Here is a 70,083-nt window from a genome sequence, read left to right on the forward strand (position 1 = left end):
GGAACTGCTGCCTGCACAAGGGCGGGGGGGGCGGGGAAACAGACATTCTTTGCCTTCTTCGTCTGAACCAATTTTAATAAGATGACCTTTGCAGAACATCAAACTGCTCATCTTCTTTCCAGCATATATAACAACATATATGCAATAAAATGATTGGCAAGGGCAACATTTAGGTTTCCTGCTGATAAACATGGAAGGACTTAAGGCATGTTTTTGCACTTAGGACTCGTCCATCAGGGTACAACAAAGCAAGCTGGGGAACACAGAACCCGTTACAGGAGCCTTTCTCAAAATTCCTATCGGCTGATTCACACTTTTTGTAAAATAAAAACCCTGCTGATGTCTCCTCAGGGCATAAGAAACATTTATAAAATACCTATTACACACAGGGATTATGAGTAATTTGGAGATTTATTTTCATATGTAAAATTGATAAAATCTCTGAAAATTTAAAACATTAATTTCATGAAACGTCAGGTTTGCAATTCCTTTGTTCTAACGGACAATGGTAAACAATGTTCCAGTGACCTCCAGTGGGCACCAGGAGAAAATACACCCATTCTCTGCTTGGTGTAGCACAACTCCTTTTGTTTGCAAAACCTGGAGCAACGACAGTTGGGCTGAGATGCCCCTGCAGAGGCTGCCCAGTTTTATTGCCTGATGAACAAGCAGGCCAAGTGGTCCGAGATGTCCTCCTCGGCATTTTTATCCAAATAAGTTCAAACTAACCTTCACATCCCTCCAACATGTAGACAACTCAGGTTAGTCTTCACTGTTCTGACAAGAGGATGGGGGGCAGGGGGGGGAAGTCACATGGAGTCCTCGCTGCTCTCCAAGCCCGAGTTCATGTCTTCATGGGACACAGAAAACACAAGGAATCAACATGAGCCAACATGCATGGAAAGCACGTGAAACAACTGGATGCTTGATGCTAAGAGCAAAGGAGCATTAACTCCCTTCAGCTCAAGAGCATTAATCTACTGGAAATAGGGACACTTTATTTGTAAATAAGTTTATCATTATGCTCTAAGTTCAGAATTCTTCAACTTGTGCATGCTGATACAGCGTCTTCAATTGTTTTACCCTAAATTTTTAGTATCTCAAGAAATACAAGCCCTGAGAAGTCTACAAAGACACATGAACCTCTTGAATCTCTCCAGTGGGGACGGGTTATCTATGCCAAAGTTATGGAACATGTGTGGTCTGCCGAGCAAAGATCATCTCCATCAGCAGCTGCCATTGTAAGGCCGTGCCATATCTTGTACAAAGCTGATCCCAACAAAAACAAAAGTGCTGCATAGTGGTTCACCCTCTCTTCTGTCAACACAAGTCAAGGTCTCTTACATCAGCCTCATTACCTGGTTATCTTACTAATGACTTCTGGAGGCAGGCATCAACTGAAACACTTTTAGTCTAAGATTAATCCCCTCTTTGTTTTGTTGGTGGGGGCCATGGAAGAAAAGGAGGAAGGTAATTTTTAAAGCAGAAGTCCTTCTTATCGCCATCTGGCCCTGATGAATAGGGGAAGAACTCTGTTGATACATTAATAAATCCAGTATTACAAGGTAGAACAGATAGCAGGAGAAATGCATCAGTCATCAACAGAAAAGCCTCTGCTAAACTCAGAGGAATGACCTTCAAATTAAAAAGAAACAGTAATAGAAGACGAAAACCTCTGTCACATAATGCATATTCTGGCCTTGATTCAGGAGCCATTTGCCATTTGGGAAGTCAACAGGACTAAACACATTAAAAATCTTCTCCTGATCTCACCTTTCCATAGCCACCATCTGGGCCCAAAACCTGCAGCAAAGTTTATCTATAAATGGATGGCCTGGACCACCGTTCCTTTTAATGCACCTATTGAAACATACTGCAACTTCTGCAGCTTGTTGTTCTTGGCGAGACAAAATACGCACAGGCTGTCACTGGTTGTGCTAACTCAGATGGGCTCCAATAGTCACATACCCATGGGATCTGCAGTATGCTATTTTCTAAGTCATCCCCCAAAACAGAGCAGCACATGCAGAAAACTCTTCTCCCGTACCGTATTCCCAAGAGGATTCACCTCACACCATTTCTTCCTGATAGCGCAAGAAAAATAATTGTGCGTTTCACCTGTTTCTTTGTATAATGAAAGAACTAACATTTCCATAAGAAATCATTTAATGTCCCAAAACATCATTCCTCATTGAAATGAAACTTCACGGAAGGGCAATTCTTCATCATGGAAAAAACACTAACACTAGTGCAGGGTCTCTATTTGCTACTGTCTGCACAATATTAATGTAGAAAATAATATATTGGCTTGAATCAATACTTCCCCGACTTCTCCATTCATCAGCCCCCCCTTCATTTGATAAAAGTCCTTCCATGTCACGTTCTTCCAGACTGATGAGATCACAGCGCCTCTTTCCAGCATGAGTGATGGTGTGTAGATGTATAATTGCCCAATAAATCACACCCTCTGGATCAAAGATCTGAGATCCTCTGGGTGCCAAGGAGGCACACCAAACATCATAAAATACAATAAGTTAATTAATTACAGCAAGATTTTTACCACCTTTAGACAGGTTGAGTATTACTTGTCACATACAGAAATCCTGAAAGATTCAGCCTTACTGCAGAATAGGGGCCTGAAACTATAAACATTTCAGGGTAAGGACTGTGGAAGCAATGTGGGCAGAGAGCTCCCACACCCTGCTGCAACGCAGAATCCCGAGAGCTACAAATAAGGCTGAAGCATCACTGTTATTCCATGCCTACACAGTGACTGCTTTAGGACTTCAAGCAGGGCTTCTAGCTATTACAGAGAACTGTCTGCATCTCAGGAATTTCATCACATGAACCACAAGAACAGACTCGGCAAGGCCAGGGAGAACAGGTCTGCAAAAGGTACATCTTGTCCAGTATCTGATTTCTATTAATTGCCACAAATACCTGCTGGAGTGACCCTTTCCCTGGTGTAACCTCCCTGCACACAGCCCTGGAGCAAGCTGGGATTCCCGAGGTGCCTCTTCCTTTCTGCTGAGCCTCACACATGCGCTGCTCAGCATCCTGGCACTACGGAAATAAGTGTTCCACTTTGTCACAGCGGTGAAAAAAAAAAGTGTTTCTGGCTGCTGTCTAGTGGACCTTGTGCAGGTGCTGTGGGCAGCATCACATCACTGGGGCCCTTCTGGCCTCAGGTCTCAGGAGCTTGCAGGAAGAGGTGCTGATAAGATGCGCGGCGTGTGCCTGCGCCCCACAAAGCTTCCTAACCGCAGCAGCAAGGCTGCTTAGAAAACACATGAATTGAAAGATCATATTTCATAGCCACAAGATGTAGGCATTTTTCAAGTATTTCTGATACAATTTGATACCATCAAAGCTTGAAGGAATTAAGACCTTCCTGGCAGTTCCCACCCTTGGCCCAAGTGCAAGCCATGCGTCTCCATATGCTCCAACTCAGACTTGCACCAACAAGCACATTTACCCAAGCAAGCAAAGCCACAATCTGCTAACTTGAGCTCAGGAAAAACAGTAGTGCCCAGAACCCTCTGTTTTACAGGCATCTGATTCCACAACCTTTAATCCTTTCTGTCAGCCCTGCAAGATCAGGTATTAACATCGCTGTAACCTCTCGTACTAATTAAGATAGCAGATCTTTGGTATTTCCCTCTACACTGGCTTCAAAGCTGAGCACTGACAGGTTGCTGAAGTGTTTGTGCACTTCAGTGAGTGGCCCTTGTAAAACAGAAATTATAATGAAGACACCACAGGAAGCTTTAATAAAAGTATGCAGTCATTACAAAATGACTGGAACTAAAAAACCCGAGCTAAGCTTTGGAAATTAACAGGTGGGAAGCTTGGTACTATGGAAAGTAGCCACTGTTCCCAAACACTCTGCAGGCACTTGTTAGAGACCTGGACACTGTCCACTCTGTCCAGGATCTGTCCTTTCTACAAAGCCACATTAAACGGCCCCAGACCTTTTGCTTCTCCAAAGTATGCATCATATTACAAACGACCTTACAAGCAGCAACGGCTTCCAGTAGACTCTGAAGAGAGAAGCCAAAGCAGTTTAAGGTAAACGCATGAGCAGGGAGTCTGTCTTCTCTGAGCTAAGTACTTCAGACATGCAGACACATCCCCAATGTTTTAGTATCTAGCTCATTTCTTAGCAAGTCCAGCCCAGACTTTTACAGCAGTGAGAGATTTTTCCACTCCAACAAGATCACCGGCTCATCTCCTCTGTCAGTGACCCCTCCTTGCCCACACACCTGGAACAGGGCTGCACAGGCAGGAGCTACACTCCCCTGATACAGCCCAAGGCTTCTGGATTCAGGCAATGCTAAACCAGGTCAGGAAGGTTTGACCCAGCTGGAGATGAGGTTTGAGCTTAAAGCACAGCCCAGGATACAGGACTGAATAAAGTTTAAATCCTGAAAGCTGCTTAAGACTTAGTATTGCTATTTTTTGCTTGTCTGTACCTAGACATACTGCACTGATGAGAAGCTAAGCACTTTCTGAACTTCCAGTTTGAGATACCACAGAGTTACAGGGGAAGGGAACCATTAAAAGATACTTCCTATATAAATATCACCAACTCTCTGCACAAGCAGCATGGGACACAGAGAGGGTACAGCTAAGACAAGAAGAAACATTTGCAGAGAGACAAGAAAAACAAAAAGTGGGTTAAACTGGCACTTACTAGAATTACGCAGGATCTTGCTGAACAAAGAGAAACCTCATTGCTTCGCAGTTTCTTTGGTTACATAAAACAAGTTTGGTAAACAGACTCCTGTCTCATAGCCCCAAGACCAAGCACAAAAGGAAAGAGTTCCTAACTTCATCCCTTCTCCAGCTTTAAACAGAAAAGTTAGTAAACATGAAAAATTTTGTGATTTAGAGAAAAACAATCCTCACTTCCTCTGATTACTCACTCCAACAAAAAAGTTAGAGCAAATGTCTTCCAGACTTCCCTAACCACACATTATATCTAAGTTATGTAGCAACCAAACACTCAGAGATAACAAAAAGGCAAGAGAACAAGAAGGAAAAAGCAAGCAAGAACCCCAAATACCTTTTTTTGCTCAGCTTTTTCAGTCTTCCAAGGCCCTGAACTTCTATTTCTCTTTTACTACCCCACCACAGTCCTTGCTAAATAGTGTTTGCTGCACATGTCACTGGTGGAACCTCATCATTTCAATGCAATTCACCTTTCCCCAGTGATTCTGCATCTCCACCATCTGCGGGGTCTCAGCCAGGCCAACCCTGCCCCACAGCAGCTGATTTCAGTACAACTAATTTGGCCATAGAGGTTCATGTCTTTGTACCTGCTGTCCCTGCTCTACCCTTTGCAAAGATGCAGAATTTAAAAAACCCACCAAAAAAAACCCCACAACAACAACAACAAAAAACAAACAAACAAACTTGGGGGAAAAAAGATCATTCAATTGCAAATTTCATTACTTTTCTAAACATGTCTACTGAATTTCACTTCATGCTAGTCTCTCCTAACTTAACAGCATACTTGGCCAACTTAACCTTTGAAAAGGTTTTTTTATTGATCGAGTGTTACACAGACATTTACATTTCTTGGAGGGAGGAAGAGGCAGGGAAGAAAATTAAATTACTTTGCTTAGTGATCTTAATTATCCGAAATAATTACCTTCAGTCAATTCTCAAACAACAACTCTCTGGAGAACAGTGTATTTTAGTTTGGATAAAGGGAAAGGAATTGAGTCCAAAGGAGTACATTTTGTAACTTATTTAGATATACCTAATTAACCATGTGAGTGAGGAATCCAATCAAAGCTTCTCCATTACACTTAATTATTAAAAGCAATTTAGAGGGGAAAAACCAAAATGAGGGGTCTAAAAGAGCTCTCTCTGACTCAAAGGATAATTTTAGCAAAGAACTGAACAAATAGGTGAAAGGAGACAAGAAGTAAAATATTTTTAATAAAAGCGATTCATTTTCTAGCCAGGCCCGAACAGAGAGACTTGGGAACTCTCTTATTTTGTATACAACTCTAGCTGGAAGGAGCACAAAGACTTTTAGGCTTCCCAGAAATGCGCAGAGCTTCATTAAGACCTTTTCAGTGGAACGCAAGGGAGACGCTTTGTTCTCTATGCAGCAGTGGCTGACAGCTTGCAGAGATGTTGGCCGATTAAAAGAAATGATCCCTGTTATATTCATTACAGAAAGCATTAAAAAGTCCTCCGAAAAGTTTTCGCATGGATTCGTGCATCTGAATGTGTACCTCCCAGCCTGGAGAGGGAGAAAGCAAGTCTTGCTGCTGAATGCTTGTGGTAATGAGCAAGAATTGGATTTGGCTTTGTTTGTTTAGCCAAAAAACGACGACTAGATCTTTGCAGCTTGGGGCGGTTAGCCTCTCTGCAGCGCCAAGAGGAAGGAAGCAGATGCCAGGGGCTGGCGGAGGTGCTGTACTTCATTCACCCCACTTGAGCAGAGCCTTGTTCCCAGCAGTATGCCTCTTTCCTCGCTCTGCTTTAGCTTTTCACAAATTCATAAAGCAGAGGACAATATTACTTTATTTATACGTGAATACGTTTAGCAGGGGTAGCCTCTTCCAAATATGTAATAGACTCCGGCACAGTGGCATATTCTAATTTTGATGCAAAAATTCCCTGTCTGCATCCCTGTGCTACAGCGGCTCTGTCTCGCCGTCCCATCGCCTCTCTCCTCCGCAGGAAGGGGCTGCGCGTGGGATAGCATGTGGGCGCTGGGATGGATTCGCCGCTGGGCTCCAGCCAGCCGCTGGCCACAGGAACATTTTTAATCCAGAGGGTTTATTAGATTAGCAAGGCCAATAGGCCAGTCCACTGCCAACACACCTAATGTCTCATACAAATAATGGCAGTGGTAGGTTCAAAAGTCTGAAAAGCACAGAGGAAGGATAAATTTATCTTACTTATTTTATTTTCCTTCTAAATTGCAAGGAAGTTCTTGTCTACGGCTCTCCTGGTTCAGACAAAAGAAATGAGAAGGTTTGTATATAACTGTTGCTTTTCCAGAAAAAATTGTGTACATGGGATCATACAAAAGGGGGTGACGTGCCTGTCTTAAGGCCATTTGACCCATTTATATGTCTTTTATCAGATTCATGGAGAACTAAGACTGAAGAAGGTGACCTTATACACTCATCCAGCCCTTACTGAGGTGGCATTAATCCCTGCTGTTTTCCTTTCTGTAAAATAAAACGAGTAACTCACTGCTCAGTGCGCCAGCTAATAGTTACAACATACTCCAGGTCCCCTAGATGAAGAGTAAGACATTGTTTTTATGTAGCCAGGACAGTTTCTCTCCTGAATTTCCTCATGCAGAGAAGTTCAGCCTAGCTTGTTAGCCCCCAAGGTAACTCAAGGGCTTAAAAGCAGGATACTGTTTAAGGGTTCAATCAAAGCAAACAAACTGCTAAAAATAAATTGGCATCCCATCTGTTGCCAGGCAGGGAATTTAGTCTCAACAGTCAGGGGACGGGATGAAAGACTGTAATAAACACCTTGAAATGGATATCTGAGAAATTCTGTGCCCTCAGGAAAATGGTCTGATTTTCTCTTCCTTCTCTTGCACAAAAAGTTTTTTAATTTATTTTTCCTAAGGGAGAGAAGTGAGCATAGGCTTCTGCAGTATGGGGAGGGAAGCAAACAAATATCAAGCCTCAAAGGTTAATAACGTTCAAATGAACTTTTGCTGATAAACATGATTTCATTGGCAGAATATGAAGCACGGTGGGGTGTGACCTGAAGACAGTGCCAGCCCAGCCTGCTGGGCTATACCTGCTCCCAGCCAGCCGTACGGCAAGCAGCAGGTTGAAATCCCATTCCCATAGCATCCTGCGAAGTTATCCCATATTCTGCTCTCTCCCCACAGCAAAAGCCATTCTGTGGCAAAACCTTTGCTCAAGGAGTAAATATTTTGCAAATCAACAGCATGCTTATAGACTATAATAGCCGCTATTGCTGCAGCAAAACATACGGTCCCTGTGAAAGTCCATTTCCACGGGAAGAGGTAGAGAGCAGCAGCACCCTGCGCTACGCTTCAGGCAAAAGGTACCCAGAGAGCGCTTTGCAGAGAATCGTCGCTGTCTGTTAAAGGTGCATCCAAAGGACATTACAAAGACAATGAAGAGGAAAGGGCAGCAATTAAAAATAATCTAAAACGAAACGCGTCATCCTGCCAACAGCAGTGTCAAGTGCAGCTGCTCAGCAGGAGTGAAATGCTGGTAAAAACTGCACATCCCATGTCCGCCTGTGGCTGGTGCACCCCAGTGCTGGTAAAATTGTTCATTTGGGTTTAATAAATCAAATACGAAGTGTTTTGTGCGAACAAGAGCGCAAAGTAAAAACACGATGAATGAATAGTTTTCATACTAGTGAGATACCTGGACGTATCATTTTGGGATATCTCTACAAATTCATTAGTAAGTTCTGGAAACTGTCTTCCTTTTGGCAAGTGTCCCTCTTGTCCCCCAAGGGGCAGGCATCCGCATTCTCCCGGATACTCACTGTTTGGCTCCTTACGCTGGCAGTGATCTGCACTAATATATCATATGTGATTGGATATATTTTTTTAAGCAGAGTCGGAAGGCAATAGAAAATAATAAGGAGAAAATGCTTTGCTAGGAAGTCTCTGGTAGACTGGTCTTTGCTGTTCATCTGCTTCTCTATTAATTATCTGCAGAAAATATTAACACTTTAATTCAGTGAAAAACCACGTGAGAATGATTTCAAGTCTGCATTTGCATCTACAGAGGCCTTTCTCTTCCAGATGGACCACCTTTTCCTAAGAAGCCTAATTTTCCTGGCTCTGAATCCCATGCCTCCTTCCAGCTCCCATCCTGTCTGTCCTTTTGCCTTTCTTTTTTTCCAAATCTGGTTTTACACTGTAACTCAAGAGAAGGCGCACTGATCAAATCACCCACGTGCACCCAAGAAATAAAAAATTTGATGCTGTAACCATGAAGCTTTCATATTAAATCCATCTTCACCTTATGTGGCGGTAGCTCTCATGTGCTATCACCATCTCATACTTAAACTCTTTGTGATTTTCCCCCATATCCTTGTGAGAGATGCTTACAGCTTTTGTTGCAATTCAAGCTGTGAGATTATTATGAACCAGAAGGTTGAAATGAAACTTTAAGATGTAAAACAATAAGGATCACAGCCAAGAAACCTATTTACCAAACAAAAACAAAACAGCTGTTTAAAGTCAGGAGAATCTGACAGACCAAGGGAGTTTAAAACATACAAACTGGTTTAAGCAGAAAGAAAAAAAGTACTAAGTCCTCTGCATACTGTCTAGAGCTGTTTGTGAGCGTACAGGTGGTGGTAAGCAGGACGTGCATCTCCCCGCAGCGCGTTGGTACTCTGCATGCCAGCACAGGAGTCCCGAGCAGCATCTCACATAGAAATTACACTTTCGTTCCTCATTTTGCTCCTTCTTAGGCGGCCTTGGGGCAATTTCTCTTTTATAACTTGCACGTTGGTAGGGTTGCTCAGAATACCCTGCATTCCTCTCTGCCAATGCCAACCTGAAAATGGACACCTGACGGCTATTTCTAGTTCTTCACAATATAAATAATGAATGGTTTCATACTGGGAGGAATCAAATGGCACCAGATGACTCTGGTAATAAATCAGGAGAAAGGCAGGTGGTCTCTTGTCTGGCATCTCAAAGCTGATGTGAAGCTTTATGAGGAGGGAGGTGGCTCTGGTACAAAACCCATCAATATAAATCTCAGACGTTAGAAGCTATCGCGCTTTTCATACAGGTTTTAAGCGTTGTCATAATTCTGGTCTTGCATGAAAAATCCTTGGTAAGGGGCTGGGCTGAGAAACACACCTGCACTACTCTAACTTTGGGGTTTACGTTCATCACTGTACCCTAAATCAAACTTTATATCATTCATTGCAGGACAATTCACTCATTGCCAGTCTGGCTAAAGAAAATTTTAGTAAATACCTGGATATTTGGGATTGGGAAAAATTGATCTAAAAATCACCTTCTTCCGCTTGGCTGCTAGGTAGCTTGACTTGCTTTTAGACCTTAATATTAAGTAATCATTTTCATCACATTAATAGCTAAGCACCTCTTTCATCACCGGCATGCAGTCCACCGTGTCCGTTCGCGTGTGCCCATGCGGGGTGAGGGGACCTGTGGGGTGCCAGAGAGGGGACGCCCCCGCCGCAGGCGCTGCGCTTTTGCGGTTGTGTGAGGAGCAGAGACTGCGTGTTTGGAAACCGCCCCTGCCTGAAACAACTGCGAAAAGGGGTTTGCTAAATAACGGCTGCGAACCCGGGGGTGTGCTCCTCTGTCTGCTGACAGCTAGCGGCTCCCCAGGCACGTCGGCTCTATTCCCTCAGCATCTTCTGCGGTTTTCCTTCCTGGCATGCAAAATCCCAGGGACATGCAGCTCACATTTGAGTAATTTATCCATTTCTTTACTCGGCTATTCTAGCCTTATTCTCTAATGTGCTTAGAAAACTTTTAGTTCTGGGGGAAAAAGAAAAAAGGGACTATGTCACCATCTCAATTACCCACTTAGACGGCGTGGCTGAGACGGACCAGCAGGTCACCTGAGCAGGAGAGCCATTATCTGCCGTGTACACTGTCAAATTTTATAGGAAGGAGGTGGGAAAGTTCCTTCTGACAAGAAGTGGTTTTGATTTAATGCTGCTATAACGGACTGCATGGTGTGCCTAAAGATGACAGAGTACCTGGAAGGTAGTCTATTTACCCGTAAGGATAACTGCCATGTCTTTAAACAGAACAGAGAAAAGATTATTTAAAATAGGTTTGGATATATTCCCCGTGTCGTAGCAGACATGTTAGCTGCCAGCAGTCATCCCACAGCTATTTTCAAATGGTCAGAAAACAGATATTCTGAATAATTACATCTAGCAGGATTCAGGCAGATAAAAATTTCTCCAAACATCACCAAACTGGGGTAATGGCCTGTTACGAGTAACAGCACCTCGGGAAATTACATTAAACCGTGTCTCTGGTCATCTTCCGCGTAGATGAGTAAAGTGAATGCTTCAAAGTGCTGATGGTCAGCCAGGTCTCGTGGGAAACGTGAGGACAACGTTACAGAGCTCCGATCGAGGCTACTAAAGTGCAGTTTACAATTTCAGGCAGAGCTGACTTTTATCAGTACTCCCACATGCCAAGAGATGGACTCTGTGACTGCTTATGAAATGTTTTGTCATCTAGCTTCCACTTTTCAGCAAGCTGATGAAAAAAAAGCATAAATCCATCAGACATGTTGTCTTACCAACTCCTGATATGTTTTGGCTACTTTCAGAGAGTAAGAGAAGTCTTTGGAGCAGATGTGAAATTCAGATCTTGTTTGCTCGCTTGTCATCACTCAAAAAGCAAAACAAACACTCCTGCTCCTGCAAAAATTAGCCCTCGTGTCCCGCCGCTCTGCCTCGCCGCACTGCGCACTTGCTCGATCTTCCCCGTGGATGACAGTTCCTTTTGGCCCGTAGCTCGGTCCCATGATCTTTAAAACTGCTGTGAGGCACCAGAGAAGCAGCGATAGTGAGCCCAGGAAATTGTGTAAATCTGTCTATGTGGCAATTATGCTGAAGATATCACTCAAGCAAAAATTATCTAGAAAGCCATCACACTGTACCTGAGAGCAAAAGGTAATCCAGAGAGGGTAATGAAAAATGATTTCACGAACAATCTCCTAAACACTGATCTCTAGCCAGTGTGTTTGTCAGTATTTTCACTGTGCAAATTCCTCTACCTCGAGAGGGGCATTTTACAGGTATGCAGAGCCACCTTTAACTCTGGATAACACAAAAACAACCAGGATATCAGTTTATTACAAATGCCCACCTTCTTTCTGATACTTCAACGTGCTCTCAAACTTCATGATGTTTCTCATGCGATACTCCAAAACGTGGAGCTAGTTTGGCAGGACTTCCACATACTTCTCCAGAAGTGATGTATGCAATTTTTCAGCATCTTCTCCTTATGCCTTAGCTGCCCAAAACACAGTTTTGCTGTGTTCCCCAGGCACGCGTAGAGCCGGGGTGCAACCAGCTGCGTGACCAGCAGCAGTGAGGGAGGTAATGGAAACCCAGGTCAAGGCTGTCTCCATCCTCCTCACGGACTGCTGAGCAGATCAGGAGGGTGGTGTCGGTGTATCACCGAGGGTTTTTTCTTCTTGTTCTTGTGCCTGTAATCACAAATAAAACAGAAAAAGTTATTTGAAGCTTCTATCTGGCCCAAAAGGAAAAAAATCTTAACAGAAAGACACATAATCCCATACGAGATGCGTCCAGAAGAATCTAATTGGATTCTTTCTTAAGCTAAATTCTACAATACTGTTATCTCCTTGATTATTTACTGCACACAGTAATAAGCAGACAAAGAAAAATTGCTCTTGATAAAGTCTTTCAGCCAGATTTCAGCATCCTGAAAGATTTCTTTTTTAACTGAAAAAAGAAAGCTATATTTTTTCTGTGAATCCCTTAATAGTTTTGGTTTTCAATGGCCATCACATGGTGTAAAAATAATTGTTCTGGAAATTCTGAGTTTTATTGCTCAGGTTATCTTTTTTTGTTTCTGTGATGACTGATGTATTTAACCTTCTCCCCACCGGGACGGCGTAGCAGGGAGGTGTCCCGCCATTCCAAGGCAGCCAGCTTCCCGGTTAGAAGAGGCACGTTGCTGATGACTTTTAGAGGATGCTGCAGGCGCACGGCCGAGGCCGGAGCCCACTCTCGCCACGCTCCCGGTGCCCGGCGCTGCGCGAGCGATCGCCGGAAGGAGCCCGGGGCCGCGGCGGGGAGCGGGGCCTGGGACCAGCCCTCCGTGCATCCACAGCACCTCTGTGCTAAGGGCGTGGGAAATCAAATGAAACACGGACCGGGCTGTCCTTGTCCGCGCTTCGCATCCATTCGCTCTGTCTTCCCAGCGAGAGACGGCCGCTCCCTCTGCGGCTCTGCGAGGCGACGAGCGGTCACAGCAGCGGTTGGAACGGGTGAACTTTCGAAGGCTTCACATGCATCACCAGCCAGCAGTCACCATGATTTCCTGAGCCTCTCCTCCACAGATGCACAAAATTAAGTTTTGCATTTTATGGATGCATAATTAACCCCTCGAGTAAACATCTATTCAAACCTACATAATTAGTACTTAATTTTTTTCAAAAAGCTAATGAAAGGCCCTTTTAGGTTGATAATTGGTTGCTACTTCCTATTAGTCTATGAACTATCAACATGGGAAATGCACTATACAACAAGGACTGTGCAGGTCGGGAATGCAAGGCTGAAAGCTGACAAGCAGGATGGCCAAGCATCTGGGTGCATGATCAAATATACTTCGTGTGGACTGTCATTGTGCAAAGCAGACTAAGTGGGATTCAAAAGTAGCCATTCTTCAGTTGAAGAAATTCAGTCTCAAACCCAAACCTACAATGTTTGATCTTTAGGTCACGGGATGGTTGTAAATTTTGGGATGGTGGTTTGTATAGTGGGTCAGGACATGTCCCAGAAAGAGAGTTTTCTATGAAAACAATGGCAATATAAGAGATGTACTAGCTGGAATTATTTAGGGACAGATAATCAAGCTGTACAGTAAATGTACCGCTAAACAGCTTAATTAACAGCGCATGCCTATCAGGAGCTAATTACATGATTCTTTACTATTTTAAAATTAATAGTTACCACTTAGTTCCCAGGACCATAATTACCAGGTTAAGAAGAACGCACAAAACCTGCAGCTAAGTTCTTTGGATAACTCAGTTACCAATTTAACCACTTTATTTATAAAAATAAAGCCTGTAAAAAAGAACAACTCTTTCCAACAGAGACAATATAGATTCAAAGAAGCAACATCTAGATTCTCAATCATGCTATAAATGAAGGAACGTCCTTGCTTTACAGTCAGTGTCTGTGTTTTAAGGCAACAAAGGAAAGCAAATAATGCTTACGGATTCCACTTGAGCGGAATATGTTATTGAATTGCACGTTATTTCAAGGAGCTCGTCTAGAGTAACACCTTCCCCCGACCAGCCGCTCAGAAATCCCAGCTGCATTGCTTATAAAAGTTCTTATTTATTTATTTTTGCTCCAAAGTCCATGCTGTTGTCATTGGCTGTGCTGCAGTGCTCTCTGCTGGCACCAGCCTGGGAGTTGCGGGGATGCTCCAGCTGCGCGAAGGCAGCGACAAGGCTGTCACACCTCCTGGGGACTGCCCCTCTGGTGCCGCCAGGCCCAAGGATTTACAAGCCATGAGTCAAGCTCCTGGAAAACCCTGAGATTACCAGCACTGGTTCTTTGTGTTTGCTTTCTGAGTTTGTATTTACATTCAGGGTGTCACGTCTCAAAACTTCTCTGCTTGAAAACCCCTGTGCATGCGCCTCCTGCACAAGTGGCCCTGCTGCCCTGTTTGCCCTTTCACTGATAATATTCAGGAGATATTTTCTTTCCTCACTTCTTTGCAAAAACTCATAGAAGCGTTCCAGGTCCCTTCTCACCAGAAGAGCCGGGCCCGGGCTAACAGTGCCTTGCAAACACCTCTGCAAACGCGCTGCTGTAATTTGCACATTGTGCTGTTGGTTTCCATCTCACCTCCTCGCTTCTGATTCATGCCATTAAAAACTAGATTGTTGCTCGCTCTGAGTGTCTTTGGTTAATAAGTGCTATTTTAACTCGAGCCCATCGAGAGCTCAGCAAAAGTCCCTGAACTGAATTGCCTGTTGTCCTAGATTTCTATCAGGCAAGGTCGAGAGCCACCATCTCAATTGATTCTTTCCACAGCGAAGCACGAAGGGAGCTTTTCCCTCTCACTCCCACAGGGCTGTTGGTGTTTTTCTCAGTGTGTTTCTGAAGGCCAAACTCTGAACGTTGTTGATGTGGGGAACGTTGCAGCTCTCGCACACTGAAGAGCCCTGCTCTGCTTTCCTTTTTTTGAGGCAAGTTTCTTCCTACTTCAAACCGATGGCTGTCTCTAGCGTCGCCCTGCTGCAGTCATGCTCTTCCTGGAAGATTTATAATACGTTTACAGCAAGCGCTACAAGAGCAAGACAAGGCGCGCGTACCCACTCCAGTTTATCACAGCCATCTCCTCTTCAACACAACTAATAACACCACGCAAACTCCAAGGACTGGAGCGCAGTAAATGCTTCCCTTCTGTTCTCATTATCTCTGCCTTAAACTTCTCCCAAAGCAATCGCCTTATCACGAATCGTGTCATTTTTAATTTCATTTCCCCTTAATCACCCTACAACTAACCCAGCCCGGCCTGACGCGGTGCCCCCCGCGCAGGGCCAGCGAGCGCTCCTCCGTGCAAGGCAAACAAAGCCCCGGGGTCAGACGCCAGCGTGACAGGGAAGATGGATGCTCATGCATAGATGCCAGTTCGTTCCCCTTATTAGCACCCTATTTGGAATTATCGTCATAATGAACCTATTCCAGTAAAGGACTTGTTGCTTTCCTCCTCTGCCTCCCCTGTGCACGGGGAGCCTGCGGGCAGCGCTCGGCTCGGCTGCGGGTACGGGTACGTAGGTTCCTGAATCTATGTTAAAATGCCGTCCGTTGTCCAGGGTGTCCTTTGCTTCTGTATTATCTCACAACACGAGTTTTAACTGTGGCTATTAAATTTCTAGTTAGGATACGATGGCTGATAGCTTTTGAGAAAGTAAAAGAAGTTGATAAGAAAATCCAAAGTCTTATCAAATAATAAGAAATGAGCTGAGAACCGAATATGACAAAGACAATAATACTGAAAGCATTACATTATTTTTATGTTTTAAAATTGGAATTAATAGATGGGAATGAAAGAGCAAAAGGCAGAAGTGGCCAGCACCTTTCTCACTCCAGGTCCGTCCCGAGGCACAGCAGCACCGGGCACAGAGGTCCAGGGCAGGCGCTGTGCCTCCCTGCCCAGGGCTTCTGCTCCCTGCCAGCTGCCCCGGGTTTTACACCGGGGTGCAAATGGAAATGTCCATGCTACAGCAGGACCGGAGGGACTGACCTGCACATCTGTGTTTATACATGCATACATATTAGGACATATATCCATATGTGTGGTGTATATAGATACCCTAATGAATGACCTCACCTTACTCTGATTTTGGCGTCTCGCCCGTGATGCCAGCAGTGGGACTGGCTCCCCCTCGCTCCAGAGGGTACAGACGAGGCCACACAAAGGCTTTTGGTGCTGCCACACAAAAGGCATTAACGGGAGAAACAGGGGAAGCTTTACAAGGGTTTCAAGATCAGATCAATGCAAATGCCACCGAAACCTAGTGCTAAAGAAAACCTTAACATTCAAATCCACACCCAGAAATTCTGACCAAAATCCCCAACACTGTGGAGTTCACAGTGATAGAGTCCAGCCAACAAAGTCCATTTCTGTGGCATACTAAACTGCCTTCGCCTTGGAACTAAGCTACTGAAGAAAAAAAAATTAAGAAAAATAATGGGATTTTCTAGTATTACCTCAGACTTGATTTATTCCTGATATAAAACTAAACTTCACAATGATACGTATCTTTTTCATGCATTATTCTAGATGGCAGTGTAAATCAATTGAGAGTGCAGTCAGTAAAGTTGTTATTGCCACCTCTAAAAATCCTACAGTATAGAAAAGATTCAAAGAATTATTAATATTTCCTACATTGATATGTGCTGTGCTTCCTGGGAAGGTGCACACACACAGAGATTTTGAAAGTCAAAATAGAGCCATTGCATGGTTTAAAACAGTCCAAAACTCTGGTGATAGAGATTAATCTCTGCTGCAATGCTTTTTCTCCATGGTTTTGTACCATCTAAAAATGGTGGAGAGCATCACCTTCCCAGCGCTGGAGATGAGAGGGCTGGGGTGCCAGAGTATCCCGGTGGGAAACCCTGCCCCGGTCCAGCCCCGTTCCTCCCTGCGTAGCCCCACAGAACTCCCAATGTCATACAAAAGAAAACGGGGCATTTTTTTAATACCGAGAAGTAATTTGTTTGATTAAGGCACATTATATTTGCATTCCACCCAGGAATATTTCAGTACCAAATTCGGTACTTGCGAGGAGCGGCTGCTGCTGCACGCTGCGCACCATTTCTCCCGCAAGCAGCTGAATCAATTCCTGCCAGCAACGCGCTCGGGTTCCCGTGTCCGCGCTGCCAGGTGCCGCTGCCGTTATTGACAGCGACGTGCACGCACCCGCACACCCACAGGCAGCTCGTGCTCGTGGCAATTTACTCCCTGCGAAGTGCTGCCTGGTTACCATCACGGCGGAGCCGTCTCCTCCTCCCCGCTGCCGGTGAGCACCCAGGCGGGCTCTAATCCCCGCAGACCGCGGGAGCCGAGCCGGAGCAGCAGCGAAGAGGAGTTGCTTTGTTTGTGCTGACTTGGGTAAGCAAAATATTGTTTCCTTAATAGCCATTTGCTTTTCTTGTCTGTTCTGTGCAGTGAAGCAGGTGGGATTCTGGCTAACCTGGTTTTTTAAAATGAATTTTATCTAGTAACAGGAAAATACTAGAGGACTTCTCTGTGCAGACGGTCAGTCTAGTATCCTACAGCACTCACGTTATATTTAGCAATTTCATCGAAAGCTGCCTTCTGACATTTTTCTTCAAGAGTATTTGAAGGAATCTCAAATATTTGTAATGAAAATTGTGATTTTGCAAGTGTTCATCAAGGACTACTAAGTTAACGCACTGCTTTTGAATCAATGGAGTGGTGGGAAGAATACAAGATGTTTAATGTGGATTTGTTTTTAATGGCGAGCTCATGTTTTCAATTTCTTGTTCTTTTGTCCCTGAACACAGAGGCTGGCCTGGCAGTTCATTCATATACAGATTGCTTGTTTTAGTGTATTTTTTAAAGCAAAGCCCTTTGACTTTGTATTCTTTTTTTCTGTAAACTTCTTTCTAATTCTAAAGGCAAAATCATGAAAGCCAGCACGTACCTTCCCCCTCCACATGTAACTTTGTCACAAGACTATTAATCATGTCTTACAATAATTTTGCTAATGCAGTATATCCATTCAGAACCAAAGTGTCTGTCTGCAGATGGATTTGTTACTGGGAGATATGAAAGCGGAACAAATTCCTTCAGGAAATATTTAAGCAAGGTCATAATAACACTCATTACATTCTAAGCAGTGATGTGTCATTTGCTGGATCAGAGTATAGCAGCAGTCACATTTATTGACTTAGTCTGTAGAAGAGCCCAAAGATTAGACATTAATATCGAAACTACTTACTACTTTCCGCATATACTCGTCAGATTGAAGTCCTGCATATTGCTTAATTCATTATGATGGGGAACAGGGATGCTAAACAAATTAAAGCGATGTTACGTACTTCATTTGAATCTCCAAAGGTCTTTACCTACGTTAATTAATGAGCATTTCCTTTTTATGATGCAATCTTAACACACTACTGTTCTTGCACTGTCAAAAGGTGAAAGGGCAAATGGGCAAACGCAAACCCTTCTCCAGATTAGGTGTTTAAAAGAATGTGGTTTTAAGGTGCATATTGGGTGTACCCTATCCGTGCATCCCACTGCTTGGCTGGAAGACATGCCCACCGAGCCAGGGGATGATGCACATGTGAACGGGGTGTCAGGATGGATCTGACAAACGGAGTATGTCAGGAGCGTGAGGGAAGCGCGCAGACGGACACGTCATATGGCAGGAAAACCTGCCAGTCCAAGCACAAAGTCTGTTTGCCCAACTTTCGTTATGATGTTTTCTATTCCTGAGGAAAGTGAAGCTTCTTCAACTAAGCAAGCAGATACATTAAATCCTATTTACCCATACACTGTGTACTAGCACCGAGAAAGGTCAGGCTGTTGTTGGGCCAGAGCCTAAATAAATAACAAAAAACGGACAACAAACATATCAAACGTTGTATTCACACAAACTGCTGCGAAGTGCAATATCTGGCTTAACCAAATTGAGAGACAACATAAAGATGAGTTCCCAGGAGCTGCACCAGGAAAACCACAGGTCCCATGATCCCGTAATCACGGCAGGACCGTGAGTCCTGCACCAAGCCCCTTTGCAAATACTTTCCCATGTATCAAAAGAGGAAAAAGTACTGAGAATAATATGATCCAGCGTGAGGAAGGAGGAAGGTGGGCAAGTATTCATCACCCGAGCACATTTGCAGCTTTACATTTACAGGCAGCTCAAACATTCCATTATTTTGCTCTCAAAATAGCAGCACTTACTCCCCTTCCTCGCAGAAAGGCGAGGGGAGGCAGGAAATGACTTGCTCGTGATGGCACAGAAAAACTGAGAAAGCAGGAAATCAAATACACGTGTAGGGAGTCAGAGCTATTCATCCAGCCTTTCCTCCAGATACCAGCAAAACCAAATGCCGTACACAGAGAGTGACAGAAGGAGAAAGTATAAGACGAACAGATGATTCACAGGAGACTAAAGAAAACATGATACTACCTTCCTTTAAAAGCAAAATCCATTTTAAAAAGAAACTTGTTGAATTCACAAGGAATTAAACATGAGAATACTAAGGGAATCAAGCTTAAGTGAGCAAACGTTGGGCAAATTTGACACTTGTGCTCGAATGGGCCAGATTCACAGCAGTGAGCGTACCTGGCCCCACTGTCGCCTCCCGCCGCGGGTGCACCGTCACCTCTGCCCGGCTGCCTGCGGCACGGCCCAGCCGCCCCAGGAGCGATTTCTCTGCGCCGCGCTCGGGCTGCCCCCAGAGAGCTTGTGCCAGCTGGGCTGCGCTTCAGCGCAGGGACGGAGACTAAAATACTGTTTGTCCCTGAGGCCAGGCTGACCTACTTTTTTTTTTTTTCCTTACTTCATATTCTTTGTTTGACAGTAGACTGGGAAAGAAACAGAGAGGTCATCTGAATTTTACCTGTCATTCAACATCACAGTGGCATCATGCATCTGATAGTTGGTTAAAGTGGATAGAACTCACCTTCTGCCAGCAGCTGGACGTCTCTGCTGAGAATTCTCTTTTTGTGACGTTCCAGTTCTGTAGCAATTTGGGATGGGCGGATGACTCCAAATGAAAACTTCATTTTGGGGCTCAAAATATTGGCAGAAAGGTTTCTACTAATTGATCAGCATTTTTGTGAAGAACTTTTGATCTTCGCCGATTCTAAACAGCAAGATATGGCTGGTTTTTATAAGGAGTTGTATTTCTAGGAGTTACACGTGCATCAGAATCCAGAAGGTAAATAAAGGTCAAGTGCACACTGGCCTCTGGTGATTTTATGGACTGAAGCCTTCAACTGTTTACAATTGAGTCAATTTTGTTTTCAATAATGTTAAATTAACCTTAAGAAAAATTGTGTCAAGGAGCTCAAAACCCTGAAACCATGCTAATTAAGGAGATAAACTAGGTTCAGGAGGAATTCAATATCTAAGCTGTCTGTCGTGAAACAAGATCTTTCAGCTTTTTCTCTCCTTTAATACTTCTGCCTTTTCTAAATGCTTATTTTTACCCAAAAGATTGTGCTTTGTCTTTCAAAGGCTCAGCTGTGTCTCACAGGCTTTGGGGCAGCCGTTCCTGCTCTCGAGAAGTGTGATGCTCCACATACCGAGGGGATGCTCCACATGCGCTGCTGTCAGCACCCAAGCCCCTGCTGCCTGGGGGCAGTTGCAGTGCATTTCTTTCCTATCCTGAGAGTGCGGACAAGGCGCTTCTTTTTAATATTTGTTTCTAGTCTCAGGGCTTCTTTCTCACCTTCCAGCATACTTTCAGTTCTGTAATGTTAGACCTGATCTTATTAAGGGTGCTTAGATGTTTGTATAACATTTCACACCTCCCAGACCTTGTGTCTAATCCTCCCACCGCTCCGGTGAGCTCCCCCCAGGCTGACAGCATTACTTTCTGTATCACAGCGGTGTTGCCCAGCCTGCGCTCTAAAGAGCTTAGCGGGGGGGGGGAAGGTGGGGGACTGGGACCTGACCAAGGTCAAGCCGCCCGGGAGCAGCAGCGCGTGTTTCAGATGCACGGATCAGCCGGGAGCCCCACGGATGCTTTTACCGACAGACCAGATTTCCTGCAGTTACATCCTCCAACGCCGATAACGCGGGCTCAGCCGCCGCCCCGCAGAGCAGGGGCGACTCCAGAAAGCTGCGTTTTCTGTGAGCTGCTCTCGCCACCCCCCGCACGCCGAGTGGGGGGCTGCAGGCAGGGACCGCTTGCTCCACGTCTGCAGCAGAGACGCACCATCAGGGCAGGGCACTAAAAGCTGGGCACCCCTTCGCCATCCCACCAGCCAGCACCGGGGCATCGCAGCCCTGCGAGAAAAAGGCAATGGGAAGGTTATGACTCAGAGCAAAAGCAATCTGTCAATTAACAAAAATTAAAGATGACAGCAGCACAAACTGTACAAGACAGATCAACAAAATGTTTTATATCAATTCCCCTCCCTGCAGTCACAAGCTCTTTAAACTATTTATTCTTTGAGCAATAAAGCAGCTCAACTATAATCCATCTCCAGCACTAGTTGTACCTAACTTTCAATTCATTAAGTCATGGATGCTTTAGTGAAAATTAGCAACCATTCAGCAGGGCTTTTTTAACCGCTAAATATGAAGTACAATATAAACATTTGTAATTGCCAACATGTGCTAAATGAGTATACTGACAAGAGAGCATTACCATATGGTCACCAGCTCCTACCCAGCTGATCTGGTATCATGCTGCACTGACAGCTGGAGCAGGACATAGTGGCAGGGACATGGTCAGCACAAACATTTGTGAGTGGCAAACGCAGCACAAAATTTCCTATGCTTGAAAAGTCTGACTCCTCTGACCAAGCAAACACCATTCACGGCATCCTGAATCCAGCTAGCTCCTGGTTAGTCCTGGTCTTCATGCGAGCGCCTGCCACACCAGTCACCTCTCCTCCTCCTCCTCCTCCTCACAGCGTTCCCTGCTTCCACTCTGGAGGAGATGGGTCGCAAGGAAGAGGACGACAGCAGCTCCTGGAAGAAACAGACGAGCAACATCCGAAAAACATTCATTTTCATGGAGGCCCTGGGATCGTAAGTACCGCAGCTGCTCCCCAGACAGAGCCACCTTCCCAGCCCAGGGCAGCGACCCCCTTCCTGGCACTGGCCAATGTCACAAGTAAACGGCTCCCTCCGAGACAGGCACCCGTCTCCAGCGAGGGGTGGGCGCCCCATCGCTGCTGCGCAGCTGCTGCTGGTGCTCTGAGTCGTGGCTCGCGCTTGCTGAGCAGCCCCAAAGCAGCTCCTTCCCACCCAGCCCCGCGGCACGGCTCTGGGTCAGCTCTGCCCTTTTCTCCTTTCCCTCTAAGCCTGCACGGCAGCTTAGTTAAGTTTTTGCTCTTTTCCTGCTGAGCACGCTGGTCTGCTGCCGCTGCAAGGTCAAGCAAGGTCAAGGGATGGCTCTGGGAGAGGCATTATAATAGTAAGTCGTATATTTAGCTCATAAACCCTGACTCAGTTGAGGGATGAAACAAGAACAAGGATGTTCAAGTCGTACGATACTTCTCTGTGAGTTAACAGCTTAATTTGCCTATTCATGTGAATGAGACAAGAAAACATTTCCAAGGCGGTGGAGAAGGAATTGAATTACCTCCACCAGTGAGTTCTGTCACAGCCAAGTTTTCTGCGACTTTAGAATCCATGGCAAAGCTCCCAAAAACCAGCTACTCCAGAGCTGGGCAACATTTTAAATTATCATGTTCCCAGTCAGCCTCAGAAATTAGTTAAATTATCCAGCAGCTTTCTCTAAAGGAATGAGGTTAGAAAAGCTTTGATCTCTCCTAGCCAACTTGTTGATTCATCATTTTTTAATAAGGGGCATAATTATTATAAACTGTTTGGGACAGATATATAGAACAGATGCCCCAGCATCTGATTTGTAGGTTGTTCATTTCCTACTATTACGTTAATAGGAAAATTTAACATTAGAAATTGGGATTTTTTCCACATGCACCGCTTACAGCTAGCCAAAGAATATAAATGAAGATCTGGGACCTAAAACTACCTGGAAACTTACTCTCACCTTCCCCCAGCATCCACAACTGTTGGATCAGGGACCTCAGTGAGGACGTCCCTGCCTATTCCCTGAGCGCTCTCAGGAACCTGAAAGGCATTTCCATGAAACAGCCTTCAGAGCTCAAATGGATAAAAGGAGAAAAATGTGTGAAACAAGGAAGAGTTCCCAACAGCACCTGCTTTTTGGGCCAGAAGAGAGAAGACCATTGCATATAATTTACTGAGTGAAACAAAGATTTGTTTGGGATGCCTTCCCAAAAACCTATGGGGTTTTTTTTTACCCTTGCTAGGAACCGGTCCCGGCACAGCCCAATTCCTCACAACCCCAGTGGTCTCGCACACTGTTTCAGCAGCACTCAGGGGCCCACTGGAGGAGGAGGAAAGCTGAGCCCAGCGAGGAGCTGCCTTAGGCTCCCGCTCGCCCCCCGCGCCATTGCCGGCTGCCACTCGCTAACAAAGACACAGGAGCAAAGCGCCGCGTGCCAGATGGGCACGGCCCCGTGCTCAGCCAGCCTATCTGCACAGTATCTGGACTCTTTGTTTAGCGGATTACAGGAGATACAGGTTTTCTGCCCTTGTTTATTGGGTTTGCTGCAATAGCATTCCAACCAAGGTGCTTCCACTGCGCTCACCTTCCTCGCTCTGCCCTCCAGCTCCCTGCAGCGCTTTGCAGACTCAGTGGCAAGTTCCATTTAACTGCCATCAATTAACCTGTTGCTCATTTGATGAGGATTATTGAGGACTGACCTAGCAAAGTATGCACTGTCACTATCCCGAGACACGTGTTTAGCTGCCTAAAACAAACCTTTAACAGGATTGCGAGCTTTAGGCATGTTATAAATACCCGCTCATCGCTGCACTGGGCTGAACCCATATCAGGAATGCACAAGACTCATTGTCACTTTGTCACTAAGGGTACACAGGTATTAGCAGTCTCTGCAGAAAGGAAAACACATTGGATGCTGAATAAAAGCATTAACTGAGGTTACTCAGTTGTTTTGCACTTTAGATATACCAAATGTTGATTGATATACCCAAACTGCAACATAATTGGGCTCTCCTCACTGCGATTCGGCTATCTCGGTCCTCAGGGCAATACTGACCAGGGAAAGTGAAGGACCACTTTAATACGGTGGGGGCTTTGAGGAGACACGACTTGCAATAAGCAGGAATTCGGCCCCGTTAGAGTGGAGGCTGTTGAGATCTTTCACCGGGGGTTGTTAACCCCAACGAGCAGCCGAGCTGCAGACTGCCGCACTAGCGAGGCGGTTATCGGTACAGCCCCTCGGCTGGGCTTGCGCTTAGCCTAGGAAAATCCCTCCAGTCCCAACGGATTCAAGTGCAAAGGTTCCTTGAAAGGCAGCGAGCTGCGAGACCATGGTCGGTGCCTCCTCCTGCACCCACCCCTGAGGCAGGTGCCGAAAGCCGCGTTTGCCACCTGCCTCCCCGAGGCGTGCTCGGAACCTGGCTCGGCTGAAGTGCACCCATAGCCTGGCGCACGCAGGAGTAAAACACCTGACTGACTTTACAGACAGCCCTGAAGAATGTGATTTAATTTCATTGCAGGGGTCTTTTTTGTCCATTACCTCAACACAGCTTCATGATGAACTATGCAAAAATAACCTTTTCTCTACAAACAGAAAAAATTGTGGGTTTTTTTCTACATATTACATAATCTTGCATTGAACATCCTAAGTTTGGGGCTGCTGGAGACGTAGTTCTAGCTTTACAATCAGCATCCACTTAGAGTTAAATTACTACCACACTGTTTTTTCTTGCTGTTTCCTCTTTCCCTCTGTAAGTATCCTTCCAGTTCACAGCAGCAGCATCTACTGAAATACAACTACTTCTCCTCTCTGCAGAGGTGCCTTTTCGGAAGTTTTCCTTGTGAAGCAAAGAAGCACTGGCAAGCTCTTTGCTCTGAAATGCATCAAGAAGTCTCCTCTCACAAGGGACAGCAGCTTGGAGAATGAAATAGCAGTGTTGAAAAAGTGAGTGAATATACACTGTAATGTGAACTAGAACAAATGACCTTTCCTAAGACATGTGGCTCTACAGTAAGAATAATATAAAGAAATAAGTATTTCTTTTTAAAGAATATATAAATATTACTATGAATTAGTAGATTAATAAAGTTTTTTCTCTCATTCCTCGGCTGGACTTGTAACCGCAAACAGCCGTACTGCCCCAGACCTGTGGAAGGAGATAGACGAAGCAAAGCACTACTCAGGGAAAGGAGAACCAGAGTTAATGCTTTTGCAGTCCAGGTAGCACACCTGATGCAGAGCAGGCAGCTGCTTAAAAACGAAGGGTCTGGTCCTCCGCTGTTGGTGCCTGCTGCTCCGAAGGGAGTTTGCAGTGGTGTCAACAATCCTCTGCCACGCAGGACGAGGGAGATCAGCCACAGAACAGCCCAGTGAACTTCCACTGGTAACTAAAGCAAGATGACTGTTGGGTTTGACACTTGAGAGGCCGCTTTGTCCTTGCCAGGTTTGTTTCTGACCCACATTTATCTTTGCAGAATAAAGCACGAAAACATCGTGACTTTAGAAGATATTTATGAGAGCACAACCCACTTCTACCTGGTCATGCAGCTGTAAGTATCAGCAGAGCCATTTCTTTGTGGGCCACAGAGGAAGAAGAGTGGCAGGACCAGAGTGATGCACCATATTCCAGCACCTACACACCAGAGTCCCTCACGTGTAAAAGCTGCATGCACAAGAGCCATTCAAACACCCCTCACTAAGAAGCGAGAGCCGTGTGGTTTGAACTAACCTGGACACTTCTCATGCTGTCTTGACCCATGCTCATTTTGGCAGCAAGTATCTAAACCAAGATTAGGATCTATTTATGCAAATTAATTCATCACAGTTTAGCAGGGTAGAGACAGAAGTATTTCTAATTAAAGCTGTACCATGCAGGCTTTCTAGAAATTAAAATGGGCAACGTGTCAGCTGCAGAGAAAGCAGCTCGCTGTGGGCATCAGCTCTCAGCACCCGGCTGCTACTGCTAACTTGCGAATTTAGCTAAAAGGAAGCAATCGCACAAAAACCTGTATCTCCTTGTGTAGCAGAGCCTGGAGGCAGTCCTGCCCATGGTGCTGGGTGCCTGTGGCTCATTCCTGCCGGGAGTTGCATCACAACCTTACCCAAAATCCCTAGGTTTACCAGTACCGCTTACTGGCACCCTGAAATTGCACCCAAGAGTGTCCATCAGCTTCTCAGCCTCATAAAAACTGCTGCCCAAGGAACAGTTCTGCTGTAGGCGGAGTTGTAAAAGGACCAGAAAGTTAGCTTGCCTAACACGAAAGCATGATTAGCTTTGTTTAATTTTCTTTTCAGTCTTTTTCTTTCTGAACTACCATTTGCACAGGGTATCTGGGGGAGAGCTGTTTGACCGAATTTTGGAACGAGGAGTTTACACTGAGAAAGATGCGAGTGTGGTGATCCACCAGGTCCTGACAGCAGTGAAGTACCTCCATGAAAACGGAATAGTTCACCGTGACTTGAAGGTGAGACCTGCCCCCCAGCAACAGCAGTGCCTCGGGGCTCTGCCCCATGACTTTCTGTTGTTCCTTTCCATTTTTCTACCACAAATTTCAACCACTCTACGTTCACAGCCTGAAAACCTTCTTTACCTTACTCCTGAAGAGAACTCCAAAATCATGATCACGGACTTCGGCTTGTCTAAAATGGAACAGAACGGCATCATGTCCACCGCCTGTGGGACTCCAGGCTATGTCGGTAAGCCAAGGATCAGGAATGGGCTTGTGCTGGTGGACTGTCTGGAAGAAAGGTTGTGCATGTACAGTACGTTGCCTAGCAGAAAGGAAAAAAAATACATAATTACGTTAACAACAACATGCTACTCACAGAAGCACCGTGTGAACCACATAAAGACTAGATTACAGATAAGCGTAGAGACTGCAAAATCCCAGAACGTTTAAAAGCACAAGAAAAGGATAAAAAATATTTCAGCATTAGTCATGTATTTATTGGCTTGATCCACAGCTTACTGGTTAAAACCACAGGCAAAAATTGTTAGTGATTCTTTCTATTCAATGGCATAAAATAGGTACAAAAAGCACAGACCAATCCAACTGGTAAATGGGGCTGTTACTGGCCGATTCTCCTGCGCTGACACCTCAGAGACCAAGTATACGAGAACTACTGCTTTTCCTAGCATTGAGTCATTTATTATTGCTTAGAATTTTCATTTGGTTTTGCTGTTCTGCAGCCCCCGAAGTCCTCGCCCAGAAACCGTACAGCAAAGCCGTAGACTGCTGGTCCATTGGAGTCATCACCTACATCCTGTGAGTAAGAGCAAACAGCATCCCACTTACTTTTCCATGAGTTTCCCAACTCCTCCATCGCTTCAGACACCTCTGCAGAGTGGCAGTGCAAGCGGAGGCGATACCGGAGCTCCCATTTTACTGCAGGAATATAGCAGCAGCGTATTCTTCCTTTACACGGATTCACTAGACCATAGAAATGAAAGGGATGTGGGGAATCAAGTACTGGACCAGAGATGAAAGGAATCACATTTTCTCTATTATGTGTCTCATCCTATGCTTTGTTATTTTTTTCCGGTTGCCTACAAATATCGTTCAATCTTCCTCGGTACTTTTTGTTTCATTTCCTCCTACACCATACAGCTATGTACCAGCTGTGGCTTTGTCCTTTCACTGCTGCAGTTAAGTTTTTAACTCTTTTCTGCAGCTTTACCAATACACTTAGATGTGAGGGACAGATGGGTGGAAGAGCAGCCGCCTCTGTTACTCACTCACTCGTGTTGCCCGTGCACGCCCAGCCTGGCCGGGCTGCGGAGGAGGCTGTGCAGACGTGGACGGCGGCGCTGAAGGACCGCTGGCTTTCTGCTCTGTTCCAGGCTGTGCGGGTATCCCCCTTTCTACGAAGAGACCGAATCCAAACTGTTTGAAAAGATTAAGGAAGGCTACTATGAGTTTGAGTCTCCGTTTTGGGACGACATCTCCGAGTCAGGTAAAGCTCCGGCACTGGGAGGCACCGCGCTCCCTCCCACAGGCTGCAATCCAGAGCCCTGCAACCCACGGGCACGAGCCGGCACCAGCCGAGCCCCCCCGCGCCCCCCGAACGCCCTTCGCTTGCCTGGGCAGGGACGGGAAAGGCTGAAGCGTTGAACTGAGTCACTCGCGCAGCAGCAAACCCCCAGGCATGGCAACTGATTGCAGAGGCTCCCGGCACCGCCGAAGCAGGGGTGATGATGCCAAAGCCGAGCTGCACGGGCAGAGCTTGGGGTACTTTGCATCCTGCCTGTAACGCAGCATCCTCGGCTGAAGCCTCTGCTAACGTAACCCTGATTTTCACAAACGACTAGTGAGCTCAGAGTGGGCTTAGGTTTCCCTTGGAAGAAGAGGAACTCCACGTTTTTTTCACCCTGTTTTTCTGGCTTTGTGGGGTTTTTTTTGTTTTCCCCTTTGCTTTTCTTCCCATCAGGTCACATTTCCTTACAGCAAAACAGCAAACTCTGTCAGCCACCGCTGCACCCTTCCACCAGACTAACCTGCTTGTGGAGTTCGCCTGCACAGTTTACTGAAGCCAGCATCTTAACAGCATGTTTTGAACATCAATCTTTTCTACATACAAACAAAACTAGCATGAGGTTTGTTAGGCCTTAATAACAAACACCACAATCCTCCCTGCAAAAAAAGAAAAAGGAAAAAAAAAAAAAAAGAAGGGAGGGATGTAACTGCTCTTCAGGGCAACTTCTAAATCTGCTCAGTTTGCACTGTCTTATGTGTTTTAGAGTTATTTTTTCATTGAATGATTCAACTCAAATTCACGTAATCTAAGCCTGAAGTTTGGTACGTCCCCAGTTAACATCGTTTCATCTGGAGCCCTTCATTACAAACATCTCCCTTTAATGGAGTAACAAAGCGGCACGAACACCTCCTTCCCGGGGCTGAGCTTTGCGATGTTTATCCACTAGTGTTTGCATTTCCTGTTAGGATCATATCTCGGAACAAGGAGAAAATAACCTTTTCTCTCTGCTTCTCCTCCTCTCCCACAAACAGCCAAGGATTTCATCAGACATTTACTGGAGAAAAACCCGAACACGAGGTTTACCTGCGAAGAAGCCCTGCGGCACCCATGGTGAGAGGACCGGGGCCCCGGCAGTAGCTGGTGGCCACGGGGATCTACCAGCCTCCGCGTCTCGCCCCACGCGCTCGGGGGTAGCTGAGCACAGGGGCGTCTCCCCAGCCCCCGTTATTAACGTCACCATCTGCCTCCCGTGGCCCTGGGTGTTTCTTTTTTGTGTGCAAAGAAAATGATGAATAATTAAAGATGCAATTTGTGCATATTTGCCTCCATAAACAGAGGCAATGAAGAACTCCCATCCTGAGCTTTTCCAAGCTTTGAAGTGTGTGTTTGTGTTACACTTTGTTGCTGTTTTTCCTTTGGGTTTAATTATTGCTGATTGAACGTACAAAGCAGTTAGTTGCCTCCAGAATGTGGAATGCCTTACAAATGCCATCTGCCTACGAGCCCATTTTCTTCTCTCCCCATCTGCAGGATTAATGGAAATACAGCCCTTCACCGTGACATATACCCATCTGTCAGCGCTCAGATTCAGAAAAACTTTGCAAAGAGCAAATGGAGGGTAAGTGGTCTGCTGGTGGGAGCCTAGAGCCATTTCACTAACAAATGCCAGTTGCTGCCATCTAGCAATAAGCAAGGCGTCAGCTGTGTGGGTAAGAACCCAAAAGCTGAGATCCTCCAAAGGCTGCCTGAAAATTGTATGCAGTTACTGTTTATAGTATGTTTGGACCAATATTCCCTGCTGCAATACATACCAGTAGCTTTACAACAAACATTGCGCTATAGCGGTCTCACCAAGAAAGTAAAGGGGAGGGGGAAGGATTATTGCCTTTATACTGAGAGTGAAATTGGTGCTCCATCAGCAGATCTTTACGGGAGCTTAATCCAGCCTTTCCTCCTTTCAGCCTTGAAGATAAATTGGTACTTCATTTATATCAAGAGTTTTAAGTAAGAATTTAGGCGGAGAGAGGAATGCCATAGGAACCACATGTACGATAGCATTCAAAATGCTTACAATTCAAAATTCAGCTCTAGTCTCTCCATTTCACACTGCAGGGTAATTTACAGCTGTTCCCCCTAATTTCCTCATGTAGAAGTGGTTGTAGTCTTCAAAAGCATCCGCAGTTTGCACTCAATGGAAACCGCGGTGTTTTCGCCAGGAACAAGCACATCCCACTTTCCACACGTTGTGCAAACAGACAGTCAGCGCGAACCAGCACAGCGCCGCCCGCCCTGCGCGCAGTCATTACCTAAGGGGGACACAGTCCCTTTGTCCCGCAGCACCCACCCAGCCTGGCTTCACTAGGTGCTCACCGTGGGGTTTTTGTCTTCTTCCCCAGCAAGCCTTCAACGCCGCAGCCGTTGTGCACCACATGAAGAAGCTCCACATGAACGGTCACGCAGCAGCTGAAAGCACCCTCCCCGTTATACAAGTCTCAGAGGCATCCAGACCCAACACACCCATGGTGGCCACCCGGCCAGCAACGCCAAACGAAGACAAGGACACGTCACTCCCTCTGGTCCCCAGCCAGGGTTGTCCAAACCCTCCCACTCAGCTGGAGCCAGACGCAGGAACAAGAGAGGAAAAGCAGCAAAGCCACTCGGAGAACGGACTGCTGCCAGCGGGCAGCAGCCTGGTCCTGCCAGATAACCATAGCCCGCCAACCAGAACTTGTGGCTGCAGTCCAGCCTGCGTGGGGCACGAGAAAACGAAGACATCCTTCTGCTCCGAGACGGTGCTTCTTAAAAAATCTGCAAAATCCCAGTAGGTATCCAAGTCATTAGCCATAATTTCCCACAAAGTATATGGGAATAACCATCTCTGGAGTTGTCTGGCACTTAAGGTGCCAGCCCCAGGTGGAGGTAGAAACAGGGAGGAATAAGGCCAGAAGGAAACGTTTTGACTGGCTGGATAGTGGTACCCAGCCAAATGTCTTCCATGCTCGTGGAGCATCAGGTGAGGCACATTGCCCAGGCTGCGTGGCAAAGCTTGCAGTGAGCTGAGGCAGCAGTGCTCAGCTGCCGCACTCCATTGACTTGAGCACATTTGCTTTCCAGAAACTGCAGCTGCCTGTGGTTAAAGCTGCTGATGCCAGTTGCTCAGCTGGTGCTGAGTGACTGGACCCTGCATTGCTGCGGTGTTGACTCGCACCCCGCTCTGCTTTGCTTTCAGCAGCTGATGTTCTTTATATTAAAAACACAATTTCAATTCACCTGCAGAATGATCGTAAATATTGCAATTTCTCTTTTTTCTTCTTTCTCTTCCGATTCTTCCATTTCCAACCAGTCATTTAAAATCAGAAGTTGTTGTTCCAATGAAAACCAGTAAACACTCTTCTCACTGTGGCACTGGGCAAACTGGAGTTTGTTTGATCATGTGATGAGGAGGCAGCCACTGGGCTCCCCACATTGTCAGCGGTAAGTGCTCCGCAATCCAATCACTAGCTGCTTTTAACTAATCCCATTATGGCATGAAAAAGGGAAAGGTACAAATAGCAAAGTGACTGGACATCAAATAAATTGACTCATAGGGTTTTTTTGCAGCAGAAAAAGCCTTAACTAAACCATCTTTCAAGGAAGAAATCATCTTGCTGCTTCCATTAAGGCTAGCCCAGTGACTCTGAATCCAACTTTTACAGTTACAACACGTTGCCCACGGAGCGTGTGAAAGGAAGCCAAGCATGGACCTGTCATATCAAACTCTACAATTATTCAAAGCTGCTCACTGGGAATCACACTGGAACCAAACAGCTTCATCAGCTGGGATTAGGGCTTTTCCGCTGGGTCTCAGCTGTGACCATGAGCAAAAGGCTGACAACAGGCTGCTGGTCCACAGCCAAGCGTAGGTGGGACATCTCCGCAGCCTGGAGGGCCATTCCCTTTCCCAGATTCAGTCCAAGGCAGGTCAGTTTAAGTTGCTTTGTTACCAGAGAGCAGAGCATGGAGATGTTCATTTTGTAGGTGAGCAGAGTACAATCATGAAGGTTTCATCCTGTTTGGCCGTAGCTTGGATTAATTCCGGACTAGCTGAATTGTCATCATTTGCACCACAGTATATATGAGCAGTAAGAAGTATTGCTATTAGATCCTGCAATAAAGAATGTTCCTCAAAGGTGAGCATATGCCAGCACAGTTCTCCACAAAACCTACATAGAGAGCTACACCCTATCATCTTCTATGACACATTCTACTGATGAGATTGTATGAGCAGAACTGTAATACACAAAGGATTAATAGAAGAGACAAGTGCAAGTAAGATCTACTCTAGGCTCCAAAAAGGTCCATTCCAATGATCAGTCATGTAATAACCCTTTATAAATAAGGCACACAAAGGGATCTAAGCTGTTCCTAACCCCCATGCTATTGCTTATTAACAGAGCACATTTTGAAGGTAGCAGTCTAGTGAAACAAAGTTCATCCTCAGTTGAAATTCTCTCTCTTGCAGAAACAGAAGGGCTGTTTTTTCTGCACTTCAAAGCCAGACATCAACAGTGCAAGCAAGAAAGGAGGCTGTGTCCCGCCAGGAGCAGGCGGGCAGCAGCGTCTCAGAGAGCAGCGACCAACTGGCGAGCAGCACGTTAGTCCCAGGAATCCATCAGTGCAGTGACCTCCGGGTGTTTCTGGATCGTTAAAGCTGGAAGAAGGCACTTTAGCAAGGGAAAGTCTGAGGCTACTGCTAGCATATTCAGTGTATATTATCCATACGACATCGCTCAATGCTATAAGCTTTTGTTTTCTGTACGCTGTTTAGTTGTCCAATGCATAATAAGTGCACTGCACAACATAAATCCTATAAACCAAAGCCATGCAGAGTTTTAACTCAGTGGCAGCTCAGTTCTTTTTACAATCTGCATCCTATCCACTCCTTGGATCTTGGTTAGTCCCAGGCTTCGGCACTCTGAAGTTCAGCATCAACCAGCTGCCCAGGCTGCACAGTTCTCACTTCAGCTACAAAAGGAGAGCCGACCTGCTAGCAACTTCCATACATCTGATAATAATCACAGCAAGGTCTAAAATCCCTCCTTCCAAGTCTGTAATTGCACAATAAATATTTGCTTAATAAAGCTGAGTTTTGTTTTGTAAAGTGCCTGTTGGTTATTCATAGAAATTTGATGTGGAAACGGTCTATTAAATCCCTTCTAAATCATTCCCCGTGCATCTGCAGACCTGCTCCCTCTGGTATTTTTCTGGCGAAGCGTTACATGGTAAATAAGCAGATTATGGCAGAAAGTCAAACAAGACATTTGACTTGACCTTTGAGTATGAGATTGCCTTTCTCTTATTTGTATAAATATAGGTATGTTGTATAGATACAATGGAGATAAAATTCTCCATTTCTGTGATCTGGTTCTTTGAAGAAAGATCTAGGAGGGAAGTACTGAAGCCACGGCAAGTTTTAAGGATTAACTGCAGAGTAGATAAAAAGTTTTAAAAGGCCCCACAAGAGGGTTTTAGTTTGAACAGTGAAATTCAGCTAAAAGAGCCTGAATTGGCTAAAACAAGAAAAAGAAATAATGTCTTGGTTTATAAACCCCTCTAGAAAGAACAGCTTTGGGGATGTTTTTATTTGCAACGGAAGATTGATGTCTCTCCCCCTTTTTCCTCCAACCACTGGGCAGCTTTAGCCAGTCCAGCCAAGGTTAGCCCTCTCCAGGGGTTGCTCCTTTGGCTCAGTGCAGCTGTTTTCCAGAGGTACGGAAACTCAACTTGCTAAAAATAGAGACGTTAGCTACATGAGAACTCCAGCCGGAAAATGGGAATAAATACACAAGTCAGTGTCTGCAGAGGAGGAAGGCAATGCCGTTGGAGCGCGGGCAGCTCGCTCAGGAGCAGCTCTCGTAGTAGGCGACTCGCTTGTTGATGGCGTCCCGGATCCTTCCCACCCGCTCCTCCAGGCCCGACAGCCTGGCCGACTTGGACATCAAAGCCTTGTTGCTTTCCTGAATTTCGGTCTCTAAAGCTGAGGAGAGAGAGCAGGAAAGGGTTACGCGATGATCGGACAGGGGGAAGGCATCACGGCCGTTACCCTCCCCAGCGGGTTGAGCTGAGCCTCCACCTCCCTCCTGCATAGCTCTGGTGGGGCAAGGAAAACGAACATCGCTGCCTCCTCCCCAAAATACCCCAACACGACTGCTCCAAACAAAGCCATTACTTTTGAATGCTTAAAAATGGAAGCAAGCGCATGGAGGAAAACTGAGGCACATCAGCATCGCAGGCAGGGCGTCCCTTCCACAGTCACCCACGCACCCTCGCAAATTCTAAATGTACTGGCACAGCACCAGCAGCCCAAATCTGCACCACTCACTGCCAAAAGTACGTTGCGTACGTTGCCTTCCTCGTAATTTCTTTCCCTCACCCCGCTGGGAGTCAAAAGCCCTTCCCCAGTGCGAGAGATTATTACATTGAGTTCACAGAGAGCCTTACTTTCCATCCTGAGCATCATGGCCAAAGTTTCCTCAAACAGAGCCTGTGCCTCCAGGTCGATGCTTTGCACCCTGCTGCCCTGCGCTCCCAGAGCCGGGCTCTGCTCCATCCTCCTCTTCAGCTCAGCGTACATTTGTTTCACTTGTTCGAAAGCCTGTGGAAAAGCAAATAAGCAGTGCAGGTAGGATCAAGCAAACAGACTGGGGGAAAGGGGATTTTCCAATGTTGAATCCATTTTAAATATTAAATGGATACTGCACTAGAGCTTTGCCATGATGTTGTCATGCAAATGCGTAACAGTTTGTGATGCGCTCCGAAAGATGCTGACTGACAGCTGTATGGGCTACTCGGCCTCAGGCGGGAGGTACAGCAGAGATAAGTTTCCAGCAAAAAGCATTAGGATTGAGAAAGGTCCGGGAAAAATTCAGTAGTGGGATACTGCATCAAATTAATAAGAAGTGACACGACAACGCACAAGCCGTGGCCTGAACAGGAAAACCTCCTCACCTCATCCAAAAACATGCCAGGACACAGCTGGCTTTGCTGTCTAATGACAGCGGGGAAGCAGAGGACAGCTCCGACATGCCGGAGCCCGGTACCTGCTGCGCGCTCCTGGCCTGCTCGCCCGCCTCCCCAGACGTCTGCTGTGCGTCGGTGGCCCGCAGGCGGTTCTGGTCCGCTCCGCGCTGCAGCCGCGAGAGTCTCTCCATCAGCCCGTCCAGCTGGCCTGCAATGGACTTCACATTCTTCTCGGCTGGACCAAGAACAGCCTCGATCTAAAAGCAGAGTGCTCCACGTTAAGAAGGGAAATCACATCCAAACCCCACTCCTAATGTGTTTTTTTTTTTTGACTCTGTGCAGCGGCCAGCTACGCTGCTTGACAGACACATCGCAGGGGTTTCGGCAGGGAGCGGGGACTGCTCCCTGCGCAGCTGAGCACGGCAGCCCCGGGACTTGTCTCAGGGGGCTCCGGCAGGGATCGTGACCGGAGTCTGGAGAAGCACACAAGTGAGGCACAGCAGAAAGAAGAGATTTTTACAGCAAAAGCTTCACCAGATCCCATTTCCCAGCTGCGCTGGTGCACCAAGTGGGGAAGTTTCAAAGGAGCAGTGAGCAGGGCACAGTAACGTTATTTGGGAAGTCACCGCACATCACTCACTTCATCAACGCGCTCCTGGATGAACCGGAGGGAAGAGCCAGAGCCCCTGATAGCACCCCGGGCCTCCAGCAGCACCGTGTTTGCTCGTCGCAGATCCCCGACCACCTCTTCCACGTTGCCCTCCACGGCATTCGCCCGGTTCCTGGGGAAATGTGGGAAACAGCCAGGAGTGAGTGTAGATAATTGCATGGGCTGGAAGTCAAGGTTGCAGAGGCTAAATAAGGAAGCTTGAGAAGCAAGGCAGGATTGTTACTGAGAAGGTTGCAATCTCCCTCCCCCAAAAGCCACAAACCCGCACATCTGGACACACTGCACTCCAGCAGGTTTCCTTTCAAGAGGTGTTGCTTCCATTTCATACCCCCAAGCAGAGGAGACAAACTGAGAAGGGGAGAGAAAAGCCTTCCTTTAGACTAGTTAGAAACATTTATTGTGTAAGTAGTGCAAGAAAAAGCATTGAAGGGAAAGCAATAACCACTGAAGCAGTTTCTATGAACACTTTTCTGCTCGCAGTGGGACTATTCAGGTTGGGGGATAGAAAGCGAGACTCCCTTGCCTCATCACTTCCAGCAGGTTAAGCAGGTGTCAGACACTATCAAGGAGTTTACATACTTATCCCACTAACCTTCTCGCTGGGATACTGCTGCAAGTCAACATGTGACAAAGTAGATGCTCCAAATTTGCAAGGACACTCTGTAATTACTTTTTAAGGGACCATGGGATAATCCTCCCAACTTTCACCCAGAAAACAAATAGCCCATTTAATCTCCTCATGCTCTCTTGTGCAATTAGGATATAGGTCACCAATATCAAGTAATACCAGAGCAACCCTGCCATCTCCCATTACAGGGACTCAAGAGATAAAGAAAAGCCTCCATTACTTTTGGTAAAGACCTTCTTGTTCTAGTCTCTCTAACAAGATCTACTCTTGGCAGCCAGATTTCTTATTTGTATTGGGGCACCAGGGAGGTGTCAGCAGAGATTGCAGACTCATTCTTTTAGGCACTGTACGGACATAGAAGATCCCGGGCTAAAACTTCATATTGTGCAAGTCGGTACAGCTCCAGCAGAATGAGATTTCAACCCAACAGAGAACCACCACACTCACTCCGGCTGAGTGACCCTCAGCTGCCGAGAGCCCTTGAACCCCAGCCGACCTGGCTTGTTCTGCCTCCTGCTGAAGCTGCTTGGCCTTAGCGATGTCCTCGGCCGTCTGGGCAAGTATGCTCTCCGGGCACTGCAGCTTAGTCGCCAAATTTTGGATCTCGGTCATTTTTCTCAGGACTGCGGCAGCATCCGTGGGGAGACGTAGGGAGAGAACAGACTCACTGATTTCCTGGATAGTGGCAGGGTCCATGTTCTGGTCTACAAAGCAAACAGACAGACGGTGTCAGAAACAGAGAGGGGAAAGGCAGGAGTGCAAATGCAAGGGAGGATGACGGCAGGCATCCAGCCACGCACGCTCTCACACACAGTCCCTTCATTTCAGACAGCTGCCAGGATCCACCCTGAACTTAATCCCCTTGAATTTAACGTACTTCTCATTCACATCAGCAAAACTTTCAGGAGAGTACTGAAATGATACCTTTAATTTGGTGGCGAGAACACCACGGCTAAGCCCAGAGCAGAGCGAGGTGGACTTCACTGCGCCGATAAGGTTGTGTTTCAAGACAAGCCTTTTTTTATTTCACAAATAAAAGTTAGTAAAACTGAGGAATCAGAGAGGCAGGCAAAGCCCAAGGGACATTAGCCCAGCGATTAGCTCAGAAATATCTTCACTCATCATTAACACCAGGCAGCACCAAATGACCTGATTTTCTTACTCAGCTAATGCTCACGAGGCTCATTATGTTATTACAATCTGTCTGCGAACAATAAGTTATCTCATTGGTTTATAGGACAATGAGGAATTCTCGTTTGATTAATAGTCCGCTCCAGAGAAGATTTGTCTGTTTAGCTTTGGTCAATGAGCGTTGCTGGTAAAAACTTTTCTGCATCAGGTCAATGCCGACTGCAAATCCTCGAAGAGCACTGGCCACGGGGACAGGTTTGTCCTCGAGCCCCAGAGATGGCACGAGGCTCTGCAGCAGAGCGCGGGACCCAAAGCAAGCCATTGTCCGTGCTACAGACAAAAGACGCCTCCCCCACAGCCTTCCACTTATGTTAATTCAGTTCATTGTTTTAGAGGTAATATTTGAGAGCCGTTCATGGAGGAATGTTGCAAGACCCCTCTGCAAAGCCCTGTGCACATGGACCGCACCAATGGTCCTCAAAAGTCCCCAGAAGGAAGCAGGCAGGGTCTGCCCTGGTGAGATCCCAGGGAAGTCAACACAGATAAAACAGCCAGGATTAATTTGGGTCAATCTGAACAGCACAGTCAAGCCTGAGCAAGTCAGCTGGCCAAACTGCAACTCCTGACAAAATCACGGACATTTGTACTGCTGAATGTCTTCTCCTTTTTTCAGAAAACACTATCCAAGCCTGCCTTGCCATCTCAGAGGATGTGCATTACCTTTGCTACATAAATACCCACGTGCAGACAAACAGGATATCCGAGAGCTTAACTGGGGTGAGCTGTTCAGCTGACTCCCTTGTACTGTACTCTCATACATAATATCACTGTAAAAGTTAGTTTTCTCCATGCACAGTCAACCTGCACAGACATACTTTACAGCTTGCAGAGCGCTACCTGACAAGAAGTTTCGGACTTGCTGGATGAACTGCTGGATGCGCCGAACATCCCCCTCTATCTGGGTCCTTGTTACGCTCATCTGGTCCACAAGCCGCCGAGTATTGCTTTGAATCTGATTTGCAGATGTCTCTGTCATTTTAATCTGCAAACAACAATATCCCGATGGAGCCATTTCTTCTTGACCTGGAAACCCAGCAGCCCTACCTCAACTCTGAGTGAACCGGGCAAGGCGCTTTGAAATTATGCTATTGCCCATTCTTAATATGCCATGGCTTTAAAGGATTGTAAATGTTAAAGATTTAGGGTTGGATTTGCAAAGGAAGCTCTCAAACAGGGGCAATACTGTTTAGCTTTTTAAAACACCTTTGAAATGGATTTTAAATGAGTTTGAAAACTCACTTTATCTTTGCAAGCACCCGAGAGGCCGTAGAAAGAAGGCGCAACAGCACTAACACACACATTCTAGATTGCACCAAATGTCAGAGCAGGTACACCTGCGGATTCAGAGAGGCTTCCAGATCCCCACCCCTTCTGCCCTACTAGTCCCAAACCAGGAGGACCAGTTCCTTGTGACATTTCCAGAGCCGTGCGCGTGCCTTCAGCTCTGTGGCTCCTGTGCTGGGGGAGGCAGGACCCACGCACGCAGCAGGAAGCCTCCCACTCAAAAATTCCTGAATTTCTGCAGCTGTCCAAAAGATCAAGTCTCAAACAGAGTTTGAGATTGGGTGTTTTATCACAGCTCACTCTTTCCACAGCTGTCCCCCCAGGCTCCGCTTTGACAGCGAAGGGCCGAGCGCGGGGCTCGGCCGCGGGACAGGCAGCGCTGCCCGCACTCACCAGCTGCGCCGTCTCCCGGAGCCGGGCGCTCAGGCTGCGAAACTCCCTGGCGGCTTCCCCGGCCGAGGCGAGGGCCCCGCTCGACAGCGGGAAGATGCCGCGGCAGGGGCGGCCGGCCGCGCAGGCAGTGCTGTTGTCCCGCGGGCAGAGCGGCCCCTCGCAGCGGGCGGGCGTGCACGTCTCCGCTCGGAAGCCACCGCAGATCTGGAGAGGGAGAGAACGGCGGGGCAGTGAGGCACTCGCCTCGCTGGTGAGACCTCGGTGCTCTCGGGGAGGCAAACCAGCACGTCACAGGGGCCAAAGTTTCGACAGACCCTCGCCAAGGGAGCTGGGGAACTTGCTGCGCTCGTGCTGCAGGGCTCCGCACGGGAACAGGGACGGAGCCAGCCCTCCCGACGGGGCTGCCGGCGATGCATGCGGCACACCCAAATGACTGTGACTACGTCGGAGAAGGGCAGCCAAAGCTCCAAGTACAGCAGCGCTGAATGCCCACGCCTGGGACAGCAACGCAAGATCTGCATCTCCTCACCACCCCAAGCTGGAGCACAAATGAGAGCAAAGCAGGAGCTAAACCCCAGCAGCTCACGAAGAGTAACAGAGCATGTCTGCATGGAGCGAAGGTCTCATTTACTCTCAGGACAACAACTCTTCCCCTCGTGGCAGGGGAACGCTGTCCAAACTGTTTGCCATTTGCTTTGGGAGAGAGAATTGGATGAGAAAACCTTGCCCTCTTGCCTGGACATCAGTGGTTTTAATTGCATAGCATCTTCTAGAGTTACCACCCACCAAAGAGCGCACTGCAGCAGGGGCACACGCAAACCCAGAGCCAGTGCAAGCACCAGCACAGGCTGGTCGCTCGGGAACGTGTGGTGCCCTGAAAAGCAAAGAGGGGAGGTTGGTGGTCTCCACAGCAACCGTGCATTAGGAAACACTGAAATGGATCTCCATGGCAATAACAAAGCAGCGAAGGAGAAATAAAAGAAACCTCATCTAGAAATTAAGTGGGTCTTTGAGATATAAGAACTGACAGATGAGAGAGTCCTTGGAGGAAAAAGTGCGTGCTTGAGAGGGGGTGGTGGGCAATGCTTTGGTATCCATGATCCCAGGCAAGGCATGCTCAGACAATTCTCCACTGCTGTCCCAAAGCAGCAGGTTGCTTGGATGCCATTTACGAGTCTCTCTGGACAGACTTTGTCTTGTGCCACGCTGGACTGTTTGAGGAAAGGTGCGTGACTGCAGGATGAGACTTCTGCCTCCTGAGCACTACAGGGCCCTCCTGAAAACTAGATGTGCACAGTGGGAAGTCATAAAACCACCTCGTATCTTCACCTTGTTTATGACAGGGGTCAGGTTGGGAGATGAGGCTATCTCGCCCTTCAGGGTCAGCAGCTTGGAGGTGGACTCCGCAAGCCCCCCCTCCAGCCCCGCAGCGCTCCTGCGGCTCTCCCGGGACTCGGCCAGCAGCCCGGAGGCGCCGGCGACGAGGCTGCTGGCATTGGTGAATGTCTGGTAAGCAGATCTGATTGTCTTGAAGGCTCCTGCAGGAATAAAACCGATAAATGACACAAATGCCTCCGTGACTCATGAATGCAGCATAGCTACCTAAACCAAGGCATTGACTATACCCTGCGAGGGGATGTGTGCACAGAGAGGAGGGAGCCAGGGTGATTAGTCACTATGGCACAATGAAAAAGCTCCTTTTATTTCCAGATGCCTTTCAGCCATTCCTTCAGTGAGCTACAGAGCTTTCCTGAAGGACTGAACTCTGCGTTGGGGCTAAAAGATTGAAACAAAACTAAAGCAAGACGACATGCACGTGCTGATCCTGGGCTTTGCTCCGTGCAGCCCAGAAGGGCTTTGGTGGGGCAGGAGAGGGCTCTTTCAGGGCCCTTTCCCTGGCTCCTGAGCAGGCCCCTCCATTCCCCTCCAGCACAGCCTGGAAGGAGAGCAGTCAGGACGTGGACCCCTAAGCCCTGCTCGGACGGCGAGGTGCAGAGCGAGCCTGCCCAGGCCGCGGCCGCTGGCCGCAGCTCGCGCGTCCCCAGCCGGCTGAGCCGTGCGCTGCAGCGGGGAGGGGGAGGCAGCAATGAGGCGCTTGGAGAGAATTAGCTGTAGCAGGGATATAATGGCAGCCTACCACCGGCATCATCACAGGGCTTAATTAGCTCTTCTCCTAAGTGCCTGACAGCCACCTGGCTCCCTTCCCCACCCCTCCATCCCTTCCATCTGTGCACAACCTTCATTATCTCAGCTTCCTCCCGGGTTCGGTGACACGCTCCCAGTGGGGCTCCCCCCTTCCCACTGCTCCCGCTGCACCCCGGCAGCGGGGTTTGTGCTGGCCAGGGGACGGGAACGTGGTGCCCGTGGAGCAAGCTGCTCAGCCCCAAAACACTGCAGCAAATAACCTGATAGCATGAAATCCTGGGTCATGGACCAGAGGCTGGGTAGAAAGCATCCCTCCCGTTGGGGAGGGAAGATGTGTTTGCTGTTCCTAAGCTGACAGCAGGTTAAAAACTCCATCTCATCCGCCCAGCCAGTGGGAAACCACCAGGCACAGTCACACTGAGGTAAATTAACAGCTGCAAATTAAGAGATATTACAGCTGCAGCACTGTACCTGACAGATCTGTGCTGCGGCTGGTTTCAAACTGGGTCTTCTTGCTCTGATACTGTGTGTTAGTGATAAGCAAGCTGCTGTTGAGGGCTTCGAGCTCCCTCGACAGAGAGGCAGTCTCATCCAGAAAACGAAGGTCAGGGTTTATATCTTGAACCTGTTCTCTGGGAGAGAAAAAGCAGAAAACGTGAATTCAAGTAGAGAGCAAAGCACCTGTAGACAGAGCAGGGTGCTCTCGTGCTGGGATGCTGCCAACACCCGGTGAAGAGGCACTTCTGAGCCCAGAGAGCTGGCAGCCGAGGACACGCCATGGCCTCGCAGGTTTGCAGAGGCAGCAGAGGGTGGGGCTGGGCTACAGCTCGCAGGGGCCAGGCAAGACGCCCACCGCCCAGAGCCTGTCCCCTGCCTCCTGCTTTGCAACATTTTGCACAGGACGGGCATGCGTGGAAGCGCTGCTCTCTTGCATCCCTGGTCACCGCGTGAACGGAGCAAGATTTTCAGTTACAGAAACAAAGCAGAACACGTCCAAGCGGCTCGGTGTGACAAGTGGAGTGAGCACACAGAAGAAAGCCAGCATCCCCTCCTGGCTAAGGGATGCACCCCGTTAGCAGCATCCATCCCTCACCTGATCGCAGCGAGCGCGCTGCCCACCTGGGCCAGGCTCTGCTCTGTCACGGAAGAGCGGCCGAGGATGCTCTGCGCCTGCTGCACGTTGCCCTCCGCCTGCGAGAGGCGGGGGCCGAAGCGGGAGCCCCCGCTCCCGCGGGGCAGCCGTGAGGTGGAGTTGCCGAGGCCAGCCTGGCGCAGGCGCAGGCGCTGGATGTCCCCGTCGTAGGCGCGGAAGCAGGGGTGGCACAGCTCGCAGCCGGGGTAGGTGCTGCAGTGGCCCCGCTGGCACTGGTCGCAGCGGGAGCCCATGACACCCGGGCGGCAGAGGCACTGGCCCGTGGTCCTGTCGCACCCCACGTCCTCCGTGCCCTGGAAGTCGCAGTCACACTCTGAGGGATGGAAAGGTGGAGAGATATAGAGGTGAAGCCCACCAAAAGGGAGGAAAAAAAAATTTTTATATATATACATATACACATAAAATCCGACCCTGTTAATGGGATGCCAACAATCTGAAGTCCAAGCCCACCCGTCAGCCCCTGCAGCATCGGGAAGGAGGTGGCACAGGCAGAGGAACGGGAAGAGCCCCCAAGCCCAGCTGCTCACCCGGCCCCTGACCCTGCAGGGCCAGACTGGCACGGCCCAGGGTCTCGCCCAAGGCTGCTGGGAGGGGACTGGTGGATACCTGGAGGTGGGGATAGGGGAGAGCAACAGGGATTAACTAGGAAGCTGTTCCAGAGAGGAAATTTCCCTTGCAAAATAGTATGGGAAACACTGATGTCAGGACACGGGCCAGGTGCTCTTTCCCAGATAACCTGTGATTTCACAGTGCTAAGCAACGCCAAGCCAAAACAAAATGGATGCTCCCTACCTGTGCACCCTACCCGGACATCTCCGTAGTGTCTGTCTGGGCAACCCTGCTCCTGCGTGGCAGAGCACGTCCGTCCCGTGAAGCCTTCTCTGCACGGACACTGTCCTGTGAACTGAGGGAAGAGAAATACATCAGGGAGACCCGGCTCTGGACTCTTGCCTGGGAAAGCCCTGCCTCGACTGCTCTTGAGCACTAAAGCCAGCACACGGACAATCTTCTCTACCCAGCCGGTGTCCCAGGACGTGCCCGCGCTGCTCCTGCCGGGCTGCAGGCTCAGCCATGGCGCTGCAAACAGTCTCCAAACAGCCCAAGCATTGCAAAGCAGAGTTTTAAGCTTTGTTTCAAAGACAAAGGAATTGTCCACAAGCAGCCGGTTTGCCACTCAGGTCTCTTCCCTGCACTAGCTTGTTTGGGACCTACCTTTGGGTCTTAGAATTTGTCATGGGTTTTTTTTTACATTTTCCCAGTTGTCTCTTAAGCCTGAAGTGACACACGTGCTTTTCTTTGACAAATGAGGATAATTAACTTGCCTCGCCTGCAGGAAGATCTCTTATTAGGACCTCCTCGTTAAATATCAGGCCTTTTAAAATGGCTTAATCTTGCCTCGATAATTACCACTTTCTTTCATTTTACTGAATAGCCTGTCATAGTGTTTTCTAGGAAATAGGAAAAGGAAAATAAGAGTAGGATGCGCTAGGGAATGCACGGCCCTTTTGTGGAGGCTCCCACGGACGGGACAGGACAACGGAGCCACCCAACAGTTGCTTTTGATGCTCTGAGCGACCCCCAGCGCGGTGCTGCCCAGCGGGGACACGGCTCCGTTGGCGGTGGCACTCTCAGCTGTGCAGCTCGACCCCCTCACTGCCCTCGGGCAGCCCCTCAAGCAGCGTTTGCAGAGTTGGGAAAGGAGAAAGTGAGAGCAAGTTTGCAGGTGCATGCATGAAAGAAGGCAGGGAAATGAAAAAGAAATATTGCTGAAATATGCTGAATCTGCCCTAAGGGAGCTCAGGGTGGGCTGGGCGGTACCTGGTTGCAGTGGGGGCTGCGGGAGCCGTGTGGGTGGCAGCCGCAGGGCCGGCAGCCCTGGCCGCTCCCCATCTCCCAGTGCTCGGCCGCACACTGGTCGCAGTCGTTCCCCGCCACGTTGGGCAAGCAGAAGCACCGCCCCGTCTCGTCGTCACAGGGCATGTCCTGCCGCGTTCCCAGCGCATTGCAGGTGCATCCTGAAACAGAGAGGGTTTTCTCATATTAAAAACGGGTGCAGAGCACCAGCCCGGCTTCCCACGAAACCAGGTCCACAGAAGAACCTTACAGCCACCCAAAGACAAGCTCTCCTATCTCTCCCTTCATACCTGAGCTGGGCAGAAGGGACCCGCACCCCTGCTCTAAACACCGCCCTGTCCCTTCAAGCGCTGCAGCAGGACTCAGCAGCCCAGGAGGCCTCGGCATCCCTCCAGCCCAGCCGCACACGCGATGCTGACCCGAGCCACGGCTGCCCTCTGCTGCGCACAGCCCCGCTCGCCTGCACGGCATCGCCTCCGGCATCCCCCGCGGCTTCCCGAGCCCTGCGCACCCGGGGAGGCACTCGGGAAGGGCACACAGCCTTACACACGCCCCAAACTCCGCTTTCGCTCTGCTTTTTGCCTAACTTATACCTGAGACAAGCCACAGCCTGAGCAAGGAGGTTTTGTAAGACTTTGCAAAACGGGCCTTTGGCTTGGAAACCCCAAATCAAAACTGGCTGGGAACCAGGTCCCTTCCAGAGCCACTGAGGATGCTGAGTGCAGAGGTGGGGTGGGAGCACCCCGGGATGCCTCGGGGTGTACTCACTGCGGCACCCCATGGGATTGGCGTTGGCCAGCTGGGCGAACCCCGGCTTGCAGAGGTGGCAGCGGTCCCCCTGGACGTTCTCCTTGCAGACACAGCGCCCGGTCAGCGGGTCGCAGATGGAGCCCGGCATGGTGCCGTCCGGGTCGCACTCGCAGGCTGGAAACGTGCAAGAAACTGCATTGCTAAGGGCACGAGGGGCGGACGGGGGGGTCCAGGGAAGGTGCCATGTGGGGTAACCAGGCACTCACGCAGACAGGCTTCGGGATGGGCAAGATCCTGCCGCTCGTTGCGAAAATAGTTAGTTTTGCAGCGCTCACAGTTGTTGCCTTCGGTGTTGTGCTGGCAGTCGTCACAGACGCCCCCGCTCGCCCCTCCGCTGGCGCGGTACAGCTCCGGGTCAAAGCGGCATGAGGTCGAGTGACCATTGCAGTTGCACCCTAAAAAACCCCAACAAAACAGCCCAGCTAGTGCTGCAACCGTGCAAACTCCTCCGGCAGCGGCAGCTCCGGCACTAGGGGGTGCCCGAGTCCCCTGCGTGACACGGGGACACCCGCTAACCGCCCCAGGATGAAACTGGCACCAGTCGGACAGCGTGGCCGAGCGCTGGTGCAGCCCGTGAGCCGGCATCGCCCGGCCACAGCCCTGCGGAGCAAAGCCCAGCGTGCAAGCGTGTCGGGGGCACCTTTCGCAGAGACACCCGTGTTAACATCCAGCCCCCCAAAGTGTCCCAGTAAAAGGTCTCGGAGCTCGCTCCCGCTCCCGTCACTCACAGCTGGGATTTAGGAAAGGCCTCAGGAAGAGGAGAGGGGAAAGGCACTCGCCGTACTCTGGCACTCGTGGGGATCGTCGTCCTCTGCGGGTGCCCACGGCCGGTTGTTGTAGAGGGCGGCGCAGCGATCGCAGTTGGGACCGGCGGTGTTGTGCTGACACACGCAGTGCCCGTGGACCTGCTGCAGAGACAACGCTTTACCCCTCCTGGACGGTAGCTGTTCGGTTCAGAGCTTCATCCTTCTGACACCTGTCCGGCACGTGCCTGGCCTGCTCCTGCCCCCACGCAGCCCCCATTCCCTGCGCAGAGATGAAGCTCCAGCACCCAGACAGGGCTGCTGCAGCACCAGGGACAGGCTGCTCCTCGCTCGCAGCAACAGGGCGATTCCCACCACCTCCACCACCTACCCGAGGACAACCATGCTCAAGGCAAAGCAGACAACCATAAGCTGGGGACAAGAAAATCCCACAGCAAACAACCCGCACTGGCACATCCTCCTGAGCATGAAGAAGCCTACTGAAACCTTCTGCGTGTCCCCCACCCAACTGAGAAACCCAGTGCTGGCAGGAGCAGTTCCCCCCAGAGCACAACCTCCCGCAGCACTGAGCTTCCTAACGCCTTACAAAGCCCCTCCACCTTCTTCCCAACACAAAAAGGGTTTACGTGGGGGTTTACCACCCCATTGCTGCAGGGAAAATGGGGCATCGCTTCCCCTGGTTACGAGCAGCCTCTGGCCAGGGGAAAGACTCCCTGGTCATCCCAGCCAAGGTCTCCCAAGGAGCACTCCTGGGTGTGTGGTAGAGCCTGACACCACAGAGCTCATTTTTAGGCTTTTCGCTTCGCCCCGACACTCACCGTGGCGTCTGGGTCTCCCAAAGGGGCGCAGCGGTCGGCGTGTCCATGGCAGAAGCAGCTCCCCAGCACCCGCATCTCCGTCACGGCATAGAAGGTGCTGGGCGAGTGGTAGCCCTGGCGCGCAATGTGGGGGAGCTCGGTGAAGTTGATCCGCAGGTTGGTGAACTGCCCCAGCTCTGTTGGGGACCGAGGAGAAGTGTGAGGGGGCAGCAGGCACCGGCTGCAGAGGTGCACTGCGATTCGCGTGGAGGGCTCGGAGCAAGAGACAGAGGCATCAGCATGAAGCGCAGCAACTGAGTCATCAGCAAAGACCAAACGCTGCCCCTTGACACCTTGGAGGCACCAGGGCAGCAGTTTAACATGCAGCTCAAGGCCCTGTTTGCAGAGGACCTGCTCTCCGCAGGGTTACCCCAGCTCAGTGCTCTCCATCACGTGTAGGAAGAACCATGAGGTGCATCACCCCCTCTTCTCCCTTTCTCAGATACGAAAGAGGTCAGTCACTTACTATCGATGGTCTGGCTGTAAGAGGTAGTGATGGTAGATGCCAGGTCTTGGACACTGAATTTCACCTTAGAAGGAAAAAAAAAAAAGTTAAAAAGCAGGAAACACAAGGTGCTTTCTTCTCATGCTCTGGGCAGCACGTGCTCTGGACCTGCCTCTGCAGAACATCACTAAACACAGGAAAAAGACTTCAGAGTTGCAGAGGATTTTGCAAGACCACCAAACATAACACCTCGATTGTCACAAAGCAGCGAGGGCTTTCCTCCCAGAGGAGCAGGAATCCTCCCGAGGACTCCCCTCAGCAGTGCTGGATGTCCACGGGCTCCATCCCTCGCCAGGTGTAAGACGTGTAAAAGACTTCCAGGCCACCACATGTTTCTGCAGCGTTGTGCAGGCCACCCGCCCCGAGCCCAGGGTCACAGCGGGGGGAACGGGCACGTGTGGGAGTCCCTGCCACAAAACCCCACAAATCCTACCTTGCCCCCATGCAAAGGGTACCCCTGCAGCGCCTGGCACCGAGCGTCCTGCCAGCTCTCGGGGGAACCCCGGGGGACGCCAGGGAAGGCGGCGGCGCAGTCGGAGGCCAGGTACCGGTACACCTCCCAGGTCTTGCCGAAGTCGGTGGAGCGCTCAATCAGCATTGCAGCGGGCAGCGGCGACTGCAGAGCGGGGAGAGAGGCACATCTGTAACACGGCACACCCCGGACGGCTCCCGCCCTCCCTCCAGGCTCAGGTCTCCGCAGGCTGCTGGAGCACTCCCCTCCCCTGCAGGTTACCACAACTTCTGGGTCCCCTCCCGCCCCTCGGCCAGCCCTGCTGCAGCCACAAAGTACACATCTGCACCAAGGAGATTTTTCGGCAGACAGTGGGGGGATGGGAACCCACCACCCTGCTCTGCTCCCCCCAAACGCCCAGGGGAATGTCCGTGAAAAACAGGGAAAGAGGAGGGATGGGGACCCTGGAGTGCATCCTGTCAGGAGCCCGGAGGGAGCTGCGCACTGACATCCCCACATCTCGCGGAGAGCCAGCGGCGCCCAGCCACCGTCATCTGTGACCTCCTCGCAAGCAGAGCTGCTGCACACGAACCCTGAAGTGAAGCAGGATGCTGCTGAGCTGGAATGTCTGGTCCAGGTCCAGCTGCAAAGAGACGCGCTCGATGCCTGCGGGCACAGAGAGGCAGCTTCAGAGGTGCAGACCGCGGACTTCAGGAGAATAAACCACTTGGCTGCCTGAGCCAAGTCACTTATTTCCTTCTTTCCTTCCAGTCTATTGAACTCAACACCTCCTCCTCTTCCCCTCACTGCCGGCGGCCCGGAGCTGCGGTGTCCCGGGGGGACCCCAACACGCCCAGCCGGTACTCACCGCTCTGGGACTGCCACCAGCGCGGGTGCCCGGCGGAGGACAGGACGTTCTCCACGCGGTGGCCGTTGTAGGCGTGCGGCAGCCGCGAGTCGCACCTGCAGCATCTCATGCTCCACTGGAAGAGAAAGGGCGGGTGGAAGCGACCGTCCCGGCTCGGCCGGAGGAAAAGACCCCGCTGCAGACCCCGGAGGCGAGGGGCCCAAGTGCAGCGTGGACTCACCGAGGAACAAATGGCATCAGTAAAGCTGGTTTATTAGAGATCTGAAGAACCACGATCAATAAGACTAATGATATGCAGGACTCAAGTGGTCCCCTTCACACCCCATTAAAAAACACAACTCATGGTCTTATGGACGAAAAACTAAAATGAAAATGCTTTCAACTGAAATGTTTTTGGCAAACCATCAAAAGTGCCTTTTTTTAAGCAAACCCCGTTTTCCACAATGACAACGCCTGATAGAAAGCTCTCTGCAGCTTTTCAGGAGCAGTTTGCCTTTTCCACGCAGCTGAGGGGCTGTTTGTCCGGGTGAACAGAAAGGCCTTTCTCTCGCCTCCAAAGGCCCCGGGCGATGCTCGGCCCCCCTGGGCTCTCCCCTGGGAGCAGAGCGGGAGCAAACAGCTCAGCGGGTGAGAAGTCAGCGGGTGGGAAGTCGAGCAGCTCAAAGTTCAGCCCTTCACTTGAGCAAGTAATTCAAGGAGCAAACAGAGATGTAGCACGGGGAACGCAGGAACGGGAAAAAACAGGGTCCCCGAGGAGCAAACAAATACCCAAATTTTGACTAACCAAGCAACGCTCTGTGCAGCCACTAACACGGGGCCGCTGGGCGCGTGCGGCACATGAGTAGGCTCAGAAATGTGTGGAAAGCAGCAGGAAGAAGATTGAGCAAGAGACGGGGAGTGGGGAAGGTCCGGACATGGGCCAAGAGGAGAGGTGGGCACGGGGTGGGCAAGCAGGCTGGGCGAGGGCCACCGCAAAGTGGGGGGAGACACCCAGGTGAGGCCAAGGCGGGGAAGGGCAGGTCCCAGAGGGATGTTAAAGCAGCAGGTGATGACCGAGCCCGCAGCAGCATCCCACGGGGCACCGGCGAGGCCCCGTCCGAAGCACTCGGTACCGACCACGCTCAGAGTGGAGCAAACACCAGGGGCTGCCAATAACGCTGTCCCAAAAGCAAAAATGGTGTGAAACATTTCAGCTAGAAATTGAAGTTGTCAGTGGCCCGAGCAGTAAAGTGGCCTCCCAAACGGAGCAGCAGGACACACGCTTCACAGGCACACATCCCAAAGCCCGAGAAATTGGGGAAGATTAAGAACAGTGTGTGCCAGCGATGGCAGGCGCTGGCCCTGGCGGCACGGGGCAGGACGGCTCGGAAAGGTCGTCCTGGGAGGAAAGCGCGTTTGGGGGAGAGGAGGGGAGTGTGTCTGGTACAAGGTCCCCCAGCTGACACTGGGAAGGCAACGAGATACCCCGCTGCGAGGGCTGCGGTCCCTGGGGTGGCGTAAGGTGACAGCAGAGGCATGGGCATGTTTGGGACCCCAGTGATGAGATCAGCTTTCCATGACAGAGCAGAGACATCGGGTGACAAGTGACAAGCACTTTATATCCACCTCTGTGCTAAAATCTCCCCATCCGATACTTAAACAAATGAGCCGATTCTAACCCAAACACGACCCTACACATGAGCTGGGGAAAGGCAGCAGGAGATGGTGGTCGGGGGGGCACGGCAGCACCAAGATTTCTGGTTTCCCCATATTTCCTTACTCCTGAAACAGGCTCACCTAAGTCAGCCAAGTCTCTTATTTCTACAAAAAAGGACTTGGCTTCATAAAATCTACCTTTTTTTTTTAATTTAAAGAAAAAAATCAGGGAAAACTCTGTCCAGAGTTACCTTTTTGCTTGCTCTCACACTAAATCACACAAGGCATAGGCTGACTTTGAACAGAAAGCACTAACTGGGACCACACCAGTTGCAAAGCTGCCCGGCCGTGCTGACACCGGGGAGCAGATGCCACGCGGCGAGGTGGCCGGGCAGCAGCAGACAGACGTGAGCTCGGATCATGGGTCGGTTTGGTTCCTAACAAAGCCCAGACCGGCCTCTGCCCTGCCCCCAGACCTGGGAACCTTTCAGCAGTTGGGCAGACATTGAGGAGAGATCCTCACTTAAAACTGATCTGTTTTCATAATATTTTCCACAGTCTTTATGTTCTCTGTCTATAAATACTCCAGAACAGGAGTTGGCTAACTACAATATTTATAACAATATTGCAGAGTAAGCAAACAGAGAATTCAAAATATATAATCATGCAATTTCCCTGGCTCTACCAACTCCTCCTGGCTCTGTCAGTAAGAATCAGAAATAATATAATCAGGACCAGGCAGAAGAACTCATTTCAGATAATGACTACTAGCAGCAAATTGTCAGGAAGCTACAGGAATTATCCACAGAAATAATCTAGTGCACAATTCCCAATAATGATTAAACTTCACAACAGTTCTGACTGTGATTAGCAAAGGCAGAAGGAAGGCTTTCTGCAAGGGGAAAGGTTAATCTCGGCTAAAGTATTCATTAGGAGCGATTCATGCATACTTATTAGACCATTCACACAGCCAGAGACACAACAGCCTTCTAGTAGCTACAACGCAAGATGAAGCTGCAACCACACTTAAAATGCAGTGATAAGTTAAAAAGAAGCTCAAACTGTCTGTGTGAGACAGACCCTCCCCATGCAGCCCGGGGGCTGTGCTCGGTGCAAAAATCTTTCCCTTTTTTTTTTTTCCCCCCAGCTTTTTAATTAAGGCTAAAATTAACACTGGAAGCAAAATTTATTTCACGTCCTTGGATCAAATTGTGAAACCCCTCTATTGCACAACAGGAGGATTTGCTGTTACTGACTGTGACTATGTGTCTCAAAGTTCCTCAGGACAGAGGGAATTATCAAAAATGACAGTCCAGCACCGGGCTGAGGGGAGATTCACCAAGCGCACACCTTTCCCCAGCTCTCCCCTTCTTTTTTTACCAGCATAGCAACAGAGTCGGTAGGTGCCTCAGAGCTGGGCTTGCCAGGAACAGACCAGGGCTGCGGGAGTACGTGCCAATTGGAAATGGAGCCGTCGGGGTCTGAGCTGGGTCACCGAGCCCTGGGGCAGCCCCAGCACATCGTCCCCTCCCCGCCAGGCACCAAAGGCCCCGGCCCCTGCGCGACTGCAGCAAGAGAGAATCGGTAGGTGTTTGAGAAGGTACGGGATGTGGGGCTGAAAAGACCTATAGGAAGGCAAAGAAGTCGTAGGTCTGCATGGAAACCACGAACCGCCCCTCTGTGCCTCCAAGCTGCTCTTAAGAGGCACCCCAAATACAGGTTATGGAGCTTCAGGGATTAAAGGAAATCCTTCCAGCCTTTTGAACGGTAATTCTGAAGGCAGTCGTTTTAGAGGAAAAGCTAGCGTGTTGAGAATAAACAGATTCATGTTTTAGAAATAAACGGAGGCGAAAAAAAAAAATCCATGTAGACAAACAACCAGGTATTGTAAAAATGCCTGAATATTACATCATGCACCTGGGACACTTCTGCGCGGTGCGTGCAGGGACGCGGGCGCAGACCCAGCCCTCGGCCGTGCGCTCTCCGCAGCTCTGCTGCGGGTTTTTGCTCCTCCCCTCCTGCTCTGACCTTGTGAACCGGTTGCTCACGCAGGGGCAGAAAGCCGCAAACCATTTTAAGCTGATGGACCCAGACCAAAGTATTTTAAGTAGCTCTAGCTGCCATTTTAATATGAGTAGAGAGTTCTTGAAATAAAACCTCCTGGCATAGGTGCACAACCCAAAATAAACTGAAGTTATTCATCAGCAAAAATGGGAAGCTGCTTCTCTCCAGTCATGAAATGAAGACCTTTCATAGCTGCGGGGACCTTGGTGGTCCTGCGTTTAACCCAGCCCCGTGTCAGCGAGAGGCACTGTGTCAGCCGGCTCCTGGCACGCAGCCTCCCATATGAGAGCCTTGCGTGGTCTTGCACAATTAATATTGTATAGGGACAGTAATTACTGTTCCAAGTTTATTTGGGGACAATCTGGAAGGCAGTGGGAATTTATATGTATACAGAGAGACTGAGAGTTATTGAGAAATAGGGTGGACAGCAAGAATAAATTACCTCAGGAACAAAGGCACCTGTTAACGCCAAGTTATGCAATTCTCTATTCCAACCCATTTTCATTCCCTGTTAACGCTAGCTGTAGGACATCGCTATGCCAGGCTTGCGGAGCCGGGCTCATCTTGCCTGTGAAGTACTCTATACATTCTCCATGGGAAAACATGATAGAAGTTACCCATGGTTATGTCGGCGTGGTTAAACTTCTAAGTGAGCAACCGGTATTTCTAAACTGGACCGTGCTTCAGTTCTGAAACATAGATCTATCTCTTAGCCATAACATCTAATGTCACATCCTTGCTTGGCCAGTCAGAAGTGACACTGGGAAGTGAGCTCTGAGGTTACGCTCAAAACGCAAACAGAGGGCTCTGACCCTCAGCTTGGTTTTACCAGTGACCCTCAAATTCAGAGGCGACAGCAGAGATGGGGGAGAAGACACAAGCTGGACAAACATCCTAGGTAAGGGGGCTCAGGAAATGAAGTTCATTTCTCTTGCTTAAAAGCAAGCACGTGGGTGCCTGTTTTCCTCACCCCATCTGTTCTCACATCATCTCCCCTCTGTGAAACTTCGTTTAAAATCTGCCAGCATGACAGTCTGCAAAACCCATACTGCACCAGCTTATCTCCGCACCCCGCACGCATCGCCGGGGTCCTGCTGCCTCTGCAACTTGTCTGCGAGGGAATGACGTGATGTCTCCCAGCATATGTGTCAATTTGCAGTCATGTGGCAAAAGAAGATACAGAGGAGGGAGGTGGAGGAGGAAAAAAAAGTAATGGGAAATAGGCTTTTTCTTCGGCACATTCACTACAGGTAGGGACATATCCCTGCAGCAAAGGGCAGGGTGTGTCTGAATGCCAGAATAAGATGAGATAAGCACAGAGCAGCCCCATATTACCTTCAACAGGTCTAGAATACAAATTATGCGCTGCAAACCCTGAACATTATGAAGCAATACCCAAAACTAGAAGCCCTGCTTTGAGCAGGGGGTTGGATTTCCTGCAGCCCCATCCGACCACAATTATTTCACGATTTTGTGGATGCATTTTTCTCTGTAAAAGACTTGAGTTTGACTGATGACATGGGTCTGGAAAGCAAATAAGCTGGGAAGCACAGCAGCTTTTCAGCATGCTCTCCCCTGCTCCAACACGCCCAGGGCCCGCTGAAGCACCCGGCAGGCAGCATGTTTTGGATCAGTACCGAGCTCCCTGACCGACTCATGCAGGTGGGCAAGCAGATGTAACCATCAGACGGTAGCAATAAGGCAGACAGAAGCATTACTCTCGCACGTATTCTGTTTCGCAGACATTGGCCTGTATTTTTGGAAGCAGCCAAAGACAGTGCTGAGGCACCACAGGGAGAGATGCCTGGGACCAACCCCTGCCAGGCAGCTGCGACCACCCGTCAGCAGCAGGAACCCTCTGCCGCGCCAGGAGCTCTCCTGCCCGACAGGCTCACGCTCCCCTCCCACCAACTCATTCAGGGATTAGGCTTCTCCGGTACCTCTCGTCTTGATTCCTGCCTGGATGACCCCATGTCACCATGACACAAGGGGTGATAAAGGTGACTTCCCACCCTTGGTTGCTCATATCCACCAAGAGCCCACGAAAAGCAGGTGAGAGCAGGCGGAAAATCTTGGTCCCTGACCTTATGCAAACAACATTTTAATATCCAAAGTCTCCCAGGGTCGGGGCGTGAGGACCACGTAGTCACCACACACACAAAGTGCTCCGCTGCAGGATGCAGAGCAGCAACACAAGCACAAGGACACCCGGCTTCATTCCTGTTTTGCCTATTCTTTGGCAAAAGAGTTCACAGCGATGCACAGGGTGCTTTGGGTACTCTTCAAAATGAATAAAACATCCCGAAAAGTCTGTAGCTATTTTCTAGTTCTGAATACGCCTTTATGCTGAAAGCACTGCACAAGCCCAGAGGAAAGAAGTGCTCTCCCTCCCTCCAGAGAAGTGTTGATCTTGCTGGGCACGAACACGCCACGACACAGGTGCCGCCGCTTCCAGCCGCGAGGCAAAGAGCCGAAGGCGTGCGCAGCCCTCGTGCTGTCACTTGGAAGGGCCAGGCCGGGCGAGGGGACCGGGAACCTGCTAATCCACGCGAAAGCCACACCGTGCCTTCCCTTGGCTACAGCTAGGCGCGCGAGCTGCTCCATATTCCTATCAAAGCGCTATACTTAGCATTTAAAGAGATGAGTTAACTGGGCCTTGAATCACACCTCGGTCAATGAGAGTCTGTCCACACACATCAGCGCCTTTACGACACCAAATCCATGCTCACTTATTTTTTTATTTTATTTTCAGTTTCCCTCTTGCTGTTACTTTCCCTGCTGACTCCAGCAGCCATTTCCCAAGCGCTAAGTGATTTCCAAGCCAGACCATTGGTCTGCCTGGTTTCCACCCCCCATCACTTTTCTAATCATCCCGGCAGTTCCCTGCGCTATAAATGGCAATGCTGAGTGTTCCTCCTGGATTTCACTAGACTGAGCCTACAGCCAAGGAATGGAGCAACCAGTAGTGCAAAGTATAAAGGTTAGAGGGATTTGGAGCCGGAGCAGACAATGGAGCAGAGGCTGAAATCGATGCCCACAGCGAGTGACCCACCAGAATTGCAAAAGAGCGCCCTGGGGCCAGCGTGGGCCGGCAGGGGCCAGACAGCGTGTGCCCGCCAGCTGGCACGAGCGCACCGGCAGCCAGCGAGAGCAACCCCTCATCCCATGCCCTCTGCTGAGATTGCAAAACAGACTCCAAATTTGTACCTATTTGGCAACAAAACAAGAGCAAGACTTGTAACCAAAAAAGAAGTCGTAAGAGTCAATAAAATAAATGTGCTTACTTTTTATGGGATGGGAATAAGAAAATTGAGTTCAGGGGATGAATTTTTGCTTAAATTAGGGAAGTAGAAAAAGGGAGGAAAAAATTAGGAAATGCTCATGGCACAGGGATTTCTCCTGCAAAGATAGGAGCTAGTATACTTATAACTTCCACTAGCCATTACAGCTACAGAACAGAAATAAGGGTCTTTAAGGAATTTGCTAGCAGTAACGACACATGTCTCATTTCAGTAAAGGAAAGGATCACGTATATGTAAGGCAGCAAGAAAGCAAAGACCCCTTTCCCAAAGCTGGAATTGGAGAATCCAACTTAACATGAGTGTTAATTGTTCCGTATCCCTTTTAACCCTGGTACTTGTAAGGCAAGGTACAAGGAATATGAAAACTGAATAGTTTAGGGACTTGAAGACTAGAAGAGACTGCTGCAATCTTGCTGTCTGCCTTCCTCCGCAGTACCGCCACGAGACCTCACTCCCCATTCTGCACCGAATGGATCGTTTCTGCCCAAGGTATATCACAGCCATCAGAGACATCCACAGTCTCCACTTCAAAGATTACAAGTGACACAGAGGATCACAACTGGAGGCCTTCAGAGCGATCTCTCAAGGTCAGGCAAAGGGAATAATGAGCCCACTCCAGCTGGTATGAGGACAACCAGCTCAATGAAGGTTTTGCAGACACTCGCTTCCCATAGTACAAGCTTCCTCCTCAAGCAAGTCACTGTTCAAAAGTCAACATTAAGTAAAGATTTCAGAAGTGCATTTATGTACAAATTTCCTCAAGTATAAACAGAAATCAGGAAGAAAAAAAAAATTAAGCCAGAGCAGAAATAATTGCTTGCTTTTTTTTCTGTCCATGGGCCACAGCACCCTTGAGAAGCAGCGGGGTTTTGCTGGGGAGGCGAACAAACAGCCCCGCTCCCTGGGAGCGGCAAAACAGCTCCAAAAAAACCAAGTGGGAGCCTGAACAGAGGAAATGCCTGACCGCAACTGTCAGCCTGGAAAACGACCTGACAAAGGACAGATGCTGCAGCCAGCCCAGCATCCAGGACGTGATGCCCATACCCATCCGGGCCAGGGAGCTGCCCCAGTTCCACACCAGCCAGCAGCTCCCAGCCATCCCTGAGCCCACAGAGGAGCGAAAATCTCTCCAGCCCAGTGAGAACACCGGCTCTGTAACACATGCCCTTACTGCCACATCTTGGCCTTCAACTTGAAGGGGAATTAAAACCAGAAGAACGCTGACTCACTGGAGCTGGATTTCTCTGCAGAAAACACTGCCTCACCAGAGGTCTGCCATTTCCTTTCCTCTCAAGCATCTCTTCCAAGACCCTTTTTGCCTGTCCTGCGTTGAACCCACTCCCTTTCGAGCTCCTCCCAAGGCAGTTACGGGGTTAACATTGCCAGACCGACAGAGAAAGGCTTTAGGAAATGCTCAGGTCAGGGACATCACCCCTGTAGCGTTTTCAGCTCTGTGCTCAGGCAGACTTATCCTTAAACTCTTACTCTGATTTGATGGCAGCTTTGGAGCCTGGGAATCCGCAGCTGGCTGAAACGTTATCCTCCTGCCCCCACACAACCAGCGTAATTGAAAACAGTTGTTTGGTTCAGAAGCTTTTCCAAGTCTTTGTGAAAGACTTGAAATGTTCCCATTTTTGACAAGTGAAATATGAGTTTAGTTTTAACTAAAAAGTCCAGGGATAGGAAGCTTGGGATATTTTGGATGCAAAAGCTTCCGTTCTGCCTCCAGTGCCTTCATGCCAGAGCTTTGCTGCCCTTTCCCTGCCACTGCGTTTGTGCTCAGCTCCTCTTCTTGACCACGGGGATGGTAGAGATGGGCTCGAGGGGACACCACAGATGGTGCAACGACCCAACATGGTTGGAAGGGGGGTAAATACCTAAACACTGCAAAAGGTGGGAAGGATAGGACAGGTAAAGGCATTAGCATCCCTATGTAAGGTTTAGGAGCGGGGAGGTGAACGTACCTCTCCGTGGGGCGTGCAGTAGGTCTCGGGCTTGGTGAGGCCACAGGTGGAGGAGGCTCGCAGGTGATGGGCTCGTCCCAGCAGGAGGTCTCCGGCGGGGGGGTAGCAGGCTCCCTGGGAGCAGGCTCGCTGCGCGCCCAGCAGCCGCGGGGCAGCTGGAAGAGCAGGGAAACAGGACTTGGGGTTGTGTCAGGGTGGCACACAGTCATCAACCAGCATGTCTGCTGTTTTCTGCAACAGACCAACTACGAGGTCACGCATGGGACAAACCTACAAAACGCACATCCCAAAAAGGAGAAAGGTATTTTGCCCCTGAATTACCTTTATTTTTAATACGAAAAAGGCACTTTTAAAGTGCTTTATACTAACAGTTATTTCTAAAAGTCGTCTTTGCCCAGTGTTTGGGCTGCAGGGATGCTCAGCTCCCCGCCCACCACACTGAACAGCCCCGTTTGGTGTTCCCTGTTTACCTATAGCCGGTTGCTCAGGACAGAGAGCAGCCTTTTGCCAAACACCAGCACTATTATCAAATACCGGTCTCCCAGCTGCTGCCACAACGCTGCTACTAATACAAAGCTTACATTCGCAGTGTTTCTACTTAGTCAGCTTCCCCCATATCCTTTTAGAAGAACTGTATGGTGAGCCTTACCCAGGAGAACAAATAATGCCCATGGCCAAAGCTGGCAGCGAGACTCCATACCGCCAAGGACACGCCTAGGGAAGAATCAGCAGCGTGAGCGAAAATGAGCAGAAAATGCCAAACTAAAGCTCAGTCCAAGTCCTTCACATTCCTCCTCAGTTTACAGGGAGATAATTTTAATTGATCTACAACAGAATAACATGGGTGAAAAATCACAAATAATGAAGAGAAAAATCAGATGCTCAGGTTGTATTTGTTTTCAACGTACAAAGAATCCCAGCTTTTCATCTAACTCATGAAACATGCACAAGATTGTCCTAAAGTGTATGAGATTGCCCTCTTCCCCAAACACTATCTTTGGATCTTTATGTTATTGCTGAGGTGAACCACAGGTACCAGCACGGCACCTTGCTCTCAGCAGAGCTGTAATTTCTGACTACCTGGCTCCCCGGGGACATCGGGAAGCTGCAGCCCCCAGCACCGTGATCCGCAGTGGGCAGGGAGCTGGCATCGATGCCAGGTCGCAATGCACAGCTAGAAACGATGCCCTAACGAGTGTGCACGCACAGACAGACACACTCCCACACACACCCCCACAGCCACCTCTTCCCAGGCACGCTGCACTTTCTGTTCTCCAGCCCCACCCTTTGCCGTGCATTTCCAGAATCAAATTCCAGATCAAAACTCACCAGAGCACGCGATGGCCCGAAGCCTTGTTCTACGAAAGGAAGAAAGCCATAAAAATCGCTGCAGAATAAGCCTCTCCTGCAGGGTCTCTGCGGGGAAGCCCGGCAGGAGAGCCCAGGGGAGGCAGAGCTGCCAGCACACCCCAGCAGCCAGAAACCTCACCTGCCCTCTCCCCTGCACGAGCGGGAGCACCGTCCCCGGTCCCCGTGCGTCCCCAGCTCACAGCGAGGGCTCTCTCCCCCTGTGCCACCGGCAGCCGATCTGCAGCCGCAAGAGCCCTCTGAGCACTGGCTCTCTCCTTTCCCGGCTTTTAACACGCAGCTGCCGCACCTGGGAGAGAAGGTGCCTGTGGGTGCAGTAATGATAAAAGGAGTGATTCAGGGATCTTCAGACGTACACACCCAGTTACCGTATAACTCATGACGGCTCCTAGACAGGGCGCACGGCCGCAGACATAAATCACTTCGGACGAGGATGACGGCAGCGTGAACCAGCTAGTGAAAGCCCATCTGCAGGTAGCCCCAGCTGGGGCTCGCGTGGCCACCACCGGGACAGTGCCAAGTCCGCCCAAAGCCAGCTCCCCCCAGAGCCGCTGCACGGCTCGGCACCGGGCGATACACCCCAATGTTCACCCGCCCTCTCAGACAGGTTTTGCATATCGTGCTTAGTGTTATGAGGACAAGGCAGCACCGCTATCAGCACCTAAACTTGATCATTTAAAGCCTAATTAGGGACGTCCACGTGAGTTATAATCACACTGGGTATCACATATCAGACTTCAGCCTAAAGGCAACCCGCAGCGCAGCGACTGGGCTTCACAGGCAGACTCAGTCACGCAGCCCCTCTCCTGTCTGCAGTACTGGAATTCCTCAAGACACAAAATTACGTAAGGTGATCTTGAGGTTTATCTACAAAACACAATCCCGTGGAACTCAGTGGCTGTGAAAAAAGTCAGAGAGTCATCAGATTTTTTCAGAAACATAATTCTTGTCTGGGTACCTAGAAAAGTGTCAAGATTTCCAGAAGGACTCTATTTATCACACCAGGATGGTTTCTACTATCAGCGTGGGAGTGCGTGGAAGAGCCAGACGCCCAGCTGCGTGAGGAGCCCTTCTCCCCCACTTCGGACCTAATGCAGAGCTCTCTTGCACTTGACACTTTTCAGTGGTCACTGTTGCTTTATATTAGTATTAATGGAAACAGGATCCTAAGCAAGGGATTGTTTTGGGGTTTTTTGGTTGTGGTTTTTTTTTTTACTGTGCCAGCAAAGTAACAAATTTTTAACCAACCTGTTTAAACTGAGGACTGTTCGGTGAAGGCAGCTGGGAGTGCAGCTCAGCAGCTTGCACACACAGCCGCCAGACAGGGCTCCCGGGCGCCACCCACGTGCTGCGTTTCAGCTAAAATGCAGTTTTGCATCCTCAGAAAAACTTACGTCAAGTCGTCTCCATTTACCTTACATCTCTGCCCTGCTGGCGGGGGGCTCAGCAGACCACGTCAGGCGACTCCAGATCTTTGCTCCTGTGGCTTTGCCGTGTGTGCTACCTACCTCCCCATCCTCACGCTGAGCGACACAGGCGTGCAAGCTGAGGAGCAGGAGCTCAGAGAAAGGGTACGCATAGAGCTGGAAAAAAAAATATTGTCCCTTAGGCTACAGTATGTGAACCATCGGCCCAGCTTCCGCCTCCGCCGAGGTGTGCCCGCAGCGCTGGGTGTGCCCGCCCTCACCCTGCTACCGCTCAGCAATGCGGTAACGCCACATTCCTCCTCCTGCCGCGAAGATGCCTCCTCCCCACCTCAGCTGGCAGCAAAAAGGAAGCGGGAAGAAACACTGGAATGTTTTATAGAGAAAGCGAGAGATGAGATGTGCCAGGAGGTGCTGACACCATTCCTGCACGCTGGCTGGGAGCGGACCCCTGCACCATCAAACCCATCAGCAGCGTAACCCCGTGCAGTAACGTGCTGACCACCTACCCCAGGCTCTGCGAGAAATTGCATCGAACTCTCTAACCTCCTCCTCCAGCGGAGTGACTATGCTGGAGAAGGCAAAGGAGAGGAAGGTCTGACCAATTCGGTTTCTGCAAGGCTGCTGGTGATGCTGGACGTGCCACTCTTGCAAGCCTTGGCTGAACGTCCGCTGCTGGGTGCCTGTTCTGCCTGGTTTAAAGCCATACCCTAAAGCACTGGTAGTCGAACCAGGAGGCTGAAGCTGCTCTTGGAAAGACTGTAAATTCCACATATCAATCCTGCCAGAACTTGCAACGCTGAGCATTAATACGCTCTGAAATGGTGATGCTCCACCCCAAATCACTACAAAGCATGGGACATTGCAATTCTGCCACACAAACAAGGGTAGGACTGGAAAATGCTACCTCAACCGCAAGCTGTTTCGAATGAATTATCCAAAATACCTTGATCCATCCTTTCCTCCTCCAGCCTGCCCCCACTGACTTGCCAAAGCAAGGTAAGCCATTACCTGGAATTTCAGGCTCTTCAAGTTCAAACAAGAACAAAAGCAAGGAATAGCCTCATTTACAGAATATCTACTGCAAATCAATAAAAGCCCAAAAGAAAAAAAGCAGCTGTAATCAGCTGGGTGCTCGGGGACAGCGTGGCTCAACGCAGGGGATCCCAGACACAGCCCTGTGCCCCTGATGGGACTCAGGAGATTCAGGCGCCAGCGCTGCTCCAGGCTGTCCTCTGCCCACTCTCCCACGTGCAGATGACAGCGTTGTCCTGAGTACCAGGGAGTGAAGATGTGTTACAGATTGAGACACATCAAGACGGCAGGGCCAGCTAAATACAGAGGAGACAAAATGCACTACAAAAAAAAAAAAATAAATGTTGGAGCAATCCTCTGTAATCAGTGGGAGGGACAAGAAAGGTGCTCTCAGGACTTCCAGTGCCTTTTCAGTTTAGCCCACAGCTGCACCAGTCTGTGCCCAGCTGTGTCAGAGCCCACAAGCCTCGGAGGGCTGGGTAAGACATTCCCTGGAAAACAAATACAACTAGCTCCTGCAGGAAATTGTGCTCTGAGTGATGGGACATACCCTGCCCTAACGTGGTGTTAGGGGACACTACTCTGCTGAAAGCATCTTCTCCAGGACGAGATGTGCGACCAGCTCCTGAGGAGCTCCCGCTCCCCGCCGCACTGTCACGGAGCCGCTGCCTCCTCCCACCCGGTGTCGTTCACGTGAGCAGCATCATTTGAGCTCCTGCTCTGCGGTGCACGTGTGTGATCTGCTAAGCAGCTTCTCTATCCTATCCCGGAGATGCTCGTCAGAGGCAGAAAAGCTTCACATCATGCGATCCTGTACCCATGGCAATGGGCTGGCATCGGAAGATCTTAGTGCCAGCGGTGGGCTGAAGGGGACATGCTTTAGAGGACCCTGTCCCTTCCGCACTGGCAGCGATCAAGAAAGATGCTGCTGGGTGGTTTTAAGTTTCAGGTGGAAAGAGATCATAGCATTGAGAACAGAAATGCACCACAGCCAGCTGTTTAAAAGCTAATCTCCCCCTAAAAACGAGGGAGGGTGCAGAACAGCCCTGCCAGCTGGGGACACGCGTGTCACTCAGTGTCACGAGCTCACATTCTGCAATGGCTAATACCTGCCAAGCCTCTGCTTTTATAATTAGGGTCCTTAGCCGCACAGGCAGCCAGAGCCCCACTGCCACGTGCAGCCAGATTCCCTGCACTCTTTCTAGGCTCCGATGTCGGTGACGGAGCAGGACGAGCCGCGGTGGAGGGAGGCACTGCGGGTTCATCATCCTCGGGCAGCTCCCCGGGTGCTGCACCCAGAGTGAACTCAGTAACGAATGCGCTCAGGCAGTGGCAGCCAAAGTTGAAAAGGATGTGACTCCTGCATGAGTAGCTTTGGTTTACTTCCTCTGATCTGACATTTGGTTTCTGTTTGGATTAAAGGCACACGAGCGCTTTACTGCTTTGAGAGCTTTTCCAAGGACACCATCGAGTTCAGTAGCTTTTGATTCAGTCGTTGAAGTGTGATACTAGTTAGTCAGCAGTGACCAGTCTGGAACGATCATGTTTGATTAGTTTTTAACTTCTCTCTGGAGTTCAGAGGAACACAAAGGTAACTGGAAATCAGGGGCAGAGCACTGCATGCAAGAACACTTAATCTCCTGAAACCTAAAACCTCCATTAAGTAAAAAGGATGCTAATTGAATATAATTTTATAGCTTGAGCATATAAACATTAAACAATACTTAATACTGCCGTTGCATTTTTCACTGAAGGATTAATAAATGCCTGAAACACAATTCCTGAAAGCACATTTGCTATCTGGGCAGCTGCTATTACAAATAGAAAAATAATGCAGAGGGGTGATTTGCTTAGCGATGCCGAGCAGGATCTTGGCAGAAGGGGAGGGCAGACTCTGGAGTCCCCGTCGCCTCCGGCCCCTGCCTTCCCAGAGCTGGGATGAAACCCCAAACGCTCTCCATCGTTAGGCCAGGTACAGCCAGTGTGCGTCTTGTCAGATGCATGCAAAAGTTCATGGCAAAAGCCTGGAAGGTGGTACGAGACCTGGAAGCACTGAAGCTGCACAGGAAGAGGGAAACTTGGGAAGAGTTTGTCAGGGTTAAGAAATGCTGTCCCATGTTGTAACTTCTTGGCAACTCTCTCTGCTGATTTCAGTAATAGAACAATGGTTCCTCCACCTAATCTTTTCATTTCCCATTTTAATTAAAACATGACCAGCAAACCACCTCCTCATTCCAGCACGCGCAGCTGATTTAAAACTGTCTTTGCTAATTGTCATGCTTTCTTTTAAAGCACTTCAGGAATTCCTAATGAAATTCCAATTCATGTCCTGAAAACCCTACACCTGCTCTGAAAGCAAATAAAACTTTGAACCGAAAACCAGTTTACGTTTAAATTCAAGTTACCCTGGGAGCTGGCTCCGGAGGGCAGTGCCCATCAGACTCAGCCTATGCAGGCTGCTGCCTCCTTTGCGGCCCTGCGACAGCACGTGCCCGGTGCAGGCAGGTCTGGGACACCGGCCGTGCGCTGCCTCGGAGGTGGCCGGTCCTCCCCGGCTCAGCAGCGCGGGACCTGCTGCCTACTGCCTGCAACCGGCCAAACGCCAGCGGGCAGCTGATCCGTGCCCAGCAATTGCCCCAAATCCCAGGGAAGGTGGGACTAGCTCTCCTTCAGGAGCAACGCGCCGGCTGTAGTTTAAAGCTAAAGCAAAGGCTCTCAGTATTTGACCTTAAGTCAGACTTTTCCTTTTTTCCCCACCTGCTCCTTTCCACATCCACGTTTCACATGCCCAGATGCACACAGGGCCGGCACAGGAGCCGGACGGTCTGTGGCTGCCCCCCTCCCACGGGGCAGCCCTCCCCAAGCACGCACCGGTATGGGCAGCAAAGCTGGCAGGGTCAGCGGGCTGGGAAGCCTGCCTGCTTTCCACCGGGCGGTTTGATAAAATTATCCTTGCAGGGGAACATCTTTATTTTTGTCATGTCCCCATTTTCTAAAGGAGAAAATATTCCATTAGAAAAGCGTCTGGCTGCCGTCTGGAGGATTTTGGCTTTTCCAGGCTGTGGTGATGGAGCAGGGAGGGGTCTCCGTGCTCCCGCTGCTGCCAGCCAGCGAGCCCCTGGGCACAGCCACCCTGCCTCCACCTGCAACCATCAACAGCAGAAAGTTTAAACTCATGGGGGATTTAGGAGCCCCCTTTAAACCACATATCCTCCTTGACACCGCATGTGGTGACTGAAATGGAGGTCACACTAGTTTCTGCTCCTGGTTGCCAGCTTGTCCCTCCCCCCACCTGCTGGAATTGAAACAAGGGACTCGCTGTGCACGGGGTTTGGCCCTGCCAGGGTAAAATACAAGTGTTTTGCCCCATCTTTGCTCCCCTCCTCGGGCAGCACATCGGGCTGGAGCAGGTGAGCACAGCCCCCTGTCCCAGACCGCACTGCGGAGCTCGCGCTTGTCATGGACAAAGTCCATCAGCGCCCGACCCTTGTCCGCGCACGGACGTGTGGAAGGTGAGACAACACATCTTTCTACCTCAGCAGTGCTCCTGCCGAGACCCACTGGGATGATGCTCTGCCACATTTTGGGAAACGTCACCAAGAGGCAGAGGTCAGCTCAGCGTTTTGTCTCAAGTTCCCCTCCACAACTCTGCAAAACCCAGAACCCAGAGCCACGGCCGGGGCTGGTGGGAAGGGACCTCCAGCCGCCATTGAGGGCAGGGTGCCGCTCGGCACAGGGCTGGCCTCCCAGCTAGGTCAGGATGGGCCCCCAGACTCACAATTCTTGCACCAAAGCCTTGTGTTAATTATGTTTGAATGTCTTCCTCCAAGGTAAATAATATTAAATAAAAAAAAAAAAAAAACCATTTGGATTCAGAATTGGGGTTCAGACAAGAGAACTTGGCCAGGCCTACAGCAGGTCGACTGGAAGAGCACCTGGGTGCAAACCGGGGGCAATATTAGGTGCTAAGCACCAAAGTCGCTGTGGCTGTCACTCCTTGAGACGCCACAGGCCCTTAATATGGCTTGCTGGGCTTTGGGGTTTCCTTTTCTTTTTATATCCCTATTTTACTCGAGCGTTTTGGGGGGGACAAAGCCTACAGCACACTGGTGCCCGAGCAGACCAACTGTCCGGCAGATTTCTTGGAGCTTCATACGGGGATGCTCCGGCAGCAGGGGCGGGTCCTTACACCACGGTCGTTTCCCTGCCAGCACCTCCCAGCCTCTCTCGCAGCAGCTCTCCCCCCCGAGCTGCCAGCACGCACCCGCGGCGTGCCCAGCGCCTGCCATGCCCCTGCCCGGGACGGGCAGCTGCCCGTGGCCCCACTGCCAGCACGGAGCTGAGCACCGGCCAAGGGACGCAGCCGAAACCGGAGCCGAGCCACCTGCGAGCCCCGCGGCTCAGCGGCCCGGGGAGCTGACCCCTCTCCAGCCCTTCTGCAGAGCTGGAAACGCTCACCGCTCCTCTCCTCAAGCACGTCCACCCACAGCAAGGGCAGAGCTCTCGCTCCCGGCATTCCCATTCCCGAGAGCATAACCAAGGTTATCGCTGTGCAAAACCAGCCACGCCAGCAGGGGAGTTAAATTTGGGCTCCTGCGGGCAGAGCTGCCCCAGAGCAGCAGCGATTGCAGCGGCTGCACCACGGCTTCGCCTGTGCCCTCCAAAGCAATTTCAGAGCAGCTTTACCCGCGCTGGTGGCTCCGGCGCTGCGCACCAGGCACCGGCCGAGCTCAGCACGTGCAAAGCCGGTGAGCGGAGCCGGGCTGCGGAGCATCATCTCCCTGAGCCGCTCCGAGCGGTCACACGTCCCGGCGGCAATATTTAGGTTAAGCCTCGGGTGCTTACACTGCTTTGCAAATTCAGGCAGAGCTCTTCTTCCAGATGACGTTAAACTCATGCAGTTTTCCCAGATATAAAGCCTGGTTTAATCAAAGTTGCAATTAAACCTGACAACCTCCTTGTGCAGACTCTCCTAAATAAGATTAAGAACAGCTAAAATTAGTCTAATTTAGTGTTAATCATTAATCCTTTTATCCACTCTTAATCCAATTTAAATGTCCATACAACAAGCTTGCACAGACGTTGTTACTCAAATTTAAAACAAAATTGAATTAAATATTATTTAATTAAATCAACACAATCTGAGTGCTGCTATAAGAGGCATTTGCCACAGATGATTATCAGCTGCTTGGTTAACCCTCAAAATTATCCTGGGCTCTGTGCTCTCCCTACCACTCCAGCTTTTAGTACTTTGGGATTGCATAGACATCTCCACCTATATTTAACAAATAAGAAGTACCCTTCCTAGCCCTCAGGTTGGAAAAGAGACATTCAAATATAAGGTTTAGGAGGCAAAGAAAATCCTGCCTCAAAAAAAAACGTTTTTTTTTTTTTTTAGGCAAAATGTCACAATTCCAACACTTCACACTGACCTTTGTTTCTGGGATTGCGTATTGCACAGACAAGCTGCTTTCTGGTGTTTGTTCAGGGCCTGAACAGCTCACGCTGCTCGTCGCTCTGCGGGGCTGGAAGGAGCGAGCATGTCTTGCACCGCGAGGAGCCAGCAGCCTCGCCGTGCAGCCAGCCCTGGCTGGAGGTATGGTGACCTTGAACTTTCCCTGTCTAATTGCTGTCTCCTCCAGCTATCTTTTCTACAATGGTCATTTTTCAAAGCATTACAGAAAAGAAAAAAGCTTAAATACAGGAATCAGCTGTAACCTTTGCTGCCAAGTTGGCAGAGAAGATAAGGACCTTTTTTTTAAAGAAAAAAACCCAGACACTGAGGAGGGATAGACAAGCCTTTAGCAACTTTTACAGCCAGTCTTGCAATACCGTTTCCTAAGCACATTCAGAACTTGCAAAAAAACCCCAAGTTTTCACTGGCAGAGTTTCCTTGGAGCGCTGTGCTTGCTGTGAACGCCCTCCCGCCCGGCGCGGGTGCTGCGGGGGGCAGGAGGGGCAGCGGCGGGGAAAGCCTCCAGCCGACGTGCGGGATGTGAGCAGCGAGGGGTGACTCACTGCTCCCCACGTGCCCAAGGCAGAGCTCAGCAAGGAAGGAAAAAAAACCACAACCCCCAAAAAACCCCAACAAATTCAAGCACCACGTCCCTTCGCAAGGCGGGCCGGCCGCTGCCCCGCTCCCGCGGCCAGGGAGCTGAGCGGCGTGCGGGGCATTAATGGCTGCAGCCCGGGGGGGCGCAGAAGAAGCGGGGAGGAAGACAGCACGGTCCTCGCCCAGAGAATTGCAAACGAGTTTGGAATTGCGACCCCAACACAAGCCAGACTTTAGACTGGTTTTAATTATAGAATCAGAGAATGGTTTGGGTTGGAAGGGACCTTAAAGATCATCTAGTCCAACCCTTATGAGCCAGTTCACTGATTTTTAGGGCAGAATTTGGGTAGTATCACCTCGTAGGGCAGTTTTTCAAAAGGGAATGTGTTTAAATCCTCCAACAAAAGAAAAAAGGGACCCGGCTAACTAACACGTGCTCCAGCAGTTCCCACATTTCTCAGAGCTCTCTTCTGCCCCTTTCCCACGCTCAGAGACGAAACTGGTGCTCGGCCTCGGCTGTGCCGCGGACGCACCGGCTGCAGCACTAGTGACGCTGCAGGGGCAGGAAGGGGAAACACGGTACCAGTTATTCACATCACAAGTTATTCACATCACAGAGAGGTTTTTCCCGGGCGGGCTGAGAGAAAACCCAGCTCAGGGGCATCAAACCCCCATTCCATGTGCCACAGCCCCTCTTTTCCATGTGCTGGGGGCAGGGAGTAAGAGAACCCCCCTTTTTCCCTCTCTGGTTTGAGGACAAGCCCCCTTCGGCCCCAGCTTGCTTTGGGGGCTGCCTGCCCACCCTTCGGACTGCGCCTCACCAAGGTTTACAAACACCCCTGGGTGCCCCTCCAGGAGGTTCAGCCTGGGGAGCCACCAGGCAGCAACCTCCTTTACAGCACCTTTTGAAGGCTCCCTCTGAGCTTTACCTCTTTCCACATATACCAACAGCACCCTAAAAGCGCTGCTATCGCATCAACTCACGCTGTATTGTAATTTCTGTACACTGCCCTGGCAGAGCAATTCCCATCATCTCAGCCATAAGGATCAGATGAGAAATCTGTCCAGATACCATCACCTGCTCTGCAAAATTGGAAGTTGTAAATCCCAACAATTTCTTGTGGCTTTAGCAACTTCTTTAAGGTCAGCAGCCGCTGAAATGTATATGGTTCTTCCAGCCAGAGCAGTATATGTGCACCGACGGAGCCACCAGCGGAAGCAGATGACGTAATCTGCTGTGTGTTCTTGATGCAATGCTCTTCGGCAGCAAGCTAGGGAAGAAGTGCGACAGTGCTGCCTTCTGGTTTTCCCCCAAAAGGAAATACACTGTCCTTTAGGTGAATCACAAGGAGTGACACTTACAATGGGGTATTACAGAGTTTCAGCATCCAGTGCAGGAAAAGTGAAAAACACGGTCTTAATGGGTTGCCCATAACTTTCACTAACTTAGGAATTTCCAGTTATTCTCTTATTTCCAAGAGATCAAGGTGCTGTCACACGCTGCATCTATCTGCTTTTAGTGGCTCCCCTTGCCATGAACCACCTATAGAAACCTTTAAAAAACATCTTCACACCTTGACCTGGGTAACACCTTTGTTATGCTCCACTGAGGCATTTTTTTTATCCACTTCACTACAAGGAAGGGCAGCAAAGCAAAAACATCTATTTTGCTGAATTGGACTTTGCACAAATCCAAGTATTTTTTACGAGCTATGGACACAGACCCTCTCCCTCATGCCCAAGTACTAGCTCAGTAAAGCTCCTACTAATACATTAAACATTTCTTACAGAAGCAGCCACGGAGCTGCACTGCAAGGCGTACATAAGTTCTCTGGCTGTGAAATCAGACTTCAGGATATTTGGGGGGGGGGGGGGGGGGGGGGGAGGAATACTAACAGGTTTTGTAAAAGAAAAAAAAAAGGGGGTGGTTTTTTTTAGCTTGGCCGGATTAAGGGCAGGAGCTGCCAAGGCGGCGGGGGGGCCGCGCGTGCTGGCGGCGTGCTCGGGGCACCACGCCCGGCCCGCCCCCCGGCCCCGCCCGCCCCGCCGGCGATATAAGGCGGCAGCGGCGGGCAGCGGCTGCTGAGCCCCGCGGAGCCGAGCCCAGCCCAGCCCGCAGCGCTCAGCCCAGCCCGCAGCGCTCAGCCCAGCCCGCAGCGCTCAGCCCAGCCCGCAGCGCTCAGCCCAGCCCGCAGCGCTCACCGCCCCCTCCCCTGCCCTGCAGCAGCCGCCGCCTCTGGGTAAGGGGATGCGATGGGGGATGCGGGGGGGGGGCAAGGGGATGCTGTGCAAAATGCGGGGACGTGCCGGGGGGGCCCGGCTGGATCCCCCCTGCTTGCCGCGGCCCGGCTCCGGCTGCCAAGGGTCTGCTCTGCCGGGGGGCGATGGGTGGATGGGTTTTCCTGAAGCGAGCCTCTAGCAAAAATCAAAAATCCCCACTTAAAGCAGGGCTGGGGTGTCTGCGGAGAGCTTGGGCTGCCGGGAGGGCTCTGACCACCACAGGAAAAAGCAGCTGGATTTAACTAATGTCCCTCTCCCTCTCTTTTCTCTCATAGAACTGACATCTTCCAAATCTGCTGCTGCAAAAAAAAAAAAAAATGGAAACCATGCATGAGCTGATCCCCTTTGCCAGAGAAATGCTCAGCCAGAAGCCCAATAGGA

At 49.7% G+C, this 70,083-nt stretch overlaps 3 protein-coding genes across 3 annotated transcripts in view; 2 read left to right on the top strand and 1 right to left on the bottom strand.

The window, feature by feature from the left end:
* The first annotated feature begins 21,911 nt into the window (after nucleotides 1-21,911).
* CAMK1G (calcium/calmodulin dependent protein kinase IG) lies at nucleotides 21,912-33,143 on the top strand. Its single transcript, XM_075174543.1, has 12 exons — nucleotides 21,912-22,004; nucleotides 24,848-24,976; nucleotides 25,507-25,581; nucleotides 26,358-26,496; nucleotides 26,605-26,728; nucleotides 27,222-27,297; nucleotides 27,873-27,985; nucleotides 29,038-29,116; nucleotides 29,537-29,624; nucleotides 30,403-30,827; nucleotides 31,350-31,480; nucleotides 32,508-33,143. Exons 1-11 carry the CDS (start codon nucleotides 21,913-21,915, stop codon nucleotides 31,441-31,443), a joined length of 1,434 nt encoding a protein of 477 aa, XP_075030644.1. The 5' UTR covers nucleotide 21,912; the 3' UTR covers nucleotides 31,444-31,480; nucleotides 32,508-33,143.
* A 342-nt stretch (nucleotides 33,144-33,485) lies between these two features.
* On the bottom strand, nucleotides 33,486-58,241 carry LAMB3 (laminin subunit beta 3). The gene is made up of 22 exons (XM_075174512.1): nucleotides 58,193-58,241; nucleotides 57,544-57,698; nucleotides 48,579-48,693; nucleotides 48,303-48,376; nucleotides 47,693-47,875; nucleotides 47,221-47,284; nucleotides 46,716-46,891; nucleotides 45,918-46,038; nucleotides 45,340-45,528; nucleotides 45,092-45,247; nucleotides 44,288-44,484; nucleotides 43,262-43,373; nucleotides 42,410-42,782; nucleotides 41,788-41,948; nucleotides 40,501-40,709; nucleotides 39,172-39,375; nucleotides 38,332-38,476; nucleotides 36,800-37,007; nucleotides 35,646-35,787; nucleotides 35,086-35,262; nucleotides 34,487-34,640; nucleotides 33,486-34,022 (listed from the first exon to the last, which is right to left on the bottom strand). The coding sequence occupies exons 1-22, from the start codon at nucleotides 58,239-58,241 to the stop codon at nucleotides 33,886-33,888; spliced, it is 3,501 nt and encodes a 1,166-aa protein (XP_075030613.1). The 3' UTR covers nucleotides 33,486-33,885.
* An 11,334-nt stretch (nucleotides 58,242-69,575) lies between these two features.
* G0S2 (G0/G1 switch 2) overlaps nucleotides 69,576-70,083 on the top strand; it is a 1,030-nt gene continuing 522 nt past the window's right edge. Inside the window, exons 1-2 of the mRNA XM_075173941.1 lie at nucleotides 69,576-69,662; nucleotides 69,978-70,083. The exon at nucleotides 69,978-70,083 is cut by the window's right edge and continues 522 nt beyond it. Coding sequence (XP_075030042.1) covers nucleotides 70,020-70,083 — 64 coding nt within the window. The 5' untranslated portion in view covers nucleotides 69,576-69,662; nucleotides 69,978-70,019. The remainder of the gene's footprint in view (nucleotides 69,663-69,977) is intronic.

Source organism: Calonectris borealis, chromosome 26 (assembly GCF_964195595.1).
Source record: "Calonectris borealis chromosome 26, bCalBor7.hap1.2, whole genome shotgun sequence".
Classification (NCBI taxonomy): domain Eukaryota; kingdom Metazoa; phylum Chordata; class Aves; order Procellariiformes; family Procellariidae; genus Calonectris; species Calonectris borealis.

Excerpts from the sequence above, each read along its gene's own strand:
- CAMK1G (XM_075174543.1), top strand. The coding sequence starts at position 21,913 with ATGGGTCGCAAGGAAGAGGACGACAGCAGCTCCTGGAAGAAACAGACG. Across the intron at positions 24,977-25,506 it reads GAAATAGCAGTGTTGAAAAA|AATAAAGCACGAAAACATCG; the intron begins GTGAGTGAATAT and ends TTATCTTTGCAG. Across the intron at positions 27,298-27,872 it reads GGAGTCATCACCTACATCCT|GCTGTGCGGGTATCCCCCTT; the intron begins GTGAGTAAGAGC and ends GCTCTGTTCCAG.
- LAMB3 (XM_075174512.1), bottom strand. The coding sequence starts at position 58,241 with ATGGAGTCTCGCTGCCAGCTTTGGCCATGGGCATTATTTGTTCTCCTG. Across the intron at positions 42,783-43,261 it reads TGTCCGGGTAGGGTGCACAG|AGTGTGACTGCGACTTCCAG; the intron begins GTAGGGAGCATC and ends TCCATCCCTCAG. Across the intron at positions 35,788-36,799 it reads CAGGAGGCAGAACAAGCCAG|GAACCGGGCGAATGCCGTGG; the intron begins GTCGGCTGGGGT and ends ACATTTCCCCAG.